The 72,089-nt window shown below is 39.7% G+C and overlaps 2 protein-coding genes across 2 annotated transcripts; both read right to left on the minus strand.

Annotated features, from left to right (window-relative positions):
• Positions 1–27,171: 27,171 nt before the first annotated feature.
• LOC142163150 (uncharacterized) lies at positions 27,172–28,104 on the minus strand. Its single transcript, XM_075220405.1, has 2 exons — positions 27,706–28,104; positions 27,172–27,465 (listed from the first exon to the last, which is right to left on the minus strand). Exons 1-2 carry the CDS (start codon positions 28,102–28,104, stop codon positions 27,172–27,174), a joined length of 693 nt encoding a protein of 230 aa, XP_075076506.1.
• Positions 28,105–28,143: 39 nt separating this feature from the next.
• Positions 28,144–29,082, minus strand: LOC142163151 (uncharacterized). The gene is made up of 2 exons (XM_075220406.1): positions 28,930–29,082; positions 28,144–28,827 (listed from the first exon to the last, which is right to left on the minus strand). The coding sequence occupies exons 1-2, from the start codon at positions 29,080–29,082 to the stop codon at positions 28,144–28,146; spliced, it is 837 nt and encodes a 278-aa protein (XP_075076507.1).
• Positions 29,083–72,089: the final 43,007 nt, after the last annotated feature.

The following is a 72,089-nucleotide window of genomic DNA, read 5'->3' on the forward strand; positions in this document are numbered from 1 at the left end:
TACCCCCGGTGGGCGATACTGTTATTGTAGACCGTGTGTACTGGTCGTGTGTGGTGACTATTGGGGGTTTGGAGACCTGTGTGGATATTTTATTATTATGTATGGTGGATTTCGATGTCATTTTAGGCATAGATTGGCTATCTCCATGTCGTGCTATTCTGGACTATCATGCTAAGACAGTCACCTTGGCTATACCGGGTATTCCACGGATCGAGTGGCGAGGTGTGACTGATTATGTTCCCAGTAGAGTGATCTCATTCTTGAAAGCCCAGCATATGGTTGGGAAGGGTTGTCCTTCATATCTAGCATTTGTGAAAGATGTCGGTACTGAGACTCCCAGTATTGATTTTGTTCCAGTTGTGAGGGATTTTCCTGATGTATTTCTTGCAGACTTGTCGGGCATGCCACCAGATAGGGATATTGATTTTGATATTGACCTGGTGCGAGGCACTCAGCCTATTTCTATTTCGCTGTATCGTATGGCACCGTCGGAGTTGAAGGAATTAAAAGAGCAGCTTCAGGAGCTCCTTGATAAGGGGTTCATTTGACCTAGTGTGTCACCTTGGGGTGCGCCGGTTTTGTGTGTGAAGAAGAAGGATGGCACTATGAGGATGTGCATTGATTATAGGCAATTGAACAAAGTAACAATTAAGAACAAGTATCCTTTACCTCGCATTGATGATTTATTAGACCAGCTTCAGGGAGCAAGATTGTTCTCCAAGATTGATCTCCGTTCAAGCTATCACCAATTGAAGATCAGGGACTCAAATATTCTTAAGACAGCTTTCAGGACCAGATATGGTCATTTTGAGTTCTTGGTGATGTCTTTTGGTCTGACTAATGCCCCCCCAGCATTCATACATTTGATGAATAGTGTGTTTCAGCCTTATCTTGACTCATTTGTTATAGTCTTCATTGATGATATTCTGGTATATTCGCGTAGTCAGGAGGAGAACGCGGAGCATTTGAGAGTTGTGTTGCAGATATTGAGAGAGGAGAAACTTTATGCAAAATTCTCCAAGTGTGAGTTTTGGCTCAGTTCAGTGACTTTCTTGGGTCACGTGGTGTCCAGTGAGGGTATTCAGGTTGATCCGAAGAAGATAGAGGTGGTGTAGAATTGGCCCAGACCGTCCTCAACCACCGAGATTCGCAGTTTTTTTTTTTAGTTTGGCAGGCTATTATCGCCGGTTTGTTTAGGGATTCTCATCTATCGCATCGCCCTTGACCAAGTTAACTTAGAAGGGTATTTCATTTGTATGGTCGGACGAGTGTGAGGAGAGCTTTCAGAAGCTCAAGACAACTTTGACCATAACTCCAGTGTTGGCTTTGCCATCAACTTCAGGTTCATATACCATGTATTGTGATGCTTCACGAGTTGGTATTGGTTGTGTATTGATGTAGGAGGGTAGAGTTATTGCTTATGCTTCTCGTTAGTTGAAGCCCCATGAGAAGAACTACCCCATTCATGATTTAGAGTTGGCTACCATAGTTCACGCGTTGAAGATTTGGAGACATTACTTGTATGGTGTGTCTTGTGAGGTGTTTACTGATCATCGTAGCCTCCAACACTTGTTCAAATAGAAGGATATTAATTTGAGGCAACGGAGATGGTTGGAGTTGCTTAAGGATTATGATATCACTATATTATACCATCCAAGAAAGGCCAATATTGTGGTCGATGCCTTGAGCCGAAAGGCGGTGAGTATGGGGAGTTTGGCATATATTCCAGTTGGGAAGAGACCTCTTACGGTTGATGTTCAGTCCTTGGCCAATCAGTTTGTGTGATTAGATGTTTTAGAGCCTAGTCGGGTATTAGCTTGTGTGGTTTCTCGGTCTTCCTTATATGATTGCATCAGAGAGCGCCAGTATGATGATCCGCATTTGCTTGTCCTTATGGATAGAGTTCAACATGATGATGCTAGAGATGTGACCATTGGTGATGATGGGGTGTTGAGGATGCAGGGCCGGATTTGTATGCCCAATGTGGATGGGCTTCAGGAGTTGATTCTGGAGGAGGCCCATAGCTGGCGGTATTCCATTCATCCGGGTGCCGCAAAGATGTATCAGGATTTGAGGCAACACTATTGGTGGAAGATAATGAAGAAAGACATTGTAGGATTTGTAGCTCGGTGTCTCAATTGTCAGCAGGTGAAATATGAGAATCAGAGACCGGGTGGCTTGTTTCAGCAGATGGATATTCTCGAGTAGAAGTGGGAGAGGATCACTATGAACTTTGTTGTTGGACTTCCACAGACTTTGAGGAAGTTCGATGCTATTTGGGTGACTATGGATCGGCTGACCAAGTCCGCGCACTTTATTCCTGTGTGTACTACTTATTCTTTAGAGCAGTTGGTAGAGATCTATATTCGGGAGATTGTTCGGTTGCATGGTGTCCCAGTTTCCATCATTTCAGATGGGGGCACTCAGTTTACATCGCAGTTTTGGAGGTCCGTGCAGCGAGAGTTGGGTACTCAGGTTGAGTTGAGCACAACTTTTCATCCTCTGACGGACGAGCAGTCCGAGTGCACTATTCAGATATTGGAGGACATGTTGCATGCTTGTGTCATTTATTTCGGAGGGTCATGGGATCAGTTTCTACCGCTTGCAGAGTTTTCTTATAACAACAACTACTAGTCGAGTATTCAAATGGCTCTATATGAGGCTTTGTATGGGAGGCGGTGTAGATCTCCAGTTGGTTGGTTCGAGCCCGGTGAGGCTAGGCTATTGAGGATAGACTTGGTGTAGGATGCCTTAGAAAAGGTGAAGGTGATTCAGGAGAGGCTTCGTACAACGCATTTGAGGCAAAAGATCTATGCTGATAGGAAGGTTTGGGATGTGTTCTACATGGTTGGCGAAAAGGTTCTGTTGAAGGTTTCACCCATAAAGGGTGTTATGAGATTTGGGAAGAAAGGAAAATTGAGTCAGCGGTTCATTGGGCCTTTTGAGGTGCTTCGGAGGATTGGGGATATGGCTTGTGAACTTGCTTTGCCACCCAGTTTGTTGAGTGTGCATCCGGTATTTCATGTTTCTATGATGTGGAAGTATATTGGGGATCCGTCTTATGTTTTGGATTTCAGCACGGTTCAGTTGTATGATGATTTGACTTATGATGTGGAGCCAATAGCTATTTTGGGTCGTTAGGTTTGAAAGTTGAGGTCAAAAGATATAGCTTCAGTGAAGGTGCAGTAAAGAGGTTGGCCCGTGGAGGAAGCTACCTGGGTGACCGAGCAGGAGATGCGAATCAAATATCCTCACATGTTTGAGGCTTCAGGTATATTTCTTGATTTGTTCGCGGACGAATGTTTGTTTAAGTTGGGGAGGATGTGATGACCCGGCCAGTCGTCTCATGAGTTACCGCTCAATTTCCCCCATTTCTACTTCTTTATGCTTTGTTATCCATGCCACGTGGTGTCGGGTTGGTCGGATCGAATCCGGAATGATTTTGGTAAGGTTTGAAACACTTAATCTCTTTTGAGGAAGCTTAAGTTGGAAAAGTCAACCGGACTTTGACTTATGTGTTAGAGGGCTCGGATGTGAGTTCCCATGGTTTGGTTAGCTTTGGGACTTAGGAGCACGATCGGAATGAGTTTTGGAGGTTCAGAGTAGATTTAGGCTTGAATTGGCGAAGTTGATATTTTGGCGATTTTCAGTTGGTAGGCGAGATTTTGATTTAGGGGTCGGAATGGAATTCTGAGAGTTGCAGTAGTTTTGTTGTGTCATTGGGGATGTGCTTGCAAAATTTTAGGTCATTCGGACGATTTTGGTTGGGCTTTTTATCAAAAGCGGAATTCGGAAGATTTTTAGAAACTTAGGCTTGAATCCGATGTGTTTTAGTTGATTTGATGTTATTTGAGGTCTTTTGAAGATTGGAACAAGTTTGAAAAAGGTTTTGGGATGTGTTGATGCTTTTGGTTGAGGTCCCAGGGGCCTCGGGTAGTCAATCGGACCAAGTCATGAAGTTGGAACCTGCAGAAAATTGCAGGTCAGTGCTGCAGAAAAGTGACCTTCGCGTTCGCGAAGAGTCAGTCGAGGAAGGTGGGAATTAAACCTCCGTGTTCGTGATGAGGCCTCCATGTTCGCGAAGGGCGGGGCGTAGGTGCATCACGTTCGCGGGTGTGTAGTCGCGTTCGCATAGAAGGAAATGAGAGGCTGAGCTTTAGTGGAATTAACTCATCGCGTTCGCGATGGATGGAACGCATTCGCGAAGGTCCCTCTGGGTAAAGCATCGCGTTCGTGAGGGTATAGTCGCGATCGTGTAAGAGGAAAATTGGTCAAAGTTAATTTGTGCTTTGCGAACGCGAGGCTATGACCGCGTTCGCGAAGAAGGAATTTAGGCCTGGGCAGAAGATTTAAAAGGTCGTCTTGTCCGCGAATGTGGGGTTATTATCTTCCATTGTTGGTCGTTTTTGGAGCTTTTTGAAGGGGATTGAAGAGGGATTCAAGGGGAATCACTTGGAGGTAAGATTCTTGGACTTAAATCTCGATTCTAATGTGAATTCCACCTAGAAAATCATGAAAATTAAGCCAAAAATTGAAGAACTAAGGCTTCGAAATTTAGACCGTTGTTTGAGGATTTGAAAGACCATTTGAGGTCGGATTTCAGAACTTTTGATATGTATGAACTCGTGGGGAGATAAGAAATCTATTAATGTAAAAATTATCGAATTCAGAGATGTGGGACCGGGGGTCAGGTTTTGGTAATTTTGGGATTTGTGTCGTATTTTGATTATTTTTGCTTGGGCTTCGTTCCTTTAGCATATTTTGACGTCCTCGTTCTGATTTTGGATAGATTCGACACGAGTGGATACCGATTCAAGGGGCAAAAGCGTCGCGAGCTAGAGATTTGAGCGGTTCGAGGTGAGCAATGATTGTAAATGATGTTCTGAGTGTTTGAAACCCCGATTTGCACATTGTAGTGCTATATTCAGGTGAGGCACACGCTTGATGACAAGCGTGGGGTCGTGCACTATTGGGGATTGTGACTTGGTTCGTCCCGATAGATTATCTATTTGCTATCATCATTATTTGGGCCTTGTGCCAACTATTTGAACCCTTCAGGGATTTTTACTGGTATTTCCTCACCATTTCGACTTTATACTTGAACTCAGTCACGTTATATTTCACTATTTTCGTACTCAGCCATGTTTACTCTGTTTTAACACTTATATGATCTTTTAAATGATATTTTGGGCTGAGAAACATGTTTTACTACTGCTCGAGTGGCTTGTGAGGATTTTTGACTGAGTAAGGCAGATGGCCTATGTTGTGAGGAAACATTTGATACTGATTATGAGGCCGAGGGCCTGAGATATGTACGCCACGATGTGGCTTGATTGATATGAGGCCGAGGGCCTAGTGATGATGCCACGAGGTGGCTTGATATTGCGCTTGGGACGTAAGGGGACCCTCCAGAAGTCTGTACGCCCCCGGTGAGCGCGGGTACCCATTGTGATGTGAGATTGAGCCCGATGAGCTGGTATTGTTCTATGTGATTGCCAGAGGGACTAGTACTGTTCTGAGATGTTGCCCGAGGGGCGGATTTGTTGATACTGTGCCCGAGGGGCGAGCCTTTATGTGTTTATTTTTCATAATTGACTGTCAATTTCTTGCTTAATCATTGAAAAAGGCTTTTCGTGAAACTACATTCGACTTAAAGAATTTTACCTATCTTTTACTGATTTACTAATTTTAAATAGTTTTACTGCTTCATTATAGAATGCTTTGTGCCTTACGTGATTTCTTGCTTTCAGTAATTATTTACATTTGTTACTCACTGAGTTGGAGTACTCACTTTACTCCCTGCACCCGTGTGCAGATTCGGGCATTGCTGATCCTGCCAGTGCGAGTTGAGAGCTCCCGGCGGACATTCGGAATTCACGAGGTAGCTGCTTGATGTCCGCAGACCCATGTTTTCTCCCTCTTTATCATTTCTATTCCTGATCAGACAATTGTAACAGTTTATAGACTTATCGGATTTGTAGCAGTATTTATAGATGCGTATGACTAGTGACACCCCGATATCGGGCTGTGTTGGGTTGTCCTTCCGCATATTTATGATATTATCTACTACTTAGTATTATTAAATCATGTTTTAGACTGGTTTCCTGTTGTTTAACTATTTAACATCGAATTCGGAATAGTTGGCTGGCCTTGTCTTCGCAGAGGTACCATCACGACCGGGTCCGGGTTTAGGGTCGTGATAGCTTCTTCATTATTGTTTTCTTTTTCAAACTTGCTTTGAAATGTTTTTTCTTTTTAGCCGAGGGTCTATCAGAATCAACTTCTACCTCCATAGAGTATCTTCATACACATTATTTTTTCTACTCTCTATCTGTGAAAATACACTGGGTATTGTTATTGTATTTTATAAGGAATAAAACAAGAATAATAGTTATTTTTATACATATATAAGGTACCATGTAAAGAGTTTTGTAGTCTTTAGTTACATTGTAACTATCTTGTTAGTTTGCCAACCAAAATGGTTTGCTCTTCCAAATATGTCTTTATATTTGCTATTTATTGCTTCTGATACCATGTTGTCATGACCCAAAATTCACTAAGGGTCGTGATGGCGCCCAACACCATTGTCAGGCAAGCCAACGCGGAAGTATTAGTAATTTCTTACTTTACTTACCCAAATCAGTTACAATAATTCTTAATTTGCAATTAAAACAAGTGATGATAAGCAATATTTAATAATAATTATACAACCCAAAAGAACTGTCTACTAATGTGTGTGCCAAGACCTAGTGTCACAAGTAATGGGCAAATAGTAGAATGTACAAAAGAATAATACTATCCTACTGTCCGAAATAGAATAGACAGCAAAAATAGAGAAAGACCCCATCAAGCTGCTGAACGGCACAGGAAGGGAGCAACTCACCGTGGAAGTCTCGAAATCTGCTCAGGGATGCGCACCAGACTGATAGCCAGATACACCTGTCTCAGATCCTGTACAATTAAGTACAGAACTGTAGTATGGGTACATAAACAATATGTACCCAGTAAGTATCCCGTCTAATCTAGAAGAAGTAGAGATGAGAGGTCGACTTGATACTTACTAGGGTCAAATAATATGAGAAAGAACCGGTAATAAGCATGGATAGCACAATTTGTTAGCATTGTATGGCCAGGAATAACAATTCTTTTTCCAAATAATATCATGTGTATCCATTTACGTTTCAAGGCATATATGAAGTTCAGTCCACATAAAAATACTAAGTAAAGCATGCGCAAGCAATCACCGAGGGACGTATGGCCCGATCCAATATAAAAGTAAATTGTGCACTGTCGAGGGTCGAACGGCTCGAACCATAGATGCATCTATTACCCCGCTCACGAATCACACGTGTGACGCGATCAAATATAAATAACTCGTCAACAAGCAGACAATAATGTATATCTGAGGAGTAGTTGTTCACAAGAATATTCAAATCCTCTTTTAAGAGACCAAACAAGATAAGATTCCTCTACTAGTCTTATTTACCTTAATCAACATGATTTATACGAATCCAAATTTTTCATCAAGTTACAAGAATACCATGTCGAGCATGCTTTTGGGTCCTAGACTACCCGAACTAAACATAATAGTAGCTACGCATGGACTCTCGTCACCTAGTGCGTACGTATCCACCCGCATATAATAGCAATTAATTCAATTATTATACCTATGGGGACAATTCCCTCTTACAAGGTTAGAAATGAGACTCACCTCGCTCCAAAGTGCACTTCCAATACCAAGAACGAGTCCAAGCCCTCAATTCGGAGTCGAACGATCCCAAACTAGTTAAATGAGGTAGGAACTAGTCAATATAGACTCACAAGATTGAATTCTAGCTATTTAAGCAATTTCCTAACCTTTAACACAAATTTCCTAAAATTCGACCCCGGGCCCACGTGGCCGGATTCTAAAATTTTTCGAAGGAAGTTGTTCTCTATAACCTAAGGATCAATAATATATGATTTCTAATTCATTCCATAACAAATTTCGTGGTAAAATCTAAGTTTTATTAAAACCCTAAGTCTAGCTCTAACCCCATGATTTTACCTTAATCCTAGTGTTTAATCTACCTAAAACACAGTGTAAAACTAAGAATAGGTGGGGTAAACTTACGTCAAGATGCCAAGTAGAAGCTCTCTTCCAAAAGCTCCCAAAATCGCCAATGGAAGAGTGAAAAATGTCAAAAATGACTTAGAAACCGTATTAAATGAACCTCACTGCTTCAGCAATTTCCGCATCTGCTAAAGGGGCTAAAAGGGCTGTGACCGCTTCTGCGGTCCTAAGGCCTCTTTTGCGGAAGCGCTCCTGCGGTTCGAGAGCCGCTTTTGCGGTTTGGCCTAGCCTTCCCTGGGCCTTATCTGCGATAGATGGGCCGCATCTGCGGTCTCGCACTTGCAGTCCACTAACCACAGGTGCGGTTATGACAGAAGCAGCAGCTTCAGCACTTCTCAACAATTTCAACTTCACTCGAGCCTCGTCCGATTGACGCTCGGGGCTCCCGGGCCCCGTCCGAACATACCGACAAGTCTGAAATCACAAGACGGACCTACTCGAACCTCCGGAATGCCCGAAACAATGCTAAATCTAAGAATCACCCCTTAAAATAAAATTAATCAAACTTATGAACTTCAAGTTCTTAATTTCAGTCTAACGAGCCAAAATGCCCTAAAACTACTCGGATTGACACCAAATTTTGTGAGTAAGTCTTAAATGATATTTCGGACCTGTACCGAGCTTCGAAATCAATATACGAGCCCGATACCCATGAAATCATTAGTTTCTTTAAATCTTTAAAACTTCAGATTAACAATTTCTGATAAAAATTCATTACTCGGGCTAGGGACCTCGGAATTCGATTCCGGGTATATGCCCAGGTCCCATATTTTCCTACGGACGCTCCGAGACCATCAAATCACGAATCCGGGTCCGTTTGCTCAAAATGTTGACCAAAGTCAAACTTAGCATTTTAAGAAAAATCCTAAGGAATCAAATGGACATATTTCACTCCAAACTCTTCCAAATCCCGAACCCACTATCCCCGTAAGTCGTAAATTAATTAAAATAAGTGCGGAAAATTTTATTTAAGGGAATGTGGTTCTAAAAAGCAAAACGACCAGTCGTGTCGTTACAACTAAAGTATGTTTCCATTAAATCAAGATACTTTTAAACCCTTTTTTGGTAACACACAACCGCTTAGACCAACTTTTTGTGGGTGAAGTATGTACCACAAAATTTTTGCCCCTACTATTTATTTTAAACATAGGTTGCTATATTTAATTTGATAAATGTAATAAACTTTGAACCCTTGAAAAATGCTTCAAAAGTTGTGAATGATGATGATGTCATCTAATAAAAATAACTATGCATAGAGATAAATCTAAATTGCTGATAATAATAACCTTGAAGAACTCATTTAATACTAGGAGAACACCCTGTTGATCAAATTTTCTTAGTAATTTTTGTCACACCCCTTTTCTACCCCCGCAAAAGATAAATATATTATGGTTGTGGATTAAAGGGGTTTTCCAATTAAAGTAACAAATTTGAATAAGGTTTATTTTATTTACAGGGTCGCCACTTGGAATTGATTTTTGGATGTTCCAAGTCATTTATTTTAATCCGTAGTAAAAGAAAGGTTTGACTCCATTTTTATTGGTTTGCAAAAAGAGGAGACCTAAGAAATTTTGTTGACCAGGGAGAAGGTGTGAGGCATTCCCCGAATCCCGTGGTTCTAGCACGGTCGCTTTATTGACTTAAACTTGGCTAGATTTATTTTTGGATAAAACTGTAATTTATTTGGTTTATCATGTTTGGCCTATGCCCACTTTTATTGTTGATGACTTTATTAATTTCAAACTAGAACGAGTAAACCACGATGAGCATTCCCGACCTTAGCTCGTATACCGCGCCATAAAGATTGAAGCCTACGCGAAATTGATTAAATAACAAACTTTTAATTACTTGAAAAAATTAGAACAAGATGTGTCCGCATGACCTTGCCATTTTTTTTATGTCTTTATTCCGAAGCGAGTCTTCCCGGCATCGATTAAGACAAAATTATTTATCTTAGTTAAGACAAACTACTATAGGGGTTAGATTATGGAAAATTAATTGTTTATTTTATTGTGAAAAGAAAACACCTCTTTGTAGCTTAATGGTGATAGGACAGCATATGGATATTATTGATATTGGACCTTAATTCTTATTATCGTTATTATTAATTAAAAGAATGAAATTAGTATAAAAGAAACAAAAAGAATAATTATGCGCACATGTTTTTTGCCAATATACTTAACGCTCAAATTATTTAAGAGTAACTAAACTATTAAATAGTTCAACAAAAATATGATTTTAGACTTATTATTATGGGAGAACATGACAATTTAATATTGGACCAGCTCTAATCATTTTAAAGAAATGGGCAACTTCTTAATAAAAGGAATGGACCAACTTATTATGAAGTCGGGGAAAAAACACAGAGAGACAAAATTTAAGATTTTTTTTCAAAAACCTAACAGCAATAGGTATTTTACTAACATGGCAGCTAAATAAATATATCTTATCAGAAAGCTATAAACATGGATCAATTATCACGTTTAAGAAAAATATCCAAAGCATTTCATTCCTAAAAAAGCGCCCAAAGTGATTCTGTTTTCTAAGAATGAGCAATAGTCCTAAAAATAAGCAAATATGACTGGAAACATATCGGGGGATAATTTTCATCCAAAAATAATTTCTTCCTCTCCGTAGGCAGAGTATACCATTTTTTTAGCGAACATCTTGTCATAAAAAGAATTTAATTCAATAAAAAAAGTTATTTTAATATTATTTGTATATTATATTTTGAAATTTATTTATCGTATATTTATACATAATAAAATAAGGTGCGTAAACAGTAAAAAATTTATATGTGATGTTTTATTTGAACAGTCCAGATTTGATAAAATTGATCCAACAATTCTAAATAATTTTTTTCTTTTTCTTTTTTCCTTCTTCTTTTTCTTTCTTTGTTTTTTTCCCCCACTTCCTTAACTAATCTATTGCCTCTTTCATCATTTTCTTGCTAAGTGTTCAACGGAGAAACAAAGATGAATACTGAGCGGATACTTGCTTTTTCAACTGAAAACCAAACATCTATATTATATTAAAAAGAGAGTAGTATGCATTGTGGTTAACCCAAGTGGCAAGCTAAAATGAAGCCATTTGGCAATTTTAGGACAACATTAATAATTAGAAATTATATATAGAAACATAATTAATGGAAGTAGTTTAATGAATCTTATACATAATCTAAATAGATCTTAGACAAATCTAATTTATATATCTATAATTAAATTTATATGTATATTTGTATCTATATCTATATCTATATCTATATTTATATTTATATATTGATCTACTCATAGATTTTTTTCTATATTAGCTAGAAATATGGGGGTGAAAAATTAATTAAAAACTATAATAAAAAAATAAAAATATATAAAGACGTAAATTGAGATAACATATAACTATTTATACTTTGGAGTAAGCTAAAATATAGAATAAAACTAAAATTTACTTAAGATACTAAGGATTTGTTGAGTTTAAAAATTAAATAATTTCAAGCAGCAAAATAAGATCTTACGTAAAGTATACAAATTATTTATAAGGTAAGAGAAAAATTAAATAATCAACAAAAGATATTTTAATAACAAGAATAATAAATTCATATTAATACTGATAAATCGTGCAAACGAATATTTTATACATAAATATTACTACAATATTTAGATATAATGTGTTTGAACAATTAAGAAAAATATTTTTCTATGATTATATTTGAATTAAGTTCAGTTAGTTTAAATTTGAAACCATAACATAATTTTTTTAAAAATATGGTCCAATTAAAAAAAATAGAATGTTAAAAATTATTTGAATTTGAGATGAGAAAGTTTTCAAATTTTTATCTATTTTATATTAGAATGAGTGTGGCAAAAATAAATACTAAATTCAAACAGACTTATAAAAATTCATATGAAAATGTAATAATATTAGGTATTGAATAATACAAAATCAAAAATAACAAATAAATATAGAAAAAATAAAAATTCAGATTTTTTATCATAGGAAAAAGGGTCAAACTTATTTAAATTTCAGATGAGAAAGTTTTTTATATTATACTAAGAAAAGTCCTAATATAAGTCCACATAACTCAAGTCTAATAGTTAAAATCAAAAACTAAAAAAATTGAACAATAAAAATAAATTAGAGATAATATAAGGACATTTGTAAATCATAAGTTTAGAAAATAAAATAAAATAAATATACAATACTTAAAAATATTATTAAATTTTAAATAATTTAAAATTTTCGAGCAATGTTTTTAAAACAAAATAAATATTTATTTCATAATTAAAAAAATTATATATTTATCTTATATTATTAAGTAAAAGTAGTTGATAATGATATTAAATAAATTTACAAGTTAATGAAAAACCACATAAAATGTAATAAGACTATATATTAGATTAAAAAATAGCAAAATTATTAGAAATTATTAGAAATTTACTATTAGAAATTAAAAGAAAAGGCTATTTGAATTTGAGATTAGAAAGTTCTTAAAACTATGATGCGAATGCTCAAATTATGGATAATACCACAAAATTGAAGTCTTACTTATGAAAACTAAACAATAATAAAAAATAAAATTTTCAAATGAAAAAATAAATTTCTAATATAAGTAATTTTACAAAAATTAAATTTGTATCTTAAAACTAAAAAAGAAAGAAAATTTATGTAAAGAAATAAAATGACAGTGAAAATATTATTACAACATTTAGATATGTTCAAACAATTACGAAAATATTTTTCTATGATTAATATCTGAATCGAGTGCAGTTAGTTTGAGTTTGATTGCATAGCATAACTTTTTAAAAATGAGGTCCATTTTAGAAAATAGAATGATAAGAATTATTTGAATTTGAGATGAGATTATTTTTTTGTTTTTTAAAATATTATGCAAAGAACTAAAATGATAGTAAAAATATTACTAAAATATTTAGAAATAATGTGTTCAAACAATTAAGAATTTTTTTTCTATGATTAAATAAAATTTTATAAATACAAAATAAATTTCTAATATTGGTAATCTTACTAATGAAAATTAAAACTTAAATTGTATCTTATAGCTAAAAAAGGAAGAAAATTTAACTGCATCTAATACAAAATTAATTATAATAGAACTCAATACATTTGAAACATGATAACCAAATAACTTATGTATTAATATTTTAGACTAATTAAAAGTTACAATTTAAAACAAAATATGACATTATTTTGGCTCTAGGTAAAACATTAATATAAAAACTAATTAACATTTGTAGTAGGGAAGAGAATGTATAAAAACAAAATAGAGGTAGTGTGAGGATACTTATACTTTAAATTAATTTAAACATAGATAAAATAAAATAATTAAATTATATTTAAAAATATTACTGATAAATTTAAATAATTAAAATATTATGAATAAGAGGATAAAAATATAAAAATATACCAAATTTCAAGAATAAAATATTTATTTTTATTAAATACTATTAAAAGGATAAAAAGTAAGACATTAATTTAATTATAAGCTAATAAACAAATTATATGATAGTATAATAATATTAAATATTAAATAATACGATAACTATAAGAAAAGAACAAAAAAAAAGAATTTATGTAAAAGTGATGTGATGAATAAGATATATTTGACTTCCAGATAAAAATAAAGTGATAATAAGAATTTTGTTAAGATAATATGATCTAATGTGCTCGAACAAGATAGATCACAATATGACATGTTTAGTGTTCTTTAATATCGACAGCGGAACGAAATACAAGTACCAAAATCAAGGGGTTAGGTTGCTACAAATATATATTAAAAAGATTGATTGTTCACTACAAGATTTGAACAATAATTTCATATCATGTTTCATAATTAAATTCTCATGTTATATAATTTTTATCTGAGAGGTTTATATTTTAAGGTTATTTGTACATGATTCAAACAACCTACATCGCAATTTGAAATAATTTGTCCGCTCATCGCACGAGTATTGATACTAGTGTAATTTTAAGAGCAACTATTTATTTGAAGAAAAATTTAATTGACAAACGGTATGTCTACAAAGTTCAAACCAATGATGAGAGAGAATTGTGGATAGATTAATATACCTCAAAATTAATCCCTTAAATTGTGGGTTAGTGTTTACGGAAAATATATTTGGACAAACTAAGAATGACCCAAATGTCCAGAATGAGGGTATTATGGTAATTTTGTACGGTTTTTGAGGGCATAATGGATATTTAAGCATTTTTGTTTTCCAGATATACCCTTTAGCAGATTTGTTTTTTAATTTAATTTTTTTCCTTCAATTCTCTCTCATTAGTTTAATTGTCTTACCTTCCCCATGCTTCTTTCACATTTACACATGCATGGTACACTAATTTTCATAAAGCAATTTATACTCATATACATATACTATACTAATTAAACGAAATTAACTAAAATTTACGCATAGTATACTAAAAAAAATACGATTAAACTAGTGCATTATAGTTTATATATTACTGTATCACTAAAATAATACCGTCTTACTTTTTAATCCTAACACTTAAATATATAGTGCTTCAACTAAGAGCCACTACAACGAATGTGATTTTTAACCATAAAATATTAGGTACAATAGAAAATTTGTCACTAATTATCCATTTTCTGTGACAAACATTATATTTTGTACTTAAATATATGACGCACATACTTTTAGTGACAAAACATAAATTTCGTAGCAAAAATTTTTGTCTACTAAATTTTCCCACAAAAAAATGAATTGACGCCAAATATTGATTAATATTAGCCACAAAATTAATACTATTGGTGACAAATTAGTTTTGTCACTAATGTTGTAGACAATTGGAGACAAATAATTGTTCGTCTTAAAATTAGTTATATTTTCGCTAGGAAATAGTTTCGTCACGAAAAGTTTTGTATTTTTTACGGCTTAGTTTTTGTCACTAATAGCATAAACAAATTAGTGACGATCAATGTATCATCTCTATTTTACCTATGAAATTATTAGATACCATAAAAAGTTCATCACTAATTATTGTCTTTTTGGAACAAAAATTAGAGTCGTACTTAAATGCACACGCACATACATTTAGTGAAGAAACAAAAATTTCGTAGCGATAGTTTTATCTACTCAGGTTTTCCACCAAAAAAAATGGATTGACGCTAGTTATTTAGTAACATTAGTCACAATATCTAAAGTTATTGGTGATAAACTAGTTTCATCTCTAATATTGTAGGCAACTAGTGAAAATTATTATTTGTCTAAAATTAGTTATATTTTAGGCTTTAGCGGTGAAAAAGCTTGGTGACTAAGAGGGTGTTTGGCTAAGCTTATAAGCTGGTCCACTTCCTAGTAGGACTTAAAGTCTCTTTGTAGAGACCCTATGCAATCATTACACTTCTCAGTAACCATATCCGCTCCTCCATGCGGACATTACACATCCTAGCAGCCCCTTCCACTCCTCCATGTATCTATTACACTTCCAAGTAGCCCCTTCCACTCCTTTATGCAACCATTATGCTTCCCAGTAGTCAATTTCACTCCTCTATGCACCATTACACTCCTCCATGCAACCATTACTCTCCTCAATGACTACAATTAATCATAGAAGCTAGTCTTTATCCATCCGCCTATACAAATTTCGGTTTTTTTTTAACTTCTGCCATATGGTGGCAGTGCACTTCACAGATTTTGGATTTTTTTAAATTTTTCTAAACTTCTGCCATATAGTGGCAGTGCACTTCATAGGTTTTATCTCATAGTCTTAACCTTTAACTTGGTGGTTGAATTCTAATTAATAACGGGTCGGTCTCCAAAATTTTGTATTGATAAATACAATTTTTAATTTTCCGTGTTGATTTTTCCACTTCTCTATGAGCAAATTAATGTCGATTTTTAATTTTTTTTTTTTAAAATCTTCCTAGTCTTGTTCTTGGTTGTAAAATGATAGAAAAGAATAGGGGAACTTCTGCACCAAATATATTGTTAAATGATTTCTCAATTTTAATTGGCTATTTTTAAATCAATAGTCTTCTTAAAATAAATAAATATAACAATAATAAATGAAAAAACACAAACAATATTATAAGGAACAATCATATTAATCCATTACTTTGATCCATTTGAAGTCATTAAATATAACTAAAAAAAAAAATTATCAAGCTAAGCATTAGTTTATCCTAGCACTTATTTTTTTGTTGATAAAACTAACATTTCATTTCATCAAAAAAACTCTTTACAAAACCAGAGTTAATGCTGACCATCAATCTCCTAATCGTTATTACTATTATAGGGATTAACTAGATAAGAATATAATCATCAAATACAAGCTACTCCTAAGGATAATTATTTAAACTTTGCAGTGCTTGTTCCCATTTGATCTTTGACCTCCCTTGTGCGTGCATGTGTATAGAAATATCCTTGCATATCTCATCCACCATGTATCTACCTTTGTTAAATCTGATGGAGTTTCTTTCCCGTCAAATATAATACACTACCATCGCAAATGCTGCTGTAGTGATATCTGCTTTACCATTCTTCCTTTTGGCGATGCTACTGATCCATACTAGTTCATCTTGCAAGCTTCCAATTTTTCTTGTAACTCCCAGCCATCTCAGTATTCTGTCCCATAACAAACTGGTGTTTGGACAACCGAAGTAAAGATGATCAAATGTTTCCATAGTACCTGCACAAAACACATAATCTAGTGGTACTTAGATTCCAAACTTGAGGAGCCTATCTACAGTTGCTATCCTTTGATGAATAGCCAACCATAGATGAAATTTAAATCGTGGATAAATTTGTGTGTGCAGATGAATGCTTTTCCAACTAACTTTGGAAAACTGAGGCAGTAGCTGGACATAATCTCTTTGTATTTGGAACCTGCCCTATTTCACCAAGTCTGTCAGAGTTGATATGAGACTGCTTTGCATTGAGTTCATCTGCATCAAATCTTTCTTTTGCCTCTATAATTTTCCTGACCACCCATGATGTTGTCTTAGGTGTGTCCATTTCTGTAATGTCTTTGTTCTTTATGTAATAACTGTGTGTCCATTTGATAAATAAAGCATCTTTCTTTATTGCCAAATAGGTGTTTCAGAATTGCAGCTTTGTTCCATATCCTCATATTGATAATGTTCAATCCCCCAGCAACTTTTGCTTGACAAATCTTATCCCATGCTATCAATGCTTTCCTTGAAATGGATTGATCTATTCCAAAGAAATGTCCTGCTGTGATGACCCGACCAGTCGTCTTATGAGTTGCCGCTCCGTTTTCCCCATTTATGCTTCTTATTGCTTTGTCTATTGGTTCTATATGTGATGGGGTTGGTTGGCTCGGGTTCAGAAAGGATTTGGTAAGTGAGACATTTAGTCTCTTTTGAGGAAGCTTGAATTGGAAAAGTCAATCGGATGTTGACTTATGTGTTAGAGAGCTCAGATGTGAATTCCAATGGTTGAGATAGATTCGGGAGGTGATTTGGGACTTAAGAGCGTGATCGAAATGAGTTTTGGAGGTCCGGAGTAGATTTAGGCTTGAATTAGCGAAATTAGATTTTTGGCGATTTCCGGTTGATAGGTGAGATTTTGATATAAGGGTCGGAATGGAATTCCGAGAGTTGCAGTAGTTCCATTGTATCATTTGGGATGTTTTTGCAAAATTTTACGTCATTCGGATGTGGTTTGGTTGGGTTTTTGATCAAAAGCGTAATTTAGAAGGTTTTGGAATTCTTAGGCTTGAATCCGTTGCGAATTTAGTATTTGATGTTGTTTTGAGCATTACGAAGATTGGAACAAGTTTGAATGAGGTTATGGGATATGTTGGTATGTTTGGTTGAGGTCCCAGGGGCCTCGGGTGAGTTTCAGGTGGTCAATAGGACCATTTCATGATGTTTGGAATTGAAGAAAAACTGCTGAAGTGTTGCAGAGAATTTGACCTTCACGTTCGCAAAGGACTGAGTGATTGGTCATCGCGTTCGTGTGAAGGGGACCGAGTTCGCGTAGAGGAATTTGGTTAGATGGGTTTGAGGTCGAGTTGTTCATCGCGTTCGCGAGTGAGGGTGTGCGTTCGCGAAGAGTTGTCTGACGAACCATCGCGTTCGCGATGGGCATGTCGCATTCGCGAAGAGGAATTTTGGGTCAAAGTTAATTTGTGCTTCGCGAACGCGAGGCGTTGACCGCATTCACGAAGAAGGAAATGAGGCATGGGCAGAATGTTTAAATAGTCATCTTGTCCGCGATTTTGGGGTTTATTTCCACCATTTTTGAGCGTTTTTGGAGCTCTTTGAAGAGGATTGAAGAGGGATTCAAGGGGAATCACTTGGAGGTAAGATTCATGGACTTAAAACTCGATTCTAATGTGAAATCTGCCTAATTAATCATGGAAATTAAGCCTAAAATTGAAGAACTAGGCTTGAAGTTGGAGACCTAAAATTTGGGATTTGAGGGGTCATTTGTGGTTGGATTTTGATGCTTTTAGTATGAATGAATTCGGGAAGTGATAAGGAATCCATTGATGTGAATTTTTCTGGAATCCGAGACATGGGCCCGAGGATCAGGTTTTGGTAATTTCGGGATTTATGTTGTAAATTGATTATTTTTGCTTGGTCTTCGTTCCCTTAGCATATTTTGACATTGTGATTCTGATTTTGGATAGTGGAGGCCGATTCGAGGGGCAAAGGCATCGTGGGCTAGAGTTTGACCAATTTGAGGTGAGTAATGATTGTAAATGATGTCCTAAGGGTATGAAATCCCGGATTGCACATCGTTGTGCTATATTGAGGTGACGTACGCGCTTGATGATAAGCGTGGGGTTGTGCACTATTGGGGATTGTGACTTAGTCTGTCCCGAATGACTATTTTACCGTGTATTTGACTGAAATCTATTTGTTAACATCATGTTTTGGGCTGAACGTCATATTTGGGCCTCGTACCAACTATTTGAACCCTTAGGGAATTTTTATTGATATATCCTCAATGTTTTGACTTTATACTTTAACTTAGTCATGCTATATTCCACTGTTTTCATAAATTAGCCATGTTTACTCTGTTTTGACTGAGTAAGGCCGAGGGCCTATGTTGTGAGGAAACACTGATTATAATTATGAGGCCGAGGGCCTGAGATATATATGTCATGAGGTGGCTTGTTGATATGAGGCCGAGAGCCTAGTGATGACGCTACGAGATGGATTGATATTGTACTTGGGTAGTAAGGGGCCCCTCCAGGAGTCTGCACACCCCCAGTGAGCGTGGGTACCTATTGTGACATGAGATATAGCCCGAGGGGCTGGTATTGTTCTGAGATATTGCCCGAGGGGCGAATTTGTTGACATTGTGCCCGAAGGGCGAACCTTTATGTGTTTATCTTCCTTATTGCCTGTCATTTACCTGCTTAAATTGTTAAAAAGGCTTTTTATGAAGTTTAAATTGAACTGAAATGATTTCTACATATCTTTACTAATTCACTGTTTTACTGGCTTTTACTGCTTTATTATAGCCTGTAATGTGCCTTACGTGATTTCTTGCTTTCAATCTTTATTTATGATTATTACTCACTGAGTTGGAGTACTCACTTTACTCCCTCACCCCGTGTGCAGATTCGGGCATTGCTGATCCTGCTAGCGAGAGTTGAGAGCTCCCGACAGACTTCGGAGTTCACGAGGTAACTGCTTGGCGTCCGCAGTCCCGTGTTTCTCCCCCTTATCTCATTTCTTTTCCATAATTAGTAGCTTTGTAATATCTTTGTATACTTTTTCAGACTTGTATTAGAATTGATAGATGCTCATGACTAGTGGCACCCCGGTATCGGGCTGTGTTGGGTTTTATTTCCTTAAGCTGTTCTGTTAACTGCTTATCTTTGGATTATTTATTATGTTTTTAGACTTAATTCTTATTATTTAATTGCTTAAAATTGGAATGGGAAAGTGTCGGCTGACTTTGTCTTCATGAGAGACGCTATCACGACCGGGTCCGTGTTTCGGGTTGTGACAAGTTGGTATCAGAGCCTAGGTTACACAAGTATCACGAGTCATGAGCAGGTTTAGTAGAGTCTCGCGGATCGGTAAAGAGACGTCTGTATTTATCCTCGAGAGGCTGTAGAACCTTTAGGAAAAACTTCATATTCTTGAAATTCTTGTCGTGCGAATTTGTTGATCCGAGTGCTAAACTTCTATTAATCTATTCTATCACAGATGGTGAGGACACTCGCTACCGGTCAGGATGGACGACCACCAGTACCACCAGCTGTGGCCGCTAAAGGTCGAGGACATGATCGTGGCCGCGGTAGGGGCAGAGGTGTGGCCCGTACAACAGCTAGGGCAGCACCTGTAGATCCACCAGCCGCCCCAGTTCAGGATCAGGTCCCAGTTGTGGACGCTCCAGCAGCACCAGCTCAGGCACCAGTTGTGCCCATTGTGATTCTGGGTCTTCAGGAGGCCTTGGCTCAGATTCTATCAGTTTGCACTGGCCTAGCTTAGGCGATTTCAGTCACTACAACCGCAGCTACTTCTCAGGCCGGGGGAGGCACTCAGACTCCCGCCGCTCACACACTTGAGCAGGTCATGGAGGGACTTTAAACACCGGGGGCACATCTAGCCCAGCTGGTTGCAGCTGCTCAGGACTATGTAGTTCCTGCCATGCTAGAGGACGAGCAATGTCGGTTGGAGACGTTTGGTAGACTTCAGCCTCCGACCTTCAGTGGTGCAGAGGGCGATGATGCCCAAGGTTTCTTGGATAAGTGTTAGAGGATGCTTCTTACAACAGGTATTCTGGAGACCAGCGGGGTCGCTTTCACTACATATCAGTTTTCTGGAGCTGCCTTCACTTGGTGGGAGGCTTTTGAGATGCGTAGGCCTGTTGGTGCAACACCCCTTACCTGGCAGTAGTTCTCCATTCTCTTTTTGGAGAAGTATGTGCCGCAATCTCATAGAGAGGAGCTGCGCAGGCAATTTGAGTGGTTGCGTCAGGGAGAGATGACTGTGAACTAGTATGAGATGAGGTTCTCAAAGTTAGCTCATCATGCGATTTGGTTGGTTCCGATAGATAGAGAGAGGATTAGGAGGTTTGTTGATGGCTTCACTTATCAACTTCGTATTCTCATGACCAGGGAGAGGGTGACTGGTTCTACTTCCGAGTAGGTTATGGATATTGCCCTGTTCGTCACTAGGAGCGAGATGAGAGGGAGGCTAAGAGGCCTCAAGGATCTGGTAGTTATAGTGGTGCTCCTTCGAGAGGTCAGTTTTAGCACGGCAGAGGCCGTCCATTCAGGCATGCTCAGCCAGCTCGCCTAGGTTATCGTGGGGCGTCATCGGGTCATGGTTCTCATAATTCTCATCAGGGCCAGTCATCACTAAGTGCCCTTCCAGCTCAGAGTTCATCATGTGCTCCATCAATTCAGGGCTCTTCTATGCTAGGTGCATCTGCTAGTCACTCTAGTGTGAGGGATTCCCTTCAGTCCCCTTCTCCAGCACCTGAGAGTTGTTATGAGTGTGGAGAGATATGTCATATGTGGAGGCAGTGCCCTCTTTGTCTTGCGAGTTCATCTCAGCAGAAGGGTCAGCCATCGGCTTCAGCGCCAGCCACTTCATCATCACCCACCCCGCCAGCAGGGGTGGAGGTCAATCAGCTAGGGGTCGCCCTAGAGGGGGAGGTCGATCAGGTGGCGGTCAGGCCCGTTTCTATGCACTTCCAGCTAGACCCGATGTTATTACTTCCGATGTTGTTATTACATGTATTGTTTCAGTCTGCCACAAAGATGCTTCTGTATTATTTGATCACGGTTCCACCTTTTCTTATGTGTTATCATACTTTGCTCGTTATTTGGGTACGCCACGTGAGTCTCTTGCTTCACCTGTTCATGTATCTACTCCAGTTGTACTGGTCGTGTATGGTGACTATTGGGGGTCTGGAGACCCGAGTGGATCTTTTATTATTGTGTATGGTGGATTTCGATATCATTTTAGGCATGGATTGGTTATCTCTGTGTCGTGCTATTCTGGACTATCATGCTAAGGTAGTCACATTGGCTATACCGGTGTGCCAGGGATTGAGTGGCAATGTTTGACTGATTATGTTCCCAGTAGAGTGATCTCATTCTTGAAGGCTCATCATATGGTTGTGAAGGGTTGTCTTTCGTATCTAGCCTTTGTGAGGGATGTTGATGTAGAGACTCCCAGTACTGATTCTGTTCCGGTTGTGAGGGACTTTCCCGATGTGTTTGCTGCAGATCTGTCGGGCATACTACCGGACAGGGATATTGACTTTGGTATTAACTTGGTGCTGGGCACTCAACCCATCTCTATTTCGTCGTATCGTATGGCACCAGCGGAGTTGAAGGAGTTAAAAGAGCAACTTCAGGAATGTCACGACCCGGAATTCCCACCCTCGGGAATCGTGATGGCGCCTACTAATGTGATCTAGGCAAGCCAATCCTTAACAACTTACTTCATTAACAAATCACTTTTTTTAACGATTATCAGTGATAGCATGAAAATATCGGAATTTTATGAATATACGGAAGACTTAAATTAAAGAAACTGAACAATAATACGGAAGTCAACATATGCCTCTACCCAAGAACTGGTGTCACACTACTCACAAACTTCTAAGAATACTAAATACAACTGTTTGAAAGAAAAATATAAACTGTTTGTCTCAAATACATGAGATAACAGGCTGAAATAAAGATAGAGGAGACGCCAGGCCTGTGGACGCTTGCAAGGCTACCTCGGTGTCTCACTGGACTGAAAGCTGGCTCCCGCTCTACTGCTTCTGTCCAAGACCTGGATCTGTGCAAAAGAGCACAGAGTGTAGTATCAGCACAACCGATCCCATGTGCTGGTAAGTGTCTGGCCTAACCTCGGCGAAGTAGTGACGAGGCTAGGACCAAACTCCAGATAAACCTGTGCAGTTATATACTATATGGTGGAAAAGTAAACAAGTAATAAGCAATCAAAGCTGGGAAGGGGAAACATGCTCCGGAGGTAGCAGATAAAATAGAATATCAAAGAATAGTAAGGAAACTACAATTTAACTTCTAATACGGATAAAGAGAAATAAGACAACTTTCACTTTCAGTTTCATCTTGTTGCAAGCGTGCAACCCGATCCCATTTCTTATATCTTGTGGTAGGCGTAACACCCGCTCCCATTTCAGTATATCTTGTGGTAGGCGTACCACCCGCTCCCATTTCAGTATATCTTGTGGTAGGCGTACCACCCGCTCCCATTTCATCATATCTCGTGGTAGGCGTACCACCCGCTCCCATTTCATTATATCTTGTGGTAGGCGTACCACCCGCTCCCATTTCATTATATCTTGTGGTAGGCGTGCCACCCGCTCCCATTTCATCATATCTCGTGGTAGGCGTACCACCCGTTCCCATTTCATTATATCTTGTGGTAGGCGTATCACTCGCTCCCATTTCATTGTATCTCGTGGTAGGCGTACCACCCGCTCCCATTTCATTATATCTTGTGGTAGGCGTACCACCCGCTCCCTTTTACATTTCATCACACAATCACAAGAAATCACGGCAAGGGAACATAAATATTGAATTAGTCATCCCGACAAGGGAGAATCAGCTATAACCAATCTCAACTCAACTTGTACTCAGTTCAATTATTGAAAATGCTCAATCATCGAAGATCATTAAGTAAAGCACCCAAGTGTCATTTAAGAACACAACAACTTTCAATTTAAGACTCACGGTCATGCTTGACACCAATGTATAGATACTCGTCACCATGCCTATACGTTGTACTCAACAAGAAGCAAGTAGCAAGTATGACTCAACTCCTAATTCCTCAAGCTAGGGTTAGACCAAACACTTACCTCGATGCCTTGATCACCACTCAAGTCTCAATTATAGCTTTATCCCTTAATTCCACCACCAATCCGCTCGAATCTAGTCACAAGTTACTTAATTACATCAATAAGTGCTAAATGAATCAACCCCAATGCGTGAAAATGAATTTTCTAAAGTTTTACCCAAAAGTCAGAAATCACCCTACAGGCCCACGTGGTCGAAACCCGAGGTTCGGACCAAAAATCGATTACCCATTCCCCCACGAATCCAAATATATAATTTGTTTTGAAATCGGACCTCAAATTGAGGTCCAAATCCCCAATTTTAGAAAACCTAGGTTCTACCCAAAACACCCAATTTCCCCCATGAAAATCTTTGATTTAAAGTTGAAATCATGTTAAAAGATGTCAAGGAGTGAAGAAAATGAGTTAGAAATTACTTACCAACGTTTTGGAGAAGAAAGGTTGTTTGAAAAATCGCCTCTTATGTTTTTGGGGTTTTGAAAAGTGAAAAATAGCTAAAATTCCCGTTTATATATACCTCTCTCAGACCCCTAGTGCGGCTGCATTAAATGGACCGCGGCCGCACAGACTCCACAGCGGACCGCACAAAGGCGACCGCGGCCGCGCTGGCCCCTCCCTGAAGACCTGCAGTTGAGCACCCTGTGCGGACCGCACAAAGACGACTGCGGCCGCACAGCTTCCACCGCGGACCGCACAAAAGCAACCGCGGCCGCGCTGACCCCTCTGCGGTTGCATGCAATTTCTCGCAGACCGCACTAGAGGGTTCAGAGACTGTGGCTTCCTGAACCTGCAACACCTAGCTTTCTAAGCCTAAGGCATCCCGAAACCTACTCGAAACTCACCCGAGCCCTCGAAACTCCAACCCAAGTATACACACAACCTCAAAAATATTCTACGGACATATTCGTGTACTCAAATTACCAAAATAACATCACGAGCATCGAATTAAACCTCGAGATCAATAAAATTTCTCAAAACTCTTTTAAACATCAAATTTCTTAATTAAGGTCCGGATCACGTCAAACGACGTTCGTTTTCAACCAAATTTCACATGAATGACTCAAGTCATATATAAGACCTGTACCGGGTGTCGAAACCAAAATACGGGCCCGATACCATTGCTTTCTAATCAGTTTTCACTTCAAATTTTCTTAAACAATTTCTGAAAACAATTTCACTTAAAAATTCATTTCTCGAGCTAGGGACCTTGGATTCCGATTCCGTGCATATGCCCAAGTCCCATATTTTCATACGGACCTTCTGGGACCGTCAAATCACGGGTTCGGGTCCGTTTACCCAAAATATTGACCGAAGTCAAATTTATTCATTTTAAAGTCAAGACTTAACATTTTTCACAGAATTTCATATTTAAGCTTTCCGGCTACGCGCCCAGACTGCGCACGCAAATCAAAGCGACTCTAAATGAGGTTTTCAAGGCCTCGGAAGCACATAATGGGTAAAAAAACAGGTGATGACCCTTTGGGTCGTCATATTCTCTACCTCTAAAATAATCGTTCATCCTCGAACGGACAGAAGAAGGAAGTACCTAAGTCGGGGAATAAATGAGGATAACGGCTCCGCATATCGAGCTCGGACTCCCAGGTCGATGCCTCAGGAGGCTGACCTCTCCACTGAACACGAACCGAAGGAAAACTCTTCGATCTCAACTGACGGACCTGCCGGTCTAGAATAGCCACCGGCTCCTCCTCAAAAGACAAGTCCTTGTCCAACTGGACAGTACTGAAATCTAACACGTAGGATGGATCGCCGTGATACTTCAGAAGCATGGACACATGAAATACTGGATGCACGACTGATAAGCTAGGCGGCAATGCAAGTCTATAAGCCACCTCTCCCACTCGATCAAGAACCTCAAATGGACCAATGAACCTAGGGCTAAGCTTTCCCTTCTTCCCAAATCTCATCACACCTTTCATAGGCAATACTTAGAGCAATACCCACTCACCAACCATAAAAACCACATCCCGAACTTTACGGTCTGCATAACTCTTTTGCCTGGACTGAGCCGTGTGAAGCCTCTCCTGAATGATCCTGACCTTGTCCAAGGCCTCCTGAACCAGATTTGTACCCAACAACTGAGCCTCCCCCGGCTCAAACCATCCAACCGGAGATCGACATCGCCTACCATACAAAGCCTCATAAGGAGCCATTTGGATACTCGACTGGTAGTTGTTGTTGTAGGAAAACTCTGCTAAAGGTAAACACTGATCCCACGAACCTCCAAAATCAATGACACAAGCTCGGAGCATATCCTCCAAAATTTGAATAGTCTGCTCGGCCTGCCCGTTCGTCTAAGGATGAAATGATGTACTCAACTCAACCTGGGTGCCCAACTCTCGCTGAATTGCTCTCTAGAAATGCGAGGTAAACTGCATACCTCGGTCGGAATTGATAGATATGGGCACACCATGCAGACGAACAATCTCCCAGATATAGATCTCAGCTAACCTCTCGGATGAATAAGAGACTGCCACAGGAATGAAATGCACTGACTTGGTCAACCTATTAACAATGACCCAAACTGCGTCAAACTTCTTCCGAGTCAGCGGAAGTTTAGTAACGAAGTCCATAGTAATCCGCTCCCATTTCCACTCGGGAAGCTCAATCCTCTGAAATAGTCTACCAGGCCTCTGATGCTCGTACTTAACCTGTTGACAATTCAAACATCGAGCCACATATGCAACAATATCCTTCTTCATTCTATGCCACCAATAATGCTACCGCAAATCCTGATACATCTTCGCGCCGCCTGGATGAATAGAGTACCGGGAACTATGGGCCTCCTCTAAAATAAACTCTCGAAACCCATACACATTAGCCACACAAACCCGCCCCTGCAATCTCAAAACTCCATCATCACCTAAGGTAACCTGCTTGGCACTTCCACATTGTACCATGTCTCTAAGGACACACAAATGGGGATCATCAAACTGTCGATCACGGATACACTCCAATAATGAAGATCGAGCGACCGTGCAAGCTAATACTCGGCTAGGATCAGAGATATCCAATCTCACAAATCGATTGGCCAAAGCCTGAACATCCAACGCAAGCAACCTCTCACCGACCAGAATATAAGCAAGACTCCCCATGGTGTATGACTTTCTACTCAGAGCATTGGCCCAGGGGCGTACGCAGAATTTTCCGTAAGCGGTGTCGATATTTAAAGAAATAAATAAAGAAACAAATATAGTAACAATATCATATTAAAAAAGTACCTTACTACAGCTCTCCTCAACGAGTTTTCATATTTTGGAAGGTATTCATAACAGCCTCATTAGGAATAATACTAAATACATCCTTTTCTATATAAGGCACCAAACAACTACTCAAAAACTCATCATCCATTCGACTCCGCAAATCGGTCTTAATCAATTTCATTGCCGAAAAAGCTCTCTCAACTGTAGCAGTAGCAACTGGCAAAAGTAAAGCAAACTTTACAAGTTGAAAAATAAGAGGATAAGTCCCATGCTTCTTTGTCTCTACTAATTTCGTGGAAAGATTACCAAGTCCCCTAAGATTTGAAACCTTTTATCATGATCTCAGACACCAACAATGTAATTCTGAAGCTGAAATCGAAGGTCGACCATAGAATATTTATCAAAATCATCAGGATATAACTCAGCTAATCTCAATATCTTTTCAATGTCAAAAGTGAAAAAAGAGTCAACTAGGTTCAAGCAAGCAACTCCAAGAAGCAAATCTGTTGTCACCTCATCAAAGCGACTTGAGTTCTTGAAATTGCCAATCAATAATTCTATAAAATACCTCAACATGGTAGTGATGTGAAATAGTATACTCAACAACCCTACGACGTGATCTTCCAGGGATAGCATAAAGCTCATCAAATTCAGGTATTGAAATATCATATTTCATACAGAATTTAGATACCTCATTAATAAGTGAATCCCAACCTTTCTTTCGCAGTTCTTGCAATTGATCCTTTGCCACTCCAACAAGTAACATAGCATTTACAATATCTTGCTCCTTCTTTTGAAAGGCTACACTAAGCACATTTGTGATTGCTAAAATAGTACGCATTAAATGTAACATGAAGACAGTTTCAAATGTTAAACATGCTTTAAGATATCCCTTTGCCTTATATTTTTCTTCAAAACGTGCATTAACAGCAATAGCATCAAGCACATCAATAATAGGGCCAAACATAAGGATAAAATTATTAAAGGATTTGTAATGAGAACCCCATCATGTATCACCAGCTCTAGCAAGACCCAATTCTTGATTCAAGCCCTTACCAGTTTCAAGCTCACCTTTACGTAATGCCTCTTCTATTTCTTCTGCTTGAGATTCACGAAGTTCATCTCTACGCTTGAAAGAAGCTCCCACCATATTCAGTATATCAGAAACCAACAATAAGAGTTCTTGCACTTCATCACATCTTCTAGAAACCGCAACAAGAGTTAATTGAAGTTGATGAGCAAAACAATGAATAGAATGAGCACCTCTACTTTCTTTTTGCATTAAGATCTTAAGACCATTTAAATCACCTTGTATATTGCTTGCTCCATCATAGCATTGTCCACGTATAGAAGATGGACTTAAAGAATGTTTAGTAAGTAAACTAACAATTTCATTCCTTAGCGACAGAGCAGTAGTATCACGAACATGAACAATACCCATAAAGCGCTCCATCACACTTCCCCTCCTATCAACATAACGCAGAACAATAGCCATTTGCTCCTTACATGATACATCGCGAGATTCATCAACTAATATTGAAAAGTGATCATCATTTATATCCTTAATGATACTCTTAATTGTTTTCATCTTATATGCAGTGATAATATCCTTTTGAATATATGGAGAAGTCAATTGATTATTTTTTGGAGCTTTTTTAAATGCATCATCAATATCTTTACATCGCTTTGCCTACTATGTAAGAAGTTCAATATAGTTACCTCTATTGAAAGATGATTCACCTTTACGATATCCCCGAAATGGTAATCCTTGATTCAAAAGATATCTTATCACATCAATTGCAGTTTCTAAACGAGTTCGGTATTCTAACTTTTGTTGATCAGATTGTTTAGCAAGTGCACTTTGAATGGATTGTTTTTGTTTTATCAAATCTTCACACTTCTTTCTTGATTGATTGTGAATGCTATTTTGTCCACTAATATGCATATCAAATCTATCCTTCTTATTCCAACTTGTAAACCCTATGCTTGAAAATACATTTCCTTCCCCTTGTTTAATGCATTCATCTTGGAACAAATAACAATAGAAGCAATATGCCGCATCTTTTTTTAGGCTATACTCCAACCAATCGTACTCAAGAAACCATCGAGTATTAAAACAACGCAATTGACCATAAAAATTTCTTTGAGGGAAATTGTGATTTCGAGGTCGGCAAGGACCTTGTTGAATATATGCTCTTCTTACTGCATCACGGTCATTTGGATGATATTTTTGGAATTGCTAATCTTTTCCCTGGATCAGTCTCTAAACGATTTAAATTAACTCCTTCACTTTGTGGAAGTTGTTCTGATTCATCGACTGTTTCTTCCAAGTTAGATGATTTTTGAGGTGTTGAACTTGGTTTTGAAGGCTTGGAAGGAACTACAGGATAAAATCTCTTCGTTGGAATTCAAGTAGAATTGCAAATTAAAATTTCAATAAGATAACTCGTATAAATTGCAGAAAATCCAACTCAAAAAGAAAAATAACGTTTGTTTCAAGAAATTCTAACTCTGAAAGAATATATATAGTAGAACAACTCACTTGTGATTGCAAATAGAAAATTTTGGCAAGTTCCGATGTAATTAACCTCCAGAGAATTTTATACTATTCAACTCCAATGGAAGCAACAGGTTCCAATGTAATTGAATAGGCTTTTCAAAATTAGGGTATGAAATAAGTAAACTCTAATGGATTTTATATTGTTTATAATTGTCCTTTTCCTACTCAAAAGGGGAGAACGTGAGAGTTTAGTTTCTCTTTGTGGTTTGTCCTATACAAAATCGGAATGCTACAGCTTTTGGAAAAAGGACTACTATTCTATTGCTCAAAAGTGTAAAAGGATGGGAATGCAGTTGCTGAGATTCGAACTACAGACCATTTGCATAGATTTTGGGCGCTAGACCAGCGAACCAACTAGCCCATTTGATGAAGTGGTGTCATTTTATTTTATTTGTATCTAATTGTTTATTTTGCATAATATCAATTATATACATTTAATAAAAAAAATTGGCGAAGCGGTGTCAGATGACATCGCTTCAACCATGGTAAATCCGCCCCTGCATCGGCCACCACGTTGGCCTTTCCCGGGTGATATAAGATGGTGATATCATAATCCTTCAACAACTCCAACTATCTCCTCTGCCTCAAATTCAACTCCTTTTGCTTGAACAAATACAGAAGACTTTTGTGATCAGTAAACACCTCATATGCCATGTCATACAGATAATGCCTCCAAATCCTCAATGCGTGAACAATGGCTGCCAACTCTAAATCATGGACCGGATAGTTCTTCTCATGAATCTTCAACTGCCTCGAAGCATAGGCAATGACCTTGCCATCCTGCATCAACACTGCACCAAGCCCAATACGGGAAGCATCACAATAAACTGTGTAAAGCCCTGAACCTATAGGCAAAACCAACACTGGTGCGGTAGTCAGAGTTGTCTTGGGCTTCTGAAAGCTCGCCTCACACTCGTCCGACCATCTGAACTGGGCATCCTTCTGGGTCAACCTGGTCATCGGGGTTGCAATAGATGAGAACCCCTCCACAAACCGACGATAGTAGCCTGCCAATCCCAAGAAACTCCGAATCTCTATAGCTGATATTGGTCTAGGCCAATTCTTGACTGCCTCAATCTTCTTCGGATCAACCTGAATACCCTCTGCTGATACAACATGACCTAGAAATGCAACTGAACTCAGCCAAAACTCACACTTCGAGAACTTAGCATATAACTGACTATCCTTTAGAGTCTGAAGAACCACTTTGAGATGTTGCTCATGCTCCTCCTGGATGCGGGAATATATCAAAATATCATCAATGAAGACTATCATGAATGAGTCCAAATAAGGCTTGAACACTCGGTTCATCAAATCCATAAAAGCTGCTGGGGCATTTGTCAACCCAAATGACATGACCAAGAACTCATAATGCCCGTACCGAGTGCGGAGAGCTGTCTTAGGGACATCGGATGCCTTAATCCGCAACTGATGGTAGCCAAATCTCAAGTCGATCTTTGAAAATATCTTGGCACCCTGAAGCTGATCGAACAAATCATCGATCCTCGGCAGTGGATACTTATTCTTGATGGTGACCTTGTTCAACTGCCGGTAATCAATGCACATTCTCATCGAACCATCCTTTTTCTTAACAAACAACACCGGCGCACCCCAAGGAGAAACGCTGGGGTCTAATGAAACCTTCTCAAGCAAGTCCTACAACTGCTCCTTCAACTCTTTCAACTCAGGCGGGGCCATGCAATACGGCGGAATAGAAATGGGCTGAGTGCCCGGAGCCAAATCAATGCAAAAGTCAATATCCGTATCGGGCGTCATACCCGGCAGGTCTAAATCAGGAAACTCACGAACCACGGGCACAGAGTCAACAGAGGAAACCTCTGCACTAGAATCACGGACATAAGCTAAATAGGACAAGCACCCCTTCTCGACCATACACCGAGCCTTCACATAGATAACACTGCGGGTAGAATGACCAGGAGTCCCTATCCACTCTAAATGAGGCATAACCGGTAAAGCTAAGGTCACAGTCTTGGCATGACAGTCCAAGATAGTGTGGTAAGGTGATAGCCAGTCCATCCCCAATATGACATCGAAATCGACCATGTCTAGAAGCAACAAATCCACATGAGTCTCAAGACCCTCAATCACAACTACACAAGATGATGGACTCGATCTACCACAATAGAATCACCCACCGGTGTAGACACATAAACAAGAATACTCAACGAATCACTAGGCATGACCGGATACGGTGCAAAATAAGATGACACATACGAGTATGTAGACCCTGGATCAAATAACACTTAAGCATCTCTATCACAAACCAGAACCGTACCTGTAATAACTGCATCTGAAACATCAACCTCGGGCCTGGCTGGGAGGGCATAACATCGGGACTGGGCCCCACCACCCTGAACTACCTCTTTGGGACGACCTGCAGCTGGCAGGCCTCCACCTCTAGCGGCCAGAGATCCACCTCTAGGACCTCTACCTCTACCTTTAGCACCTCTACCATATGAATCTCTACCTCCAAACGAGGTACCACTGAATTTGCCTGAATGACGGGGCCTCTTATCCGACGCCTAACCACCTCCCTAAGACAAAACCATCTCAACTCTGAGGGCCACATTGGTCGCCTACTAAAAAGTGATCTCACTCCCGGCCTCCTTGGCCATCTGAAGATAAATCGGCTGAATAAGACTGTCAATAAATCTCCTCACCCTCTCTCTCTCTCTCGGTAGGAAGTATGACAAGAGCATGGCGAGCTAAGTCAATGAACCTGGTCTCATACTGGGTGACCGTCATGGAACCCTGCTGGAGGCGCTCGAACTGCCTCCGATAGGCCTCTCTCTGAGTAACAAGTAGAAACTTCTCCAAAAACAATATTGTAAATTTCTCCCAAGTCAAAGACGGCGAACCGGCTGGCCTAGCTAAACAATAATCCCTCCACCAAGTCTTGGCGGATCTAGACAAGCGGAACGTAGCAAAATTGACCCCATTGGTCTCAACAATACCCATGTTCCTGAGAACCTCGTGACAGCTATATAGAAAATCCTGGGGATCCTCAGAAGAAGCGCCGCTGAAAGTAGTAGTGAAGATCTTGGTGAACCTATCCAACTTCCAAAAAGCATCAACAGACATAGTCGCTCCATCACCGGTCTGAGCTACTACACCCGGTTGAACTGCTCCAACTGGCTGAACCGTTGGAGTCTGAATCTGAGGAGCTACCTGCTCCGGAGTACGTGTAGCAGGAGTCTGAGCCCCTCCTCCAGCCTAAGAAGTGGCTGGTGCTACAGGAAGCAAACCTGCTCGGGTGACACTCTCCATGAGGCCCACCAATCGGACCAAAGCGTCCTGAAGAACTGGGGTAGCAATAAACGCCTCTGGGACCTAAGCTAGGCCCACCGAAATTGTTGGGGCCGGAACCTCCTCCTCAAAATCAACCTAAGGCTCCGCCACTGGTGCTGCTGCTCGGGGCTAAACTCTACCCCTACCTCGGCCTCTAGCACAGTCTCGGCCTCTGCCCCTAGTGGGAGCTGCTACTCAGGGCTCGGGCTGCTGAGCGGTAGATGAGGAAGCGCATGTTCTCGTCATCTGCGAGAGAACATAGTAGAAATCCAATTAGCATTTGGGGAACAAATCCGCACGACAAGAAAGAACAAATGTGAGATTTTCATAACTCTGTAGCCTTTGGGGGATAATACAGACGTCTCCGTACCAATCCCTCAGACTCTATTGAGCTTGTCCGTGAGTTGTGAGACCTATGTAACCTAGAGCTCTGATACCAACTTGTCACGACCCGAAATTCCCACCCTCGAGAGTCGTGATGGCGCCTACTAATGTGAGCTAGGCAAGCCAATTCTTAACAACTTACTTCATTAACAAATCACTTCTTTTAACGATTATCAGTGATAGTATGAAAACATCGGAATTTAATGAATATACGAAAGACTTAAATTAAAGAAACTGAATAATAATACAAAAATCAACATATGCCTCTACCCAAGAACTGGTGTCACACTACTCACGAACTTCTAAGAGTACTAAATACAATCGTTTGAAAGAAAAATATAAACTGTTTGTCTCGAATACATGAGATAACAGGCTGAAATAAAGATAGAGGAGACGCCAGGCCTGCGGACGCTTGCAAGGCTACCTCGGTGTCTCACTGGACTGAAAGCTGGCTCCCGCTCTACTGCTGCGGTCCAAAAACTGGATCTGTGCAAAAGAGCACAGAGTGTAGTATCAGTACAACCGAACCCATGTGCTGGTAAGTATCTAGCCTAACCCCGGTGAGGTAGTGACGAGGCTAGGACTAGACTCCAGATAAACCTATGCAGTTATATACTATATGGAGGAAAATTAAACAGGTAATAAGCAATCAAAGCTGGGAAAGGGGAAACATGCTCCGGAGGTAGCAGATAAAACAGAATATCAAAGAATAGTAAGGAAACTACAATTTAACTTCTACACGGATAAAGAGAAATAAGGCAACTTTCACTTTCAGTTTCACCTTGTTGCAGACGTGCAACCCGATCCCATTTCTCATATATTGTGGTAGGCATACCACCCGCTCTCATTTCAGTATATCTTGTGGTAGGCGTACCACCCGCTTCCATTTCATCATATCTCGTGGTAGGCGTACCACCAGCTCCCATTTTATTATATCTCATGGTAGGCGTACCACCCGCTCCCATTTCATTATATCTCGTGGTAGGCATACCACCCGCTCCCATTTCATTATATCTTGTGGTAGGAGTACCACCCGCTCCTATTTTATTATATCTCGTGGTATGCATACCACCCGCTCCCATTTCATTATATCTCATGGTAGGCGTACCACCCGCTCCCATTTCATTATATCTCGTGGTAGGCATACCACCCATTCCCATTTCATTATATCTTGTGGTAGGCGTACCACCCGCTATCTTTTACATTTCATCAAACAATCACAAGAAATCTCGGCAAGGGAACATAAATATTGAATTAGTCATCCCGGCAAGGGAGAATCAGCTATAACCAATCTCAACTCAACTTGTACTCAGTTCAATTATTGAAAATGCTCAGTCATCGAAGATCATTAAGTAAAGCACCGAAGTGTCATTTAAGAACACAACAACTTTCAATTTAAGACTCACAGTCATGCTTAACACCAACATATAGATACTCGTCAACATGCCTATACGTCGTACTCAACAAGAAGCAAGTAGCAAGTATGACTCAACTCCTAATCCCTCAAGATAGGGTTAGACCAAACACTTACCTTGATGCCTTGATCACCACTCAAGTCTCAACTATAGGTTTACCCCTTGATTCCACCACCAATCCGCTCGAATCTAGTCACAAGTTACTTAATTACATCAATAAGTGCTAAATGAATCAACCCCAATGCATGAAAATGAGTTTTCTAAAGTTTTACCCAAAAGTCAGAAATCACCCTACAGGCCCACGTGGTCGAAACCCGAGGTTCGGACCAAAAATCAATTACTCATTCCCCCACGAATCCAAATATATAATTTGTTTTGAAATCGGACCTTAAATTGAGGTCCAAATCCCCAATTTTAGAAAACCTAGGTTCTACCCAAAACACCTAATTTCCCCTATGAAAATCTTTGATTTGAAGTTGAAATCATGTTAAAAGATGTTAAGGAGTGAAGAAAATGAGTTAGAAATCACTTACCAACGTTTTGGAGAAGAAAGGTTGTTTGAAAAATCACCTCTTATGTTTTTGGGGTTTTGAAAAGTGAAAAATAGCTGAAATTTCAGTTTATTTATACCTCTCTCAGACCCCTAGTGCGGACTGCATTAAATGGACCACGGCCACACATCCTCCACCGCGGACCGCACAAAGGCGACCGCGGTTGCGCTGGCCCCTCCCTGAAGACCTGCAGTTGAGCACCCTGTGCGGACTGCACAAAGGCGACTGTGGCCGCACAGCTTCCACCGCGGACTGCACAAAGGTGACTGCGGCCGCGCTGGACCCTCCATGGTCGCAAGCGATTTCTCGCGGACCGCACTAGAGGGTTCAGATACTGTGGCTTCCTGAACTTGCAACACCTGACTTTCTAAGCCTAAGGCATCCCGGAACCTACTCGAAACTCACCCGAGCCCTCAAAACTCTAACCTAAGTATACACACAACCTCAAAAACATCCGACGGACATATTCGTGCACTCAAATTACCAAAATAACATCACGAGCATCGAATTAAACCTCGAGATCAATAAAATTTCTCAAAACTCTTTTAAACATCAAATTTCTCAATTAAGGTCTGGATCACGTCAAACGACGTCCGTTTTTAACCAAATTTCACAGGAATGACTCAAGTCATATATAAGACCTGTACCAGGCACCGAAACTAAAATATGGTCCCAATACCATTGCTTTCTAATCAGTTTTCACTTCAAATTTCCTTAAACAATTTTTGAAAACAATTTCACTTAAAAATTTATTTCTCGGGCTAGGGACCTCGGATTCTGATTTCGAGCATACGCCCAAGTCCCATATTTCCTACGGACCCTCCGGGACCGTCAAATCACGGGTCCGGATCCGTTCACCCAAAATATTGACCGAAGTCAAATTTTTTCATTTTAAAGTCAAGACTTAACATTTTTCACAGAATTTTATATTTAAGCTTTCCGGCTACACGCTCGAACTACGCATGCAAATCTAAGCGACTCTAAATGAGGTTTTCAAGGCCTCGGAAGCACATAATGGGTAAGAAAATAGGTGATGACCCTTTGGGTCATCACAAGGAACTCCTTGATAAGGGGTTCATTCGGCCTAGTATGTCACCTTGGGGTGCGCCAGTTCTATTTGTGAAGAAGAAGGATGGCACTATGAGGATGTGCATTGATTAAATGCAATTGAATAAAGTAAAAGTTAAGAACAAGTATCCTTCGCCTCGTATTTATGATTTATTCGACCAGCTTCAGGGAGCGAGAGTGTTCTCGAAAATTGATCTCCGTTCAGGTTATCACTAGTTGAAGATCAGGGACTCGGATATTCTTAAGACGGCTTTCAGGACCGGATATTATCAGTATGAGTTCTTGGTGATGTCTTTTAGGCCGACCAATGCCCCAGCAGCGTTCATGCATTTAATGAACAGTGTGTTCTGGCCTTATCTCGGCTTGTTTGTCATAGTCTTCATTGATGATATTCTGGTGTATTTGCGTAGTCAGGAGGAGCACACAGATCATTTGAGAATTGTATTGCAGAGATTGAGGGAGGAGAAGCTTTATGCAAAATTCTTCAAGTGTGAATTTTGGCTTAGTTCAGTGGCTTTCTTGGTGCACGTGGTGTCCAGTGAGGGTATTCAGGTTGACCCGAAGAAGATAGAGGCAGTTCAGAGTTGGTTCAGACCGTCCTCAGCCATAGAGATTCGTAGCTTTCTTGGTTTGGCAGGCTATTATCGCCGGTTTGTTTAGGGATTATCATCTATCGCATCGCCCTTCACCAAGTTGACTCAAAAGGGTGCTTCATTTATATGGTCGGACTAGTATGAGGAGAGCTTTCAGAAGCTCAAGACAGCCTTGACCACAACTCTAGTGTTAGTTTTGCCATCAGCTTCAGGTTTATATATCGTGTATTGTGATGATTCGAGAGTTGGTATTGGTTGTGTTTTGATGCAGGAGGGTAGAGTTATTGCTTATGCTTCTCGTCAGTTGAAGCCCCATGAGAAGAACTACCCCTTTCATGATTTGGAGTTGGATGCCATTGTCCACGCGTTGAAGATTTGGAGGCATTACTTGTATGGTGTGTCTTGTGAGGTGTTTACTGATCATCGTAGCCTCCAACACTTGTTCAAGCAGAAGGATCTTAATTTGAGGCAGCGAAGGTGGTTGGAGTTGCTAAAGGATTATCATATTACTATATTGTACCATCCGGGGAAGGTCAATATGGTGGCTGATGCCTTGAGCCGAAAGGCGGTGGGTATGGGGAGTTTGGCATATATTCTAGTAGGGGAGAGACCTCTTGTAGTTGATGTTCAGGCCTTAGCCAATCGGTTCGTGAGGTTGGATATTTCGGAGCCCAGTCGGGATGTTGGCTTGTGTTGTTTCTCTGTCTTCCTTATATGATCGCATCAGAGAGCGCCAGTATGATGATCCGCATTTGCTTGTCCTTAAGGACAAAGTTAGCATGATGATGCCAAAGATGTGACTATTGGTGATGATTGAGGATGCAAGGCCGGATTTGTGTACCCAATGTAGATGGGCTTCAGGAGTTGATTCTAGAGGAGGCCCATAGCTCGCGGTATTCCATTCATCCAGGTGCCGCGAAGATGTACTAGAATTTGAGGTAGCATTATTGGTGGAGGAGAATGAAGAAAGACATTGTGGGATTTGTAACTCGGTGTCTCAATTGTCAGCAGGTGAAATATGAGCATTAGAGACCGGGTGGCTTGCTTCAGCGGATGGATATTCCATAGTAGAAGTGGGAGCGGATCACCATGGACTTATTAGTTAGGTTCCCAAGGACTTTGAAGACGTTCAATGCTATTTGGGTGATTATGGATCGGCTGACCAAGTCCGCACACTTCATTCCTGTGTGTACTACATTTTCTTCATAGCGGTTGGCAGAGATCTATATCCGGGAGATTGTTTGTTTGCATGGTGTCCCAGTTTCCATCATTTTAGATAGGGGCACTTAATTTACTTCGCAGTTTTGGAGGTTTGTGCAGCGAGAGTTGGGTACTCAGGTTGAGTTGAGCACAACTTTTTACCCTCAGATGGACGGTCAGTCCGAGTGCACTATTCAGATATTGGAGGACATGTTGCGTGCTTGTGTCATTAATTTCAGAGGGTCATGGGATCAGTTTCTACCGCTTGCGGAGTTTGCTTATAACAACAGCTACCAATCGAGTATTCAGATGGCTCCATATGAGGCTTTTTATGGGAGATGGTATAGATCTCCAATTGGTTGGTTCGAGCCGGGTGAGGCCAGGCTATTGGGGACAGACTTGGTGTAGGATGATTTAGAAAAGGTGAAGGTAATTTAGGAGAGTCTTCATACAGCGCAGTCGAGGCAAAAGAGTTATGTTGACAAGAAGGTTCGGGATGTGTCCTACATGGTTGGTGAGAAGGTTCTGTAGAATATTTTGCCCATGAAGGGTGTTATGAGATTTGGGAGGAAAGGTAAGTTTAGTCCTTGGTTCATTGGGCCTTTTGGGGTGCTTCGGAGGATGGGGGAAGTGGCTTATGAGCTTTCTTTGCCACCCAGCTTGTCGAATGTGCATCCGATATTTCATGTTTCTATACTCCGGAAGTATATTGGGGATCCGTCTCATGTTCTGGATTTCAGAACGGTTTAATTAGATGATGATTTGACCTATGATGTGGAGCCAGTAGCTATTTTGGGTCATCAGGTTCGAAAGTTTAGATTAAAGGATATAGCTTCAGTGAAGGTGCAGTGGAGAGGTCGGCCCGTGGAGGAGGCTACCTGGGAGACCGAGCAGGAGATGCGGAGCAGATATCCTTACCTGTTTGAGGCTTCAAGTATGTTTCTTGACTCGTTCTACAGTTTTGGCCTGCTGTATAATTGGATTGTTCTGTATCCTGCTTCCTCCATTTCTGCTTGTCATCTGCATACTCTAATCAGAGTCCTTTTCAGCTTTATCCTGATTGCCCATTTCTACTTCAGTTGTAGGTTGTTTTTCCATTACCTCTCCTTGTTGTTGATGTTCTTTTGGCTTCCACTCTTGAACTACCTTCTGCCCCTATTTCTTCTTTTAGGAGCTTTAAATTCAGCATCTTCATGATTCTGTTGGTTACTCCTCCAGCATTCAAAATTATCAAGGCCAAAATGTACACATTCACTATAGAACTTTGGCCTCCACTCATACAAAATTTCCTGCTTCCTAGTACCTGTAGGAGTTTCAATCTCTACATTCTCCACTAATGGCTTAGTAATGTCAACTTTCACTAGTACTTTAGCGTAGGAAATTTTATTCAACTTTGATGTGAATTTGTCAGTGTACATTGGTAATCCTACAGCACTAGCCACCTTGCTCAATGCATCAGCAGTCCAGTATCCAGTAGGTAGACTAGGGAAATGAATCCACAAAGGAATTGTAGTAATACACTTAGGGTCAAAATGGAAATCCCTTACCCAATTCTACAAAATAAATGGCTTATTGTGATACGAATAAGGTCCTGCTTGCATGACAAGATCCCTTTCCTCAATTGTTGCAAATCGAAACACATAGTATCCATCCTTGTGATATAGATTTTGGGGTTTGGTGACAAAATCCTACACAGATTCTACATAGTTTTCCATAGATTTCTCATGCGGAGCATCACCAAGCACATACCCAATTAGAGCAGTTGCCCAGTGTTCGTTCAGCACACTTACATCTTCTTCCACAATTTGAATGACTATCTTACCATCTCGATGACTTGGCGGAACATATTCCAGTATCATCCTCATTTGAGAGTTACGATTTTGTTGTTTGAGCTCTTTTGCATACAGATCCTTCTCCATCCCAGCCCCTGCTGCTGCTACAGGTTGTTCTAGATTTGGAGATGGTCGTGCTAAAGGTCCAACTTCAGAGAATTGTAATCTTCTCGGGCTTGTTGTCAATTGATCCTTGCACTTTTGAATTTCCTTCTCCTTCACTACCTCTGTACTGTTCCATTGGTTACTGTTACATTCATCTTCCTCACTTAGCTCATTTTCCTCTTGAATTGGTTGAAATCGAGTTGGAAGAAAGTTTCCAAACGTTAATGGAGTGAATGACTGCAACCCTGAGGTCGTCGGTGTTACAATAGCGGTCACCGGTGTTGTGTGTTTGCGTCTTCTTGCCATCGTCAGTGCACGTTAGCCTCCCTTGGCTTATCATGCACCGAGAGCGTTTAGACCAAACTATCTTCTACCATGGTGGACTTTCGATTAATAAAAAAGATATTAGAATATCCTGGCACTTCAACAGAGAATATCACAGCCCCTGATGTAGCCTGAACTAGTTCAAATAGAAGAACACTCCCTTTCTTCAGATTATTGTCGACAACAAATTGTTTCCACCTATTAACGAGTCTTCTCCAAGCACCGCTTGTGAGAGTCATAGCCCACTCCTTCCCGTTATATCGAAGCATTGTTTTAATCAAAATAAGAGAAAGATAGCCACATATACTCTTTGGAAGAAACTGTAAGAACATAATGTAAAGATAGGGTTCAGGGTTCATTGCTAGTTGGGATAATTAACAGTTATCAAATCATGAAAATATTTAAAAACAAAAATTACCAGATTGTCACGCTTGATGTACGATCTGGGCACATCCATCCGAAACCATGGATAGAATTCATCTTCAATCCATCTGATAGCATTCATGTTTAGGGTATCTATTTTGTTTAAAGAGTTGGAAATGTTGTTCTTGTGTTTAAGAGATATATATAAAGATACAAAACTTTCTATTTCCCTCCAATCATATTTTTACTTTTCCCTTTGTTTCCCTTCAAAAATTTTATTTGACATTTTAGTCAAAAATTGGCATCTTGTTTTCCCTCCTAATAAAGAAGTTAGAATACATTTTAGTTCTAAAATTTAATCATGATTTTTCTTTTATTATAATTAAGATTTTTGGTTAAGATTATTATAATTAAGATTAACCAATAAAAATATGTCGAATTATATATTTACTATTATATAAATAAGGCCATACTAGTGAATCGACTTATATGATTGTTATAGGCTGATATATATGAAATTAATATAAATGGCTATTATATAAACGGTCGATATTACTAAGAATCACAACGATATAATTAGCATTGGTTATATAACTACAACCATATTAGTGAATGGACTTATATGGTTGCTATAGGCCGATATGTATGAAATAAATTTAAACAACTATTATATAAACGGTCGATATTACTAAGAATCACAACGATATAATTATCATAGGTTATATGACTACAACCATATTAGTGAATGGACTTATATGGTTGCTATAGGCCAATATGTATGAAATTAATATAAACGGTCGATATTACTAAGAATCACAATGATATAATTAGCATAGTTTATATAACTACAACCATATTAGTGAATGGACTTATATGGTTGCTATAGGCCGATATATATGAAATTAATATAAACGGATATATATAAACTACTATTATATAAACGGTCGATATTACTAAGAATCACAATGATATAATTACCATAGGTTATATGACTACAACCATATTAGTGAATGGACTTATATGGTTGCTATAGGCCGATATATATGAAATTAATATAAACGGCTATTATATAAACGATCGATATTACTAAGAATCACAACGATATAATTAGTATAGGTTATATGACTATAACCATATTAGTGAATGAACTTATATGGTTGCTATAGGCCGATATGTATGAAATTAATATAAATGGCTATTATATAAATGGTCGATATTACTAAGAATCACAACGATATAATTACCATAGGTTATATGACTTCAACCATATTAGTCAATGGACTTATATGGTTGCTATAGGCCGATACGTATGACCATAATGAATTAAATTATATAAACAGCTATTATATAAACGGTCGATATTACTAAGAATCAGAATGATATAATTATCATAGGTTATATAACGACAACCATATTAGTGAATGGACTTATATAGTTGCTATAGGCCGATATGTATGAAATTAATATAAATGACTATTATATAAATGGTCGATATTACTAAGAATCACAACGATATAATTAGCATAGGTTATATGACTACAACCATATTAGTGAACAGACTTATATGGTTGCTATAGGCCGATATATATGAAATTAATATAAACAGTCGATATTACTAAGAATCACAACGATATAATTATCATAGGTTATATGACTTCAACCATATTAATCAATGGACTTATATGGTTGCTATAGGCCGATATGTATGACCATAATGAATTAAATTATATAAACGGCTATTATATAAACGGTTGATATTACTAAGAATCACAATGATATAATTAGCATCGGTTATATGACTACAACTATATTAGTCAATGGACTTATATGGTTGCTATAGGCCGATACGAATGACCTTAATGAATGAAATTAATATAACCAGCTATTATACAAGTGGTCGATATTACTATGAATCACAACGATATAATTAACATAGGTTATATGACTACAACCATATTATATCATTAGCATAAGTTACCTAATGGAGCTAACCGAACCATAAAGATCCAAATCCGAGATCGATTACTCAATAGCCAAAACTTGGTCAAACCTTTCAAATTTAAAGCTTATATGGTTGTATGACTACCATTAGCATAGGTTATATGACTACAACCATATTAGTGAACAGACTTATATGGTTGCTATAGGCCGATATATATGAAATTAATATAAACGGTCGATATTACTAAGAATCACAACGATATAATTATCATAGGTTATATGACTTCAACCATATTAATCAATGGACTTATATGGTTGCTATAGGCCGATATGTATGACCATAATGAATTAAATTATATAAACGGCTATTATATAAACGGTTGATATTACTAAGAATCACAATGATATAATTAGCATCGGTTATATGACTACAACTATATTAGTCAATGGACTTATATGGTTGCTATAGGTCGATACGAATGACCTTAATGAATGAAATTAATATAACCAGCTATTATACAAGTGGTCGATATTACTATGAATCACAACGATATAATTAGCATAGGTTATATGACTACAACTATATTAGTCAATGGACTTATATGTTAGCTATAGGCCGATACGAATGACTTTAATATAAACGGCTATTATATAAACGACTATTTGACATCTACCTTATCGACCGGCTATTTGACAACCACCTCATCAACGGGCTATTATAAGTTTGAATATCGTATGAAAATAATATTATGTATAGATACTAGACTTTTGATCTCCCCATCGTATAAATTATATTTTAAAAACAAATACATAATAGTATAGGTATACATATACGAAGGCTTTTGATCTTCCTATCCGTATGAATTTTATTTAAAAATAAAATAAATACATAATAGTATAGGTATACATACGAAGTTGGTTGATCTTCCCATGAGAGAATGATGATTTATGGGATCAATGTTCTGGGATAATCAATATTTATTAACTAATTTTGGAGGGAAATATTTTGGAGGAAAAAATGACCATTAAGCCAAATATGAAATGAAGGGCTTTACTGGTATTTTACCAGTATGGTCATTCTTGGGCCACGGTGAGTTTGGCCGAATAGCAGCTCTCTAGTGTTTAAATGTTTATGTTTAAGAAATTGATGGCCATTAAATAAGGTAAGGAATCTTTAAAAATGGAATAACTGTAAATTGAATGTGCTTTTTTTTGGAATAAAGCAAAAGTACTATTATTTGTATAAATATTTATTAATAAGAGCCCTACCATGTAAAAATCTCTATGAAGCCAGTTGTTGGGACCATTCTAGTTAAACACAAATGTAACGCATAAGCTGATATGGCCCAATAACTTAACAACTACACAAACAGCTCACAATATTTCCATGTGACTTGGAAGAAAGAAAATTTCAGCTTTCACTAAACTAAAGTAGTAGTGACTAGTAAAAGAAACATGAAATCTAAAATGAATAATTGGATAACGAGAAATCAACTAAAGCTGAAAACAATATTGCTATAATAGGGGAAGAATAAAGCTAATGATCCTTTAATGATCTTAATTCCAACTTCCAGCAAGCAAAATGGAGCAGAGATCTTAAGCCAAACATAACTCTTTTTTACAAAACTCCATAGATTTTGTCCACTCCAAAATTTTCATTAAATCTTTAACATACTTTTTCCCTTTTTAAAATATTGCCAAGATTCTATTAAAATACTACTTAAAAGATTTTAAAAAAGAAATACTACAGAGGAAAAATAGAATAGCAAAGTCGTGGATTTAACACTATGATACCCAAGCCGGATTCAAAACTAAAACTTCTGTCAAACTCCGTTTGTAACGACCCCGCTGGTCGTTTTGAGAGTTAGAGCCCTGATCCCTTATTAATTGCTTTCCCTGTATCTATTTATGCCATTATGTCTTGCTAGGAGAGTTCGTTTTGAGTTTCGGAGTATTTTGGGATACTTAGTCCCTAAATGAGAGCTTAAGTCTTAGAATTTGGACCGTAGTTGGAACAGTATAAAAGCGGCTCCGGAATAGAATTTCGTTAGTTCCATAGGGTGATTTTGGGCTTAGGAGCATGTCCGGATTGTATTTTGGAGGTCTGTAGCTCATTTAGGCTTGAAATAGCGAAAGTTGAATTTTTGGAGTTTCAGGCTGGTAGTAAAATTTTTGATATCGGAGTCGAAATCCAATTTCGGAAATTGGAGTAGGTCCGTAGTATTGAATATGACTTGTGTGAAAATTTTAGGTCAATCGGACGTGGTTTGGTTGATTTCGGTATCGGTTGTAAAATTTTGAAGTTTCAAGTCCTTAAAGTTTGGATTGGAAGGTGATTTATGTTTTTTAACGTTATTTGAGGTGATATGAGAGATCGACTAAGTTCGTATGGTGTTTTAGAATTTGTTGGTATGTTTGGTTGAGTTTCCAGGGGACTCGGGTGTGTTTCGGATACTCAAGAGGTGAACATTTTCGACTTAGAAGATTTTCAGGTGTGATGGTTCTGGTTTTTTTCACTTGCGGTAGGGAACTACAGGTGCGCGACCGCATATGCGGAAGACCAAGCACATAAGAGGCTTTTGGGAGGAAGATTGGGGTCACAGGTGCAAGAGGAGTTCCGCATTTGCGACGCCCGCAGGTACGAGTGAAGGAAGCGCATGGGCGGTATGGGATGGCAGAAGCGGATAAGGATCCGCAGGTGCGACCTCATGATCACAGAAGTGGACGAGGTGCATTAAGTGAAAAGCCACACCTGTGATGGAATTCCGCAGGTGCGAGACCGCAGATACGGTCTAGGGATCGCAGAAGTGGAAATCGCTCGGCATAAAAGGGAATTTTGAGGGTTTGAAATTTCATATCACAAAATTCAATTTGGAGCTCCGTGGAAGGCAATTTTTCGAGAGATTTTGAAGGAGAGCTATTGGGTAATCATTCCTAACTCAATTTTGATCATATTACATTAATCTATTGTTGTATTCTTTATCTAATTAAGGAATTTGAGGGTGGAAGTTTGAAAAATGGGGGAAAAGTTCCCTAAGGCCATCTCCAACCTTACCCCCATTCCCCATAATGGGGGCAATTTTTGGGGTAATTTAGCTCCAACCCTCCCCTATTTTTGTCCCCAAAATGGGGGATGAATAGTGTTCCCTCAAATATGGGGGTACACTATTCATCTCCTCCATTACTATTCATCACTTTTTTATTATTTTATTATTTAACCTTTTAATTTATCTCGTTATATATACTTAATTATATTTATGTAATGTCTTTATAATATTAATTTTACTTCTTAACTTTGGTGTATAATTTTGATAAATTAATTCTTGTGCATTTATTATTTTTATGTAAAATTATAAGTTAATTTTATTATAAGTTATAATTATACAAAAAATATATAATTATCTCAAAAAATGAATGGTGCAAATATAAAATATTAGATGTTGCTAAAATTGAAAGGTGCGAATATAAAATATTAGATGTTGCAATAATTTTACTTTTATTTGAATTATTAGTTAATCTATAATAATTGCTTACAAATTATATTATTTAAAATTTTATGGAATTGTTTTAATGGAAATTACAAAATAATAAAAATAAAAGATGTAATTTGTTTAATGAAAATTAAAAAATAAAATTAAAATGAAAGATAATAATGTAATATAGAAGAGAGAGAAGAATATAAAAAAATTTGGGGAAAAAAATTGGGGAATGGTTGGAGAAAGACCAAAAATGGGGTAAAGGTTGGAGATGCCCTAGTAGAAAATCTGAGGTTTGAGTGGGAATTAGGCGTCGGTTTTGGATGATTTTTATATGAGTGAGCTCGTGAGTGAATGGGTGCTCATAATTTGTGACTTTTACCCGATTAGAGACGTGGGGCCGGGGAGGATTTGGGTGTTTTTCTATTCTCTTGCCTTAGCTTTGAATTTATTAGCTAAATTTGTTGCTTGTAGAGATATAATGTTATGTAATTGATTTGATTAGATTTGGGCCACTCGGAGTTGGATACTTATGGCAAGAGCAGGATTTCGGATTGATTTAAGCTTGGTTTGAGGTAAGTAGCTTGCCTAATCTTGTGGGGGAGAACTCCCCTAGGATTTGATACTGTTTGATATATGAGCGTCGTGTACGTGGGGTGACGTGTGCGCACATTGGCTATTTGTTGAAAAGCCCCGTTTTAATTAAGCAAATATCTGTTTTTCCTTTAATTGAGCAACTTTAGCATATGTAACTATCTTGTTTAGCTTAGGGAAGCATGCCTATGTGTCTTAACTGCCTTAATTGCCTATCTGACCTTTTTGCAGCATGTTTTAGTGAAACTTCTTGTTTTTCCTTAACTCGCACTTAGCCTAAATTGTGATTTTCCTGCTATAACTGCTATCTCTGTTTGGTTGAGTTGCATATTTACTTTGGGACTACAGAACGGTATTCCGGGAGATCCCCATGTACTGCATATTTATTTTGGGACTACGAAACGGTATTCCGGGAGATTCCCCTGCACATTTACATTTGGGACTACAGGGTATCCCGGGAGATCCCCCTGCATATTTACGTTTGGGACTATGGGAAGGTATCCTGGGAGATCCCCTGTTGTTATATCTGTGTACTAAGCTGTTGTTTTTCTGTGATTTCATTCTCGTTAAGTATTAGTATTTATCCTTACTGAAATATTTCAATTTGCTTCATTATATATATATAGGGCCCTAACCTGATCTCGTCACTACTTGACCGAGGTTAGGCTTGACACTTACTGGGTACCGTTGTGGTGTACTCATGCCCTTCCCTGCACATGTTTTTCGTGTGCAGATCCAGGTACCTCTTACCAGTCGCATCACCAGTGAGGCGAGTCATCTATAGAGACTTCAAGGTATATCTGCCGCGTCCGTAGACCTCGAAGTCCCTATCTATTCCAGCCCATGTCAACCCCTCTTGTATCTCTCCTCTTTGTACTAGACTCCAGGGTATGGGAGTACTGTTTCTTTCTTTAGCTTGTGACTTATGAAATTCCGGATTTTGGGAGAATTTATGTATTGTTCGGGAGTGATTAATGTACGTGCTGAGCGGCATCTCATTTCCTTGTTTAATATTTACTTATTAGTTGTTAGCTTTTATGTTTTTGTGCTTTATTCCACAAATGTTAGGCTTACCTAGTCGTAGAGACTAGGTGCCATCACGACAATTCATGGAGGGAGAAACTAGGTTGTGACAAGTTGGTATCAGAGCTCTAGGTTCATAGGAGTCGTGAGTCACAAGCCAATCTATTAGAGTCTCATGGATCGGTACAAAAACGTCTGTCTTTATCTTCGGGAGGCTAAGGAACTGTAACGATCCGATCGGTTATTTTGAACATTTACACTTTTCTCGGTTGTTTAAGGGAATGAGTAGCCCCCTATGATGTATTATGACTTATGTTAATCATCGGTTTTGGTTTTTAGGTTAATCGGAATAGATATAGAGGAATGATTTTTATCTTGAAGCTTTAAATTTGAAAGGTTTGACCAAGTTTTGGCTATTGAGTAATCGATCTCGGATTTGGATCTTTATGGTTCGGTTAGCTCCATTAGGTAATTTTGGACTTAGGAGCTTGTCAGAAATGTAATTTGGAGGTTCGTGGTAGAATTAGGCTTGAATTGGCGAAATTGGAAATTTGGTGATTTCCAGGCGGCAATGGAAAAACAAATTTGATATCGGAGTCTGAATGGAATTCCGATAGTTGGAGTAGCTTCGTAGTGTTATTTTTGACTTGTGGGAATAATTCTAGGTCATTCGGAGGTGATTTGGTAGGTTTCAGCATCGTTTGTGGAATTTGGAGACTTAGAAGTCCTTAGGCTTGAATCCGAGTGTGATTTGGTGTGTTGACATTGTTTTGAGTGATTCGAGGGCTAGATTAAGTTTGAATTATATTATGGGATATGTTGGTATGATCGGTTGAGGTCCCAAGGACCTCGGGTGAGTTTCGGGTGGTTATCAGATCACTATTTGGCTTTGGGAGTTGGAAAATATCTGATATCTGGTGTTCTGAAAGTTGCAGGTCTCGAATCATTGGAAGAGCAGTCGTGGTAGGAAGTTCACGGACCACGGTGGAAGAACACGGCCTCGGTAGGTGTTCGCGGACCGTGTTGAGGAGAGGAGGTTAAGTTGGCGGTCGTGATAGATATTACGCGGACCTCGACAGACGAGGCTTATGGTCCGCGACCGCGAGGGAATTTTGCAGACCAGGGTGATGGTGATGCGACCGCGGTAAGGAATGCACGGGCTGCAGGCAGAAGGTTCAGAGAGCTATAAATATGAGGTTTAGGGTTTTATTTTACATTTTGGACTTTGGGAGCTCGGTTTGAGGCGAATATTCGGGAGTTTTTCAAGGAAATCATTGGGTTAAGTAATTCTAACACGATTTTAGCTAATTATAATGAATATATCATTGATTTCATCTTTTGATTAGTCATTTGGGGTAGAATTTGGGGAAAAATTTGTGGAACTTCATAAAATAAACTTTTGGGATTTGGAAGCCGATTCGAAGTCGAAATTGAGTGAAACTAACATAGTTAGTCTCGTAATCGAGTGGGTTGACGGATTTTGTAACTTTGGTCGTATTTCAAAACGTGGGCCCATGGCCCGACTTTTAAATTGACTTTAACTTTTGGCCTTAAGCTTAGTATTTTCGTATGGGATTGAGATCTTTAGCTCGTGTTAATTGTATCGAATTATTTATGGCTAGATTTAGAGCATCCGGAGGTCGATTTGAGGGCAAAGGCATCACGGAGCGTGATTTTGGCTTGGTTGAGGTAAGTAACACTTCCAAACTTGGTTCTGAGGGTTAAAAACTCCAAACTATGTGCTATATGATTGTATTGAGGTGACACACATGCTAAGTGATGGGCGTGCAGGCGAGCACCGTGAGAATTGTGGCCTGGTTCATTCCATGGCACCACTTAGTGATCCCATTATTGTTGATACTATTGTTTCTATCATGTGACTAAGTAAATGTGCTGCAAATCATGCTAGCTATCCTGTTAGGGCTTCACGCCGATACTGTTGAGACCCGAGTGGTTGTTTCTTGCTATCATTCCGTTAGATTCATAGATATTCTGTACTCAATCTTATCCATGCATAGCATATCATGTCTCAGTCTCGGTTGTTATTATTTGGCACTTCATATCATTGTTTTGGGCTAGTTTCATGGCATTGTGAGCCCGTGTGTGTGAGACTGGAGAGTGATGACTGAGTGAGGCTGAGAACCTGATTATGAGTGACAGTTATGGGTCGGGCTGCACGCCGTAGCGGATTATTGATTATGCCTTCATTGGCTTGTTATATCGCTTGGGACGTAGGATCCCCTCCGGAGCCTGCACACCCACAGTGTGCGCATATGATATTATTGAGGGATGGATTTCCCTATTTGTCCGAAGTATTGACATATGGATATGGATTTCTGTACAGGGATGGATTTCCCTTGACATGGATTTGTCCGAAGTATTGATATATGGAGATGGATTCCTCCACAAGGATGGATTTCCCTTTTTCCTCGGTAACGGATAACTTATAGTCAGTGATGAGTATGTTCCGGGATGGATTTCCCTGGGCTGAACGGCCATATGCGGTACCGAGTGGTTGAGTGTGTATATCTATATATACGTAAAGATGAATTTCTCCTCAGGGTTGGATTACCCTTGTTTCTTCGGTACTAGATGACTTGCAGTCAGTGTTGTATATGTTTTGGGATGGATTTCCCTCGGCCGGAAGGCCATATGCAGTACTGAGTGGTTGAGCACTCGAGAGTGGGAGCACATGGTGCATTTCATACATTCTGTGCATTGGCACGTAGAGTTAGCTGAGCTTTATATTTTACATTGTTCAGATCTGTATTTATTTCACTGTTAAGTGGTATTCCTGAAAGAATAGCATGCCTACTTTGCTACACAGCTTATTTCTATTCTCTGTTGAGGTTACGGTTGTCACTGCCTATCAGTCCATAGGTTGGAATTGTTACTTACGGAGTTGGTGTACTCACGTTACCACCTGCACCTTGTGTGCAGATCCAGGTGCTTTTGGTCCTGGTAGCAGTCACTGATCGAGGCTGCAGGCTTGGGAGATTGTTGAGGTATCTGCATGGCGTTCGCAGATCTTGACCCTCCTTCTCTCTTCTCGTTGTGTTTTAGTTGTATTCACTAAACATTATAGTAGACTATGTTATTTTTCTAGACGCTCATGTACTCCGTGATACATTGGTTTTGGGCTGGTTGAATCGTGTTATGAATTTTTCTTATGTTATGAACAGTTTATTTTCTTAAATGATAAAAGTACTCTTCCGCAAATGTTCCAAATTCTAGTGTTGTGGTTGGGTTTTCGTTGAGTTGAGGCTGGCCTAGTTCCACTATAGGCGCCATCATGACAAGTTGAGTTTGGGTCGTGACAAGTTGGTATTAGAGCCTAGGTTACATAGGTCTCACGAGTCATGAACGGGTTTAGTAGAGTCTTGCAGATTGGTACAGAAACGTCTGTACTTATCTTCGAGAGGCTGCATAACCCTTAGGAAAACTTCACATTCTTGAATTCTTATCGTGCGACATTGATTCAGCTTGAAATATAACTTTTGAAATTCCTTCCACGCGTTCGTATGCACGCATGAACGCTTGGTATCAGTTGTGCATCAATGGCTTGTAATTCCCTGAACGTGGGGAGATATGTGATTTCTGTGTGTTGATGTTGGACCAGTCTAGAGGACTTGAGGTCGGGCTTTGCCTGTAGCTTGAGTATTGAGGTGTTGATTATGTGAGCACGTGCTTTTGAATTTATTTGTTCGGTAGTGTCCCTATTAGTGGAAGTGATGGCTAGATGGCTACGTGATGAGTATTATGTGACTGTGAGATGTGTCCATGTGATTTGGATGTGACGAGAATGGTCTGCTTGAGGGTAGAAAAAACTATTTGGTGCTTGATTTCCAGCTTGATTTGATGTATAGCCCTGAGTTATGGGTGTGTTGAAGGATCTTTTCATGTTGTTTAGTTAGGGAATGAAGTAGATTTCATGTCGTGATATGAGTTCAGACTTAGGAAGATTAAGTGATTGCGTGATGTTTATGACGGTGGAGGGGTATAAAGAGATGTTATTTGAGGCGATACAGGTGGGTTATCTCCTGCGGGGTGTCCTGAGGGCGTGTGAATCCCTATGCTTTTTTGTAGTGAGTCCTCTTTTACCAGTGAATTATATGTGTTGTAGTTTGAGTTTGGATCACGTATGAGAGTTGTCGTGACTGTTACGAGGGTGAATACTAGATTTGTAGATAATTTGAAGTGCTAGATGGTTTGTGTTGCATGAGCTTATGAAGGATTTCGTTTAATCTCACTATGGCATTATGGTAGTAGTAGAGTATGGGCATTGTGAGTTCCTGTGTGCTTTGACCTATGGCTTTGAGCCAAGTGGGGGAGACTGTCATTGATAACTTGTTTGTGCGACTATGTGTCATATTAGTTTCAGTTGAGGTATACTGGTGAATCAGTTGTGGCTTACATGGGTTGAGATCGAGGATGACTCGTGCAAAGAAAACCTTGAATAAGGGTTGTGTTATGCTTTATGGGTGTATGAGAATCATAGAATGATTTGAGTGTTATGGGCGAAGGATATAATGTGTATGGAGCAGAAATCTATCTGGTTGCATTAAGGTGGGGTTACTTCCTTAGATGTTGTTGTACTAATGGGGCACAGGTCGTTCGGCTCGTTTGATCAGTTTAATTGAAACCTGAGTAGAGTGGATGACTCCCGAGAATGGTTTTAACGGATTCAAGATTTATATGTAATAATGGGGGATCATTAGGATGTGTATTTGGCTAGAAACTGAGGTTTACATTGGAGGGTGTCAAGACTCATGTCATTTATATATCATTATAGGTTCTACATATCAGTGTCAGGAAGGTGAAGGTAATGGCTTTAGATGCGCAGGAAGTCTTTTCAGGGTACGTATTTTGAATGTGGTACTTTTGGGGATGTTTAAGAGAGTATTCAGTGGGTATGAGCCTTAGGGCGGTGTGGTTTTATGCTTGGATATCATGTGGTGTGTCTGGATTGAGGATTGCGGTATTATGGCGAGGAGAAAATCAATTCAAAGGTAATTCAGAAGAAACTTGGATAAATAAGACATCTTGGTAGTAAGTCGGGTCGGCATAGTAAGGGATATGATTAGTTCTTTGGGTGCTTATAAGGTAATCAGTTTCTACAGGTGTCTCATGGCAATGCTCCTAGGTTTTTGGTGACCTGCGTAGCTTGGTTGAGTTAGAAGGACTCAGTCCTGATGGTTTGGTTTTGTGCAAAGGGGATTCAGAGAGTTCTTGATAATTTCTACCATGGTTGGAGATGTATATTTTCTACTGGCATGAGGAGCATGTGATGTATAGTGATTTTCTCCTAGATGGGATCAAATGGGAAGTTCTTGGCTAGTTGAGTACGTAGCTGCTTGTGGCTCGGAGTGGATTATGAAGTTCTCATATTTATCATAGGATGGCATGGTATATGTGGTATGTTGTGTAGGGTTGAGATTTGCATGTGTAAGGTCACGGTTCAGTTCTAAAAGGAAGGTCATAAATTCTTAGACAGCATAGACAGTTTCAAATGACTAGGTAAATTATATTAATAATTGTTGTGGCTTGATGAGGGTATACATTTCAGAAAGGGCAATATCTTCGAGTTAAGGATACTTCATTGGTATTGCGACACTCTCTTGTTAGATCGACTGTTGATATTCAAGTTTGCTTGGTGGCACAGAAGAATTATAGGAGTATCCCTCGTGGAATGATAGAGTATCAGTGGTGTGTTAGATGTACGGGCGGTAGAGTTGGGATCGGATATGGTGATTCGTGTGCTTTATGGGTTTGGAGACTAGAAGTTCTCATAAACAGGTTATTTCGTGGTCGTGGACTGTGAAGATGTGGGCAAAGCTAGTCAGATGTTAGTATGTGCCATGATTAAGTCATTGTGAACTTTCGGAGAGTTATTTATCTATTATGGGTGACCATAGTTGATTTGGGATTCATTGGCAGACCAATATGGATGCATGTTCTGCATCGAGTCAGATATGTTGACTCTGAACTGCTATTATTGAGGAATATGCCATTCGGTTGTTGATAAGCTTATTCGTGTCCCGAGATTTGTTTGTGAGTTACTCTTGTAAACTACGCGGGTTTGAGATTCATTGATTTTATGCACAAATGATATGGTTCTATTTGAGATTTATAGCGAAATTTGAGTGAGACGGGTATTTGGGTGTTGCATGACTGATTTCGTATTGGATATATTTTCTCGGGCTGGTATGGCATTGCGTCATTTACTTCTCCGTGGTTATGGTGATTCAATATTGGTACTAGACATCAAATTGCGTGTGGTTATGGATTTTGAGCAGGGTGGATCAAGGTATATATGCATACCAGCATTTGGATGGGGTCACGCATTGCAGCGAAGCTATGTTGGGATATGATCCTTCGGGCTAGATTCATGTGTTTTGGTTCTACGATGTGTGATGGGTTCTTAGCATTGTGTTGAGGTGGTACTGGTGAGCTTGCGTATAGCTCTCTCATTTGAGTCATTTTTCACGATTTGAGTACATTTGGATTGTTTCTTATTGGTGCGCGGATTGTACGGGTTGTGGATTTAGATGGTATTGATGTGTCATGTCACTAGAGTAGTCGTTTTGGATGAGATAAGGTCATTGGACCTAGGATGAATGCTATCGGATTCGATTTCAGCATGTTAGAGGGATAATATCAAAATTCAGCTTAGAAATTTACTATAGTCCTTGCCGAAGGAGAGGGAACTTCATGACTGGTTGATCAGAGGAATGGTTATGATTTCTGCGTGTTTCTTTCATCATTCGTAGTACACGAAAGTGCTAGAATAAGGCTTTGTTTAATAAAAGGTTTATTACCAGTATTGGGTTGTTTGAGCAGCTGCTGTGATTAGATGTTATCACTACGGGTGTTTGAGTTATGTGGTATATCATATGATCATATCTTGGGTTACGAATATGGTTTGTTACAGCTTATTCGGACTTATACAGTGTATAGATGTGAGATTCTGATCTTATAGATGATTTCGGAAGTGAAATTTTTTTTTCTAAGGTTTATAGGCTAGGTTGGATTGCGAAATTTCAGTTATGTTGTGCTATTGGACCTATATGGGATAGGGTGACGTGGGATCACCCCCGAGTATGTGTATGGTAAGGTTATACAGCAATTTGATGGCTTTGGGAACTACTCTGGGCAAGTTCGAGGACAAACGTATGTTTAAGTGGGGGAGGATTTAACGACCTGATGTCGTTTTGAGCATTTGCACTTCGCTCGGTTGTTTGAAGTCAGTGAGTAGCCCCGTATGATATATTATGACTTATGTAAATTGTCGGGTTTGGTTTTCAAGTTAATCGGAATAGATATAGAGGAATGATTCTTAGCTTGAAGCTTTAAATTTGAAAGGTTTGACCAAGTTTTGACTATTGAGTAATCGATCTCGAATTTGGATCTTTATGGTTCGGTTTGCTCCATTAGGTGATTTTGGACTTAGGAGTGTGTCCGGAATGTAATTTGGAGGTCCGTGTTAGAATCAGGTTCGAATTCGCGAAATTGGAAATTTGGTGTTTTTCACACGGTAGTGGAAAAACAATTTGATATCGGAGTCGGAATGGAATTCTGAGAGTTGGAGTAGCTTCATAGTGTTATTTGTGACTTGTGGGCAAAATTCCAGGTGATTCGGAGGTGATGTGGTAGGTTTCGGCATCGTTTGTGGAATTTGGAGACTTAGAAGTCCTTAGGCTTGAATCTAAGTGTGATTTGGTGTGTTGACATTGTTTTGAGTGATTCGAGGGTTTGACTAAGTTTTGAATGATGTTTGGGATGTGTTGGTATGATCGCTTGAGGTCCCGAGGACCTCAGGTGAGTTTCGGGTGGTTATCGGATCACTATTTGGCTTTGGGAGTTGGAAAATATCTGATATCTGGTGTTCTAAAAGTTGCAGGTATCGGATCATTGGAAGTGCGGCCGCGGTAGGAAGTTCGCGGACTGCGGTGGAAGAACGCGGCCGCGGTAGGTGTTCGCGGACCGCGGTGAGGAGAGGATGTCAGGTTGGCAGTTGCGATGGATATTACGCGAACCGCGGGGGACGAGGCTTAAGGTCCGCGACCGCGAGGGAAATTCACGGACCACGGTGATTGCGACGCGGACGTGGTAAGGAATGCGCGGGCCGTTGACGGAAGGTTCAGAGACTATAAATACGAGGTTTAGGGTTTTATTTCACATTTTGGACTTTGGGAGCTCGGTTTGAGGCGAATATTTGGGAGTTTTTCAAGGAAATTATTAGGGTAAGTAATTCTAATACGGTTTTGGCTAATAATCATGAATATATCATCGGTTTCATCTTTTGATTAGTCATTTGGGGTAGAATTTGGGGAAAAATTTGTGAAACTTCATAAAATGAACTTTTGGAATTTGGAAGCCGATTCGAAGTCGGAATTGAGTGAGACTAGCATGGTTAGTCTCGTAATCGAGTAGGTTGACGGATTTTGTAACTTTGGTCAGATTTCGAGATATGGGCTCGGGGCCCGACTTTTGAGTTGACTTTTTGACTTTTGGCCTTAAGCTTAGCATTTTCTTATGGGATTGAGTCTTTTAGCTCGTGTTAATTGTATCGAATTGTTTTTTGCTAGATTCAGAGCGTTTGAAGGTCGATTTGAGGGGCAAAGGCATCGCAGAGTAGGATTTTGTCTTGGTTAAGGTAAGTAAAGCTTCCAAACTTGTTTCTGAGGGTTTGAAACCCCAAACTATGTGTTATATGATTGTATTGAGGTGACGCACATGCCAAGTGACGAGCGTGCGGTTGTGCACTGTGAGAATTGTGGCCTGGTTCATTCCATGGCACTACTTAGTGACCCTTATTGCTGATACCATTGTTTCTATCATGTGACTAAGTAAATATGCTGCAAATCATACTAGCTATCTTGTTAGGGTTTCACGCCGATACTGTTGAGACCCGAGTGGTCGTTTCTTGCTGTTATTCCATTAGATTTATAGATATTTTGTACTTAGTCTTATCCATGCATAGCATATCATGTCTCAGTCTCGGTTGTTATTATTTGGCACTTCATATCATTGTTTCGGGCTAGTTTCATGGCATTGTGAGCCCGTGTGTGTGAAACTGGAGAGTGATGACTGAGTGAGATTGAGAGCCTGATTATGGATGACAGTTATCGGTCGGGCTGCACACCGCAGCAGATTATTGATTATGCCTTCATTGGCTTGTTATAGCGCTTGGGACGTAGGATCTCCTCCGAAGCCTGCACACCTACAGTGGGCGTGGATGATATTATTGAGGGATGGATTTCCCTATTTGTCCGAAGTATTGATATATGGATATGGATTTCTCCACAGGGATGGATTTCCCTAGACATGGATTTGTCCGAAGTATTGATATATGGAGATGGATTCCTCCACAAGGATGGATTTCCCTTTTTCCTCGGTAACGGATGACTTATAGTCAGTGATGAGTATGTTCCGGGATGGATTTTCCTGGGCCGGATGGCCATATGCGGTACCGAGTGGTTGAGTCTGTATTTATATATATACCTAGAGATGGATTTCTCCTCAGGGTTTTATATACTGGTTAACTTGCAGCCTGTGTTGTATATGTTCCGGGATGGATTTCTCTGGGCCGGGCGGCCATATGCAGTACCGAGTGGTTAAGCACTTGAGAGTGGGAGCACATGGTGCATTGCATACATTCTATTCATTGGCACGTAGAGTTAGCTGAGCTTTAGATTTTACAATGTTCAGATCTGTATTTATTTCACTGTTGAGTGGTATTCCTGAAAGAATAGCATGCCTACTTTGCTACAGAGCTTATTTATATTCTTTGTTGAGGTTACGTTCGTCACTGCCTATCAGTCCATAGGTTGGACTTGTTAATTACTGATTTGGTGTACTCGCGTTACCCCCTGCACCTTGTATGCAGATCCAGGTACTTTCAGTCCCGGTAGCAATCATAGATCGAGGTTGCAGGCTTGGGAGATTGTTGAGGTATCTGCATGGTGTTCGTAGATGTTGACCCTCTTTCTTTATTCTAGTTGTGTTTTAGTTGTATTCAGTAAACATTGTAGTAGACTATGTTATTTTTCTAGACACTCATGTACCCCGTGACACCCTGGTTTTGGTCTGGTTGAATTGTGTTATGAATTTTGCTTATGTTATGAACATTTTATCTTTTTAAATGATAAAAGTACTCTTCCGCAAATGTTCTAAATTCTAGTGTTGTGGTTGGTTTTTCATTGAGTTGAGGCTGGCCTAGTTCCACGATAGGTGCCATCACGACGGTTTGAGTTTGGGTCATGACAGGAACTATTAGAAAAATTCCACTACGTTTGATTTCTTGCCGTGCGAGATTATTGACTTCAAAATTATAAACTTTTGTCTTCTATTCTCTCACAGATGGTGAGGACACGTGCTACCGAAGATGACCAGGCATCCGGGTCCCCATCTATAGTCGCCCGAGGCTGAGGCTGGGTAGAGGCCGAGGACGTGTATGTGGTGCAGCTGGAGCCCCCGCAGGAGCTGCTATAGAGGAGCCACCAGTAGCTCTAGCAGGAACCAGGCACCTGATATGCGTACTGCTATTACTCCAGCTCTCCAAGAGACCCTTGCATAGTTCATGAGCATGTACAACACTCTAGCTCAGGCAGGGTTGATTCCCTTTGATGCAGCCACATCTCAGGCCGGGAAGGAGCACAGACTCCTGCCACCCTCACTCCAGATCAGCGGGTTCAGGTTGATCAGATCCCCGAGGTTATACTGATGCTGCCTATAGCCCCAGTTCAGCCCGAGGGTAAGGCAGCAACTTCAGAGGAGGAGCACTAGAGGATTGAGAGGTACAAATGTACAAACGTCCTACATTTAGTGGTCTAGCATCAGAGGATGCTCAAGGATTTCTGGAGGAGTGCCACAGTATCCTCCACATTATGGGCATATCAGAGTCCAGTGGGGTTCCTTTCACTACCTTTCAACTTCGAGGGACAACCTATCAGAGATAGCGTACTTATGAGTTAGACAGTCTGGCTGAGGCAGCTTCCCTTTCATGGACTCAGTTCTCTGATATGTTTTTGAGAGGTATATCACTCAGAGCCTCAGGGACACATGGTGCGCGGAGTTTGAGCAGTTGCGCCAGGGTATTATGACTATTTCAGAGTATGCAGTCCGTTTTAGTGACTTGGCTAGGCATACACTAGCCTTGGTTTCTACAGTCCGAGAGAGGGTTCGTCGGTTTATTGAGGGACTCATTCCCACATCAGGACTAGCACGACCGGGAGCTTGAGATGGATATCTTGTATCAGTAGGTATTGAGTATTGCTGGGAGAGTAGAGGGCATGCTTGCTCGAGATAGGGAGGAGAGAGAGGCCAAGAGGTCTCGAGAGTCGGGCCATTATTCTAGTGCTCGTTCCCTAGCTGCAGTTCGTCATGGTAGGGGTTATATGAGTCACCCCGTTCATTTAGCTCTTCCAGCAGCCAGTGGTATTCCAGCTCCGCCTAGACCTCAGGAGCCTTATTATACACCTCCAGTATCTAGTGTGCCTCCTGCATGAGGTGCCATCAGTGGTCAGTCCAGCAGACTTGGCCTGAGCTAGTCACAGCCACCACATCATCCCAAAGCTTGTTTTGAGTGTGGCGATACTCACCATATGGTGAGAGATTACCCAAGACTTAGGAGGGGATCACCTCCAGAGACTTCTCAGCCACAACGTGCTCCACCAGGTCCTTAGGCTATGATTACAGCACCAGCTGCCACTCTACCTGCTCAGCCAGCCCGAGGTGGAGGTCGAGGTAGTAGGGTTCACCTTAGAGGGGGAAGACAGGCCAGATACTATGCCCTTCTTGCTCATACCGAGGCTGATGCTTCCGATTCTGTCATTACAGGTGTCGTTCCGGTTTGTCATAAAGATGCATCGGTTCTATTCGATCCAGGTTCCACTTATTCTTATGTGTCTTCTTATTTTGCCCTGCATTTGGGCGTATCTCGGGATTCTTTAAGTTCCCCTATTTATGCGTCTACTCGTGTAAGAGATTCTCTTATTTTGGATTGCGTGTATCGGTCGTGTTTGATCATCCTTAGTGGTTTTGAGACCAGAGCCAATTTATTATTGCTCAGCATTGGTAGATTTTGATGTTATCTTTGGCATAGACTGGTTGTCGCCCCATTATGCTATTCTTAATTATCACGCCAAAATCGTGATGTTGGCTATGCCAGGTTTACCTCGATTAGAGTGGAGGGGTACCTTAGATTACACTCGCAGAAGGGTTATTTCATTTCTTAAAGCTCAGCAAATGGTTGAGATGGTGTATGACGCGTATCTAGCGTATGTGAGAGATGTCAGTATTGATACTCCTACCGTTAATTCAGTCCTATTAGTGAGGGATTTTCCTGATGTGTTTCCAACTGATCTTCCGGGCATTCCACCCAATAGAGATATTGATTTTGGTATTGGTTTGTTGCCGGGCACTCAGCCCATCTCTATCCCTCCTTACCGTATGGCTCCTCCCGAGTTGAAGGAGTTGAAGGAATAGTTATAGGAATTGCTTGATAAGGGCTGCATTCGGCCTAGTGTGTCACTTTGGGTGCTCCTGTCTTATTTGTGAAGAAAAAGGATGGTTCTATACGTATGTGCATTGATTATTGCATGTTGAACAAAGTTACAGTGAAGAACCGGTATCCTTTGCCTCGTATTGATGACCTATTTGATCAGCTACAGGGTGCCCGAGTGTTTTCCAAGATTGATTTGCATTCAGGTTATCATCAGTTGAAGATTTGGGAGCCAGATATCACGAAGACTATTTTCAGGACTCGGTATGGTCATTACAAGTTCCTGGTTTTTTCATTTGGGATGACCAACGCCCCAGCAGCATTTATGCATTTGATGCAGTGTATTACAGCCTTATCTTGACTCATTCGTTATTGTCTTTATTAATGACACTCTGGTGTACTCCTGGAGTCGTGAAGATCATGAGCAGCACCTGAGGACTGTGCTTTAGACTTTGACAGAGAAGAAATTATATGCAAAGTTCTCAAAATGTGAGTTCTGTTTGGATTCCGTGGCATTTTTGGGTCATGTGGTGTCGAGTGAAGCGATTAAGGTAGATCTGAAGAAAGTGGAAGTAGTGCAGAGTTGGCCCAGACCATCTTCAGCTACCAAGATGAGGGGGTCTTTATCTATTGCAGCATCTATGACCAGACTGACCCAGAAGGAGGCTCCGTTCAGGTGGACGGAAGAGTGTGAGGAGAGCTTTTTGAAGCTTAAGATAGCTTTGACTACAGCCCCAATATCAGTATTGCCTTCAGGTTCGGGGTCTTATATAGGTCATTGTGATGCATCGCGAGTTGGCCTCAGCGCAGTGTTGATGTAGGACCGTAGGGTGATTGCCTATGCGTTCAGACAGTTGAAGGTGCATGAAAAAAACTACCCTTTCCATGACCCTGAGTTATTTGCTATTGTTCATACCTTGAAGCTTTGGAGGCATTATTTGTACGGTGCCCCTTATGAGATCTGTCGCGCCCCTTTTTTCCCCTTCCGCGGAAATCGGGTTCATGACATTTTGGTATGGGACAACTAATTCCTTTTGGGAATTGAGGTTTCCATTTTTGAAGAGTCGCTACCTAACTATTTTAAGGTGCGTTAGGGAACCTATAAGGTTCATCTACAACTACCTTTTGGTAACCAGAGATATGGTAAGAGCTTGAAATTATCCTAAGGGGAAGGTGTTAGGCACCCCTCAGGATCTACTAGTGTGGTTCCCGGCCAGACAGTTTTTGTGAATTTGTGCAATTAGCAAATAAACAAGTATGGCTCAAACAGTAGGGGATTTGAGTTTAAATACACAAGTATTTGAAATCAATTAGCGAAAGGCGAAATTTTGAAAAGAATTACAATCTAAAGCATGATTATGAATGTAAAGGGGGTGTCCTAGGCTTGTTTGTAATATGGATCACATCAATGCAATACCCGGTATGACACTCCTCAAAGAGGGGCTACACGTGCTATTAGGGCACCGGTCATTATATCCATATCTACCCTTTCCCGCCACGTAAAGGTAATTAAAGCGAAAGTTGGTCTCGCCTTTATTGCATACTGTTACCCATCCCTTCCAATCATTCCCGGAGGAACTTAGGACTCCTATCCTAAGGATGAAGGTTCTAGGCGGACCATCAAGTTTAAAGGTAAAATACTAGGCGACATACAAGAACACATAGGACTGCATTTAAAGGGGAAAACACAGAAAATAGACAGAAGGCTCAAATATACCTCCACAAATAACGCACATCGATAGCATGACGCATACACAATTAGAGTCTGAATTCAAATCCTATGCATGGTATCTAAGTGATAACAGCAGAACCAAATTTATTACATGACTCAGAAAAGCAATTGCCTAATGCTTGCCTAGGCATAAAGTAGTATACAACAGTTATTCAGAATTATTAAAAGATAGTTTGGAAATTATTTGACCCTAAGAGCATGATGTTCTAGTTGATACGAATGCAGAGATTATTGCCAGTTATTTTAAACGGGATAATCAAGTGTGAAGCTATTTTTTTACCTCTTTTATGATCAGTAGTTTACACTAAGTGTGAATGTAAGTACGAATAAGATCCTAAAACATGGTATCTAAGATGCATGTATAAAACTCATGATGCAGAATTCCTAGAGCAGGATTTCTAAATGCACATGGCAAGATGCAGAATTTCCTAAGGACATGATTTCTAAATACACGTGGCAGCGTAGAACATAATTGTAAAGTGCTAATTATTAGCAGATTTTAACACATGATTTTGTGAGAGTGCACATGCTAAAACGATAAATATGAGACCTAAAGGCAGGATTTCTAATGCATGCATGAGCCCTAAGCAGGGTTTCTATTGCGCAATTAGGAACATAAACCTAATAACATATTTTCTATCCTTAACAACTATAGCATACATATTTACCCCATCCCTTTTCACTAGCAAACCCCAATACTTATTTGCAACAAGTTATTATAGACCAACATTGAAATGAATTACATAATGAAAAATAAGAAGTTATACTATAGGAAGCCTGATTAGGACTTCCTATCTGAGTTATGTAATCAATCATCTCAAGTGCCAAGATTGTTCATAGTTTTTCCTCATATCTAGGTGTGTCAGAGTTCCCTAAGGACCTCAAGGGATCCTGGGCAGTGCTCACACCTAGATTCCATATCCAAGACAGAGTAACTACAGTGTGGAAAGGCAAGCTTTCATGTGTCCATGTAGAGGGAGCTCAAGGGTCCCAAGGCAAGGCTCATACAAAAGGGGCAGAACCTAGTACTCTAAGAGGTCGTTTGGTAGAGTGTGTTAGAGAAAATAATGCATGCATTAGCTTGGTGTATTAGTAATGCTTTGTTTGGTACACTTTTTCAACCTATGTATAACTAATACAAGCATTAGTTATACACTCTATTTGGTATTATCCTATGTATAGTTAATGCATAGAAAACCATGGCATTATCTATACAAAGGCTATTAATGTATGCATTAGCATGGTTAAAGACAAAATTATCCTTAAAGTCCCTTAAGTTAAAAAATATGGAGGGCATTTTTGTAAACAACTACATTTCTTAAAAATTATGCAATGCATTTTAATTTTTAATACACTACACCAAACAATGCATAAGAAATAATCTCTGTATAACTAATGTTTGCATTACTAACCCATGCATTACTAACCCCTGCATTACTAATGCACCTTATTTAGCATTATTCTTTATACGCCCTACCAAACGACCCCTAAGAGTATAGTGAAAGTGCAAAACACATGTTTGAAAGGCGTTTGTTTAAAAAAACTGGACTGACAAGTCCATTTTGAAACCAATCAGTAACAGAGATGATTGAAAGCAGTTGTAGTAGTAAAAAAACTCAAACACCTTAAGATGGGACAGAATCAATAGTCACATAAGGGGTTAAGGGATTTGGGGATACACAGACATTTGACTGTAAATACATAACCCCAGCAAGGGTCTTAGGACTGGTTTGGACATTCTCAACAATAGTTGATACTGGGATAATCACAAACCAATCAGAAAGAACATAAACACATGGAAGGGATAGGGATTTGGGATTCATAAGATGGTAAGTACATAGTAAGTGATTGATAAGGCATGCTTTGAAACACACATAAGGGAATGCATTAATCTAAAGGAAAGGGGAGACATAATAGCATGCTAGTAATGTAACTCAACTACAAGTTTCACAACAGAACCACAAGTAGAAGTAGACCAGAAATGAGAGAAACTGAAATAATAAGAGAAGCATGTTGTTGTTGAGGATTTAAATTGAACTAGGACATAGCAGTGGTGTTAGAGGTAAACAAATGAAAGAACCAAGGCTTACAGATCATTAGCCTTGGCTTGCAGCCGACCAATAGTAGTAGAATGGCACAGAATTTTAAAGTAAGAGAGGGGTTTTTGAAAGCCAAGTTCGTGTCTTGTTAATGAAAGACTTATGGTATATAGCTTTGAAAATAAGTAGAAAATAAGGTAACAAGTAAAGGTTTAGCACAATTATGGAAGTAATCACAATTAGAATCCAATTAATACAAGTACTTCCCTTTAATCAACGAATTACAGCTCAAACGGATACTAACAGGGATAATTAAGGAAAGAAAATCAGTTTGAGAAAGATTGATTTTTACCATATAAGGGGTAGTAAAAGTATAGAGCATGTGATTGAGTCTAAGTACAGAGTACACTAATTTGGGAAAAGGATTCAGCAAGAATGAAGCATCATAGCAAATAAGGCAATAGAATCAATCAACACGAGTAAAATTTTAGGGGTTTATAAGAAAACCTTGCAATCAAACCGTAACTTAAGGAAATCAGGATTAATCAAGAGGGAGTCATGATTATGCACTTTGACATATAAATAGAGAAGAATGAACAGGCGTATCAGACATGCAAGGTCGACCATATTGACAAAAAGAAGCAAACTAGATGAACAAAAACATACATAATTGGCATGAGTAAGCTAAGGACTACTCGAAGCATGGTAATCAGCAAAGTCAAGTAGTCATGGCTAACACATAGAACCAGAGTGAAAAATCAACCTAACAGGTAAAGAAGATCAGGCCAACACATAGAAACAAGTAAAGAGAGTCTTTGAAACTCACAGTAACAAGTGAAGAAATCTTTAAGAAATTAGGGTTTTAACAGAGTTGAGTTAAAAAGCGGTAAGAACTCAGAATCAGTTAAGATAAACAAAGGAAAGGATCAATCCATAAAGAACTCAATCGAAACAGGTATACATACAAATCAAATAAACCAAGATAGTTACAGAAAACCGGATAGAACCAAAAAAAATAGGGTTTTCAACATGATAAATCAGCTAGAAGAAAACATAAATAAACCGTTTAAACATAGTAAAATCATATGACAATACTGAAAATTAGAGGAGAAGTCTTTAAAAGAGTTTAAGAAACCCTAATCTTGAAGATGGAGAGTTACTTTGAAAAAATCGGGAAAACCTTTGAGAAAAACGCCAAGAGGTTCATAATATATACAGATCTAAGACAGATCTAAAAGAAAATCGGAAAATATTTAAAGTTAGGGTTTCGGAGTACCCAGAAAAAGTGAGAAAACTTCGAAAAGTTGTCGGTTTAACCGAAAAAGTCACAGATCTTACTCGAACGGCCATGGATGGCCGAAAATGGCATGGAAAACCATGGGAGGTGAGTGAACCGCCTCTGGTTCAATTGAAGGCCTCAAAAAGATGACACATGTTCAAGAGGGAGCCACAAGGCTGGTAGGTGGTGAGACCACCATGGATTCAGGCAAAGAGATGGCCGGAGAAGGTGGATGAGGTTCATTGGAGGGGAGGGGAGTGAAGAAAATTCTAGAGAGAACCAGAGATAAAGAGAGAGAGAGATGAGAGTTGGTTGAGTGAAAAATGAGAAGGTTTGGGGGGGTCGTTTGGGTTTAATTTAGGAAGGGGGATGGGGACCGTTGATCTGAATGATCAACGGTCGAATGGGGTAGGTGGGTCAGGTATGGATTGGTTTTGGGCTTGGGTTCAGTAGATTTTTAATTGGGTTGGGGGTCTGTTTGATTTAGGCTAGATTTGAAAGCCAATTTTGGCTATAAGTTAAATAGCCATTTGTTCCCCATTTAATTTATAGAAAACAGTAGATAATTTCTAATAATAATTTAAAAATGCTAAAATGATTTACAATACATAATTAGCAATTTAAAAATATAGGATCCAGTTTTATGTAAATAAAACCTAATTAAACCTTAAAGGGCTAATATTGCAATTATGTGCAATTTAGCTTTAAAAATGCTAAATATAATTATAAAAATATGTAAAAATTACCTTAGCCATATTTTGGCATAAATATAGAAATTCAATAGATGAATTATCAAAACAATAATTTTGGAAATAATTATCGGGGATTTTATTGATAAAAGGGAGAAAAATATATCAATTTAAAACCTTTAAAATTATGAAAAAAAATAATAAAATCCTTGGACATGCTTATATATGCATATATTCTATTTTGAAGGTATTTTGCATATTTAAAATATATAGGGAAAAATTGGGTATCAACAGCTGCGCCTCTTTACCCGGGAAGGATGAAATAGTTGTCGGGTAAAGAATATGATGGCCAATTTTGACCGAGCGAAACGGTTTGGGAGGATTTAGGCCGCACCCTGGCTTCTGAGTTGCCTACATATCCCTGGTTTTACAGGAATCAGGTCGTATGTAGTTTAGGATCCATCGGCGGAGTATACCGATGGAGACATTTCAAGAACGGACGCAATATCTAGGGCCGCGTGAGAGAATGGTTTACGGGAATGGTTAGGTTTGATATGGCTTGCGGGGACTGGAGAAGGATTGCTCCTACCGGGATGTCCATTTCTCGCCGTCTTACCTGCAAATAGAAGCAATACAAGCGTATAATGTGCATAAATTTAAGCATGATGCAAATTCCCGTTAGACCATGAATGTTGTCTTTGGACGGTTTGGAATTGCGTCCTCAGACGATGATGTTCTGGGCCATGAAGTGTATGATAAAGGATTTGTAGGCCATGAAATGATGTTCACGGGCTATGAGTATGGTGCCTCCGAACCATGACGCCTTTGAATAATGATGTGCAAAAGATTGAAAGAGATCCTCAGGCCATGACATGGTGCTCTCGGGCTATGAAGATGGTGCCTCCAAACGATGATGCCTTTGGATAAGTTGGCGATATTTTAGCCCATGAAAGATGCAGTAGTATGATGTGGACAAGACAGAGCTTAGTCTTGCGAATTGAAGGGCAGAGCTTAGCCCGTAAGAGAAACGAGATAAATAGTGCTTGGGATAGTGCTGAGTTTTGAAGAAAATGGGAGGCATAGCTTAGCCTCGGAAGGGAGAATTATAGCCTTATGCAAAGATGCGAATGCAGATAGAGGTAGAGCTTAATCTTGGAAGGCAGAATGGTAGCCTTATACAATATAGATGCAGATGGAGGTAGAGCTTAACCTCAGAAGGCAGAATGGTAGCCTTATGCAAGTTGGAAGGCAGACTGGTAACCTTATGCAATGCAGATGCAGATGGAGACATCGTTTAGTCTCGGAAGGCAAAATGGTAGCCTTATGCAAATTGAAAGGCAGAATGGTAGCCTTATGCAATGCAAGTGCAGATGGAGACATCGTTTAGTCTCGGAAGGCAAAATGGTAGCCTTGTGCAATGTAGAATGTAGATAGAGACAGCGTTTACTCTCGTAAAGCAGAATGGTAGCCTTATGTAGTCCAGAATGCAGATGGAGACATCGTTTAGTCTCGGAAGGCAGAATGATAGCCTTATGTAGTGCAGAATGCAGATGGAGACAGTGTTTAGTCTCGAAAGGAAGAATGGTAGCCTTATGCAAATTAGAAGGCAAAATAGTAGCCTTATGCAAGAATTAAAATAACAAATGACAGTAGAGTTTTCTTAGGTGATAGCAAATTGCGATGTCGTGATTATTGGGAGCACTGTGACATACGGCACATCACTGGTTTGTGCTGATAGCAAATGTTGGCAAGTGCAACTGTTCTGAGAATCGTATTCTTGAACAATGTTTGTCCTATGGGCATACAATATGTTTAACAATTTCGCAATCCTAGTGCATGCATCCAAAGAAAAATTGTGAGTTTTGTAAGGGGGAGGTTAATTCGTATCCCCGCTTGCTTTTGCTTGACTCATTCCGCTTTGATCTGGTGATATCGTTTGTATCATTGGGGTAGCGTTGCTAAACAAAGCAGTTTCAATAATAAACATGCATGATTTTGTAAAAGTATAACTGTATAATTAAAAATAGTTTTCAGATGAACCGATAACTGTGACATGGTTCAAGACATTGCAACCTCTCCAGCTACGGAATTTTGAGGGTCCCCCTCAAAATTCTGCCCCAGTTTGATGGGTTGACATTTCTGACTGTTGCTCGTGCGGCGATCGGCTGAAATTACTTCGAAATTTTGAGGGTCCTCCTCAAAATTTTGCCCCAGTTTCCAATTGCGGAGGGAAATGAAATTTTATTGAATTGTGACCAAACCTATAGGGCTGCCTACGTATCCCCTCTTAAACGGGAATCAGGTTAGGCATAATTCAATTTACATCATATAAGGAAAGCATAGAGATTACATATAGTAGCTCTTGATTGCATCTGAATTGATCGGTTTTGGCTAGACTTCTCCGTTCATTTCTGCAAGTATGAGGGCTCCTCTTGTTAAGACCTGGTGAACCATGTATGGACCCTGCTAGTTGGGAGAGAACTTCCCTTTGGCTTCATCTTGATGCAAAAAAAATTTATTTAACACCAGCTGCCCCGGTGTGAACTGTCTTGGCTTGACTCTTTTGTTGAAGGCTCTGGACATTCTTTTCTGGTAGAGTTGACCATGGCAGACTGCATTCATTCTTTTTCCATCTATAAGGGCTAGTTGCTTATAACGGCTTTTTACCCACTCTACGTCATCGAGCTCAGCTTCCTATATGATTTTTAGGGAAGGAATTTCTACCTCAGCGGGGATGACAACCTCTGTACCATAAACCAGCATATAGGGGGTTGCCTCGATTGATGTGCGGACTGCGGTGCGATACCCCAGTAGAGCAAATGATAACTTCTCGTTCCACTACTTATGCTTCTCTGTCATTTTCCTCAATATCTTCTTGATATTCTTGTTGGCAGCTTCTACAGCTCCGTTCATCTAAGGCCTGTAGGCTGTGGAATTCTTGTGTCTGATCTAAAGTTTCACACATAGCTTTCATCAAGTCATTGTTGAGGTTGGATCCATTATCAGTAATGATTGACTCTGGGATTCCGAATCGACAAACAATGCGGTCGCGGACAAAGTCTGCCACGACTTTCTTAGTCACTGCTCTGTAAGATGTTTTTTCTACCCATTTGGTGAAATAGTCAATGGCTACTAGGATAAACCTGTGTCCGTTGGAAGCAGCAGGCTCGATTGGTCCAATAACGTCCATTCCCTAGGCGGTGAACGGCCATGGGGAGCTTGTTGTGTTAAGCTTGATCGGAGGTACCTTTATCATGTCTGCATGTATCTGACAGCGGTGGCATTTCTGGACATGTTGGATGCAGTCCGTTTCCATAGTCATCCAAAAGTAACAAGCCCGAAGTATCTTTTTTGCTAAGACAAAACTGTTCATATGTGGACCGCAGATCCCAGCATGAATTTCCTCTAGCAGCTTGGATGCTTCCTTTGCGTCGACACATCTTAATAATCCCAAATTAGGAGTCCTCATATACAGGATTCCTCCGCTGTGAAAGAAGTTGTTGGACAACCTTCGAAGTATGAGTTTCTGAGTAGGATTTGCAAGCTCTGGGTTCTCTCCTTTTGCCAAATATTCCTTGATATCATGAAACCAAGGCTTTTCGTCTGCTTCCTCTTCGACATGAGTAGAGTAAGCTGGTTGATTATGGATTTTCAATGGAATGGGATCAATGAAATTCTTGTCTGGATACTGTATCATAGATGATAGTGTAGCCAATGCATCGGCGAGCTCATTCTGGACTCTGGGAACATACTGGAATTCCGTCTTTGTGAACCTCTTTCTCAATTCCTATACATGATGCAGATATGGGAGTATCTTGGTTGTCCATTCTCCTCATACCTCATGTATAAGCAAGTCTGAATCTCCAATCACTAGCAGCTCTTGAATGTTCATGTCAATGGTCATTTTGAGTCCTAAGATGCAGGATTCATACTCGGCCATATTGTTGGTGCAGGGGAACCTGAGTTTGGCAGACACCGGATAATGCTGACCGGTTTCTGATATTAGGACTGCTCCTATGCCAACTCCTTTGAAGTTTGCTACTCCATTGAAGAACATTCTCCAATGAATAGGATTCTACAATATCTTCTCCTATGAACGATACCTCCTTGTTAGGAAAATACGTTTTCAGGGGTTCGTATCCTCCATCCATGGGGTTTTCAGCAAGGTGGTCTGCAAGTACTTGTCCTTTGACCGCTTTCTGAGTTATGTAAACAATGTCGAACTCACTCAACAAGATTTTCCATTTGGCTAGCTTGCCAGTGGGCATAGGCTTCTGAAAGATATATTTCAAGGGATCCATTCTCGATATGGGATATGTAGTATAGGCGCAAAAGTAATGTCTTAGCTTCTGAGCTACCCAAGTCAAAGCGAAACAGGTGCATTCCAATAGAGAATATCGAGTCTCGTACAGGGTGAACTTCTTACTGAGATAATAAATGGCTTGCTCTTTCCTCCTTGTTTTATCATGCTACCCCAGAATGCAGCCGAAAGCTCCATCCAACACCGCAAGGTAGAGTAATAAGGGTCTACCTGGCTCGGGTGGGACTAAGACTGGTGGTGTTGACAGGTACTCCTTGATTCTGTCGAAGGCCTTTTGGCAGTCATCAGTCTATTTGATAGTGGCATCCTTCTTTAACATCTTAAAGATTGGCTCATAGATAACTGTAGACTATGTTATGAATCGGCTGATGTAGTTAAGCCTTCCCAAGAAACTCATCATATCCTTCTTATTTTTTGGAGGTGGTAGTTCCTGAATGTCTTTGACTTTTGATGGATCCAGTTCTATTCCTTGGCGGCTCACAATAAACTCAAGCAATTTCCCAGCAGGAACCCCAAATGCGCACTTCGCGGGGTTTAGTTTCAAGTTGTATCTCCGCAGTCTATTGAAGAATTTCCTCAGATCTTCCATGTGGTCAGTGGCCTTTTTGGATTTGACAATAACATCATCCACATATACATCTATCTCCTTGTGTGTCATATCATGGAAAATGGTAGTCATGGCCCTCATGTAGGTGGCCCATGCATTCTTCAGGCCGAATGGCATCATCTTGTAACAGTACACTCCCCACAGCGTAATGAAAGCTGTTTTCTCAGCATCTCCCTCATCCATCCAGATCTGATGATAACCAATGAAGCAATCTATGAATGATTGTAGCTCATGCTAGGCGCAATTATCAATCAGGATGTGTATATTTGGCAAAGGGAAATCGTCTTTCGGACTGGTCCGGTTGAGATCCCGGTAGTCGACGCAGACTCTGACCTTCCCATCCTTCTTTGGCACTGGCACAATGTTGGCTAACCATGTCGGGTATTCTACTACCCTGAGAACCTTAGCTTTGATCTGCTTATTGACTTTTTCCTTGATTTTTAAACTGATGTCAGGCTTGAACGTTCTGAGCTTTTGTTTTACCAGTGGACACATTGGATCGGTTGGCAGTTTGTGAGCCACAATGGATGTACTTATATCAGTCATGTCATCATATGACCAGGCGAATATGTCCTCATATTCCTTTAGAAATTCTGTGTATCTTTTTCTTCTCTGATGGCGATAGGTGAATGTTGATTCGTGTTTCCTTGATGTTTTCTACATCTCCCAGGTTGACAATTTCGGTCTCGTCCAGGTTGGAGGTCTGTTTTCAAAGTTCTCAACTTCTTTGACAATCTCGTCAGGTATGTCATCTTCCTCTGAATCAATGTCTGTTTGTTGTGTTGTCTCATTGCATGCCACAGTCATTGGTTCATCAAGACAAGTAATAGTAATACTGTATGGATAAAGAAAGGAAAGATAGCAATAAATATTAAATCATAAGAAAAATCAAACATGCTTTTGATAATTTGAATAACTATTTTGATCATCGAAGATCTTATTGCGGGAATTGAAAATACGAAAAGAAAATCATTTAGTAAAAACAATGAATAATGCTTGTTTTAGCCTTGCTACCCCGAGGCACGTCGGGCTTTGGTTGTCC

This window comes from Nicotiana tabacum, chromosome 8 (genome assembly GCF_000715075.1).
Source record: "Nicotiana tabacum cultivar K326 chromosome 8, ASM71507v2, whole genome shotgun sequence".
Classification (NCBI taxonomy): Eukaryota; Viridiplantae; Streptophyta; class Magnoliopsida; order Solanales; family Solanaceae; genus Nicotiana; species Nicotiana tabacum.

What these genes read in the sequence shown, in the direction of transcription:
- LOC142163150 (XM_075220405.1), bottom strand. Translation starts at nt 28,104, where the DNA reads ATGTTTGGCCCTATTATTGATGTGCTTGATGCTATTGCTGTTAATGCA. An exon ending in CACATCACTACCATGTTGAG is followed by an intron (nt 27,466 to 27,705) that starts GTATTTTATAGA and finishes TCATGATAAAAG; the next exon opens with GTTTCAAATCTTAGGGGACT.
- LOC142163151 (XM_075220406.1), bottom strand. Translation starts at nt 29,082, where the DNA reads ATGCATATTAGTGGACAAAATAGCATTCACAATCAATCAAGAAAGAAG. An exon ending in GTTTAGAAACTGCAATTGAT is followed by an intron (nt 28,828 to 28,929) that starts GTGATAAGATAT and finishes CTTACATAGTAG; the next exon opens with GCAAAGCGATGTAAAGATAT.